At 43.6% G+C, this 63,321-nt stretch overlaps 2 protein-coding genes, 2 non-coding genes and 1 pseudogene across 4 annotated transcripts; 2 read left to right on the top strand and 3 right to left on the bottom strand.

The window, feature by feature from the left end:
• The first annotated feature begins 11,638 nt into the window (after positions 1-11,638).
• RPL39 (ribosomal protein L39) lies at positions 11,639-16,020 on the top strand. The gene is made up of 3 exons (XM_045817584.1): positions 11,639-11,752; positions 13,490-13,593; positions 15,787-16,020. The coding sequence occupies exons 1-3, from the start codon at positions 11,750-11,752 to the stop codon at positions 15,833-15,835; spliced, it is 156 nt and encodes a 51-aa protein (XP_045673540.1). The 5' UTR covers positions 11,639-11,749; the 3' UTR covers positions 15,836-16,020.
• LOC123805265 lies at positions 15,149-15,281 on the top strand. The gene has a single exon (XR_006783293.1). It is a non-coding gene; the product is annotated as a small nucleolar RNA SNORA69 (small nucleolar RNA).
• Positions 16,021-17,880: 1,860 nt separating the features above from the next.
• On the bottom strand, positions 17,881-41,536 carry LOC123805085 (annotated as a pseudogene).
• LOC123805258 lies at positions 32,909-33,015 on the bottom strand. The gene has a single exon (XR_006783287.1). It is a non-coding gene; the product is annotated as a U6 spliceosomal RNA (small nuclear RNA).
• Positions 41,052-46,435, bottom strand: SOWAHD (sosondowah ankyrin repeat domain family member D). The gene has a single exon (XM_045817723.1). It carries the CDS (start codon positions 42,586-42,588, stop codon positions 41,629-41,631), a length of 960 nt encoding a protein of 319 aa, XP_045673679.1. The 5' UTR covers positions 42,589-46,435; the 3' UTR covers positions 41,052-41,628.
• Between the last annotated feature and the right edge of the window lie 16,886 nt (positions 46,436-63,321).

Genomic DNA, 63,321 nt, shown 5'->3' with positions numbered 1-63,321 from the left:
TTGCAGACCAGGTCCCTGGTGGGGGGCATGTGAGAGGCAACCACACGTTGATGTTTCTCTCCCTCTCTTTCTCTGTCCCTTCCCTTCTCTCTAAAAATAAATAAATAAAATCTAAAAAATAAATAAATACAAACATGACAACAGCAGCCATCCAGTGTGAATGAGTCAAAATTATACCTATTTCTTTTGTCAGATCAGCAAAATATATATTTTTGGTGTGCCACAGAAGTTTAGTAATTAGTTTATGTGTGCCATGAAATGAAAAAGGTTGAAAATCGCTGCTAGAGGGTATAAGATTGAAATAGGGGTGTAAGACAAAGAGAGGAGTCAAGGGTACATATCTATATAAAATGGCTTTAAAACAAAAAACATTATTCTGGTAAAGAAGTTGCAAATTGTTTGCCTGCAGGATAAAGCTCAGACTCCTGGGCCTACCCTGGAAGGCCCTGGATATGTGCTCTAGACCTCTACATTTTTGCAAATTTGGTTTCCTCTTCTTGGAAAGCCATCCCTCTCTCCCCTTCTCTTCGCTCTCTCATTTGTCTGTCAGGTTTTCCCTCAAGTATGCCCTTCTCTGCAGACCTTTTCTCCCCAACCCTCTACTGCCCAATCTATCCCACTAATTCCACATAGTAAGGGTATTCACCTTCTCAAGTGGATGCATGTAGCTATTCCAAATCCTCTTTCTCCAAATACCTTTATTCTCTGCAGAAGGCTGCTCAGCCTCCTAACTACCTATTGCTCTAAGCCAACTACTCTGTGCCATTTTGGTTTTCCTTCTCTCCACCTCCCAAGTTCTTTCTCATATATACTGTTTTTGTTAGGAGCATGGAGGGGTATTGTAAAAAATATATGAATATTTGAAATTAAATAAAAATTAAAAGATTCAGATATTTTCCAAAAAGAAACAATGGAAGGAGAAATCAGCAACTATTAAAAATTATCTATGGGGGCCCTGGATGGTGTTACTCAGTGGATTGAGCTCAGGCCTGCAAAGCAAAGGGTCACCAGTTTGATTCCCAGTCAGGGCACATGCCTGGGTTGCAGGCATGTGCCCTGACTGGGAATGAGGGGCGTGTGAGAGGCAACCACACATTAATAAAATAAAAATAAAAAATAAAAATTATCTAAGAGGAAAAATAGCATATGGGGGAGGGAGAAAGGGGGAGAGACTGGGATAGCAACTAGACCTCTGTAAATGTTTCATCTCTGGTTTTGTCTGTAGACCCATATAAATGTGTTTTTAACTTTATATTGGAACATAACATCCATACAGAAAAGTGCACAAATTCAAAGTGTACAATTAGGTGAATTTTCACAAAGGGAACACACTCATAGACCCAGCACCTGTATCAAGAAACAGAATATAGCCCTGGCTGGTATGGCTCAGTGGATTTAGTGCTAGCCTGCAAACCAAAGGGTTTCAGGTTCGATTCCCAGTCAGGGCACATGCCTGGGTTTCAGGCCAGGTCCCCAGTAGGGGATGTGCAAGAGGCAGCCACACATTGATGTTTCTCTCCCTCTCTTTCTCCCTCCCTTCCCCTCTCTCTAAAAATAAATAAATAAATGAATCTTGAAAAAATAAAAAGAAACAGAATATGAGCCCTAGGTAGTGTGGCTCAGTGGATTGAGCACTGACCTGTGAACCAAAAGATTGCCAGTTTGATTCCTAGTCAGGGCTCTTGCCTGGGTTGTGGGCCAGGTCCCCAGATGGGGGAGTGTGAGAGGCAGCCAATGGATGTTTCTATCTGTTTCTTTCTCCCTCCCTTCCCTTCTTTCTAAAAATAAATAAAGAAAATCTTAATAAATAAATAAAATCCAGTGTTTGTCGACATTAAAAAAAAAAAAGAAAAAGAAACAGAATATGACCAGCGCCCCCTCCAGACAAGGATAACCACTATCCTGACTTGTAATGGCACAGCTTCGTTTTGCCTGGTTTTAGTCTTTACATAAATAGAATCATACAGTATGCATACTTTTGTGTCTGGCTTTCTTTGTGCCATGTTTTTGTGAATGTTTGTGAGATCTACCTGTGCCATTATGGGTAGCTGGAATTTGTCCATTTTCATTGCTATATAGGAGTGGTTTGCAAACACTTTATTCGTAGTGCCCCTTTACACTTCAAAATTATTGAGGACCTCAAAGAGCCTCTGTTTTGTGTAGATTACATCTATCAATATTCATGGTATTAGAAATTAAAACTGAGAAATATTTAAAACCCAAGAACACACAAGGACACATTCTATTGTCTATCAGAACAACGAAGTCATTACCAGTCATTACAAATGAAAACTCTTGAAAACTCCACAGTACACTCACAAGAAGATGAGAGTGAAAGAAGCAAGTGACTTCTTTGTATTATTATAAAAATAACTTTGACCTCACACCCACCTGAAAGGGTCTTGAGGACCCACCAGAGTTCCCTGGATGACACTTTGAGACCTGCCGCTGTGTATCAGCCCTTGGTAAATAACCACAATTTATCCATTCACCTGATGATAGATTAGGACAATTTCCAGTTTGGGGCTGTAAGAAATCTGCTATAGCAATTTAGTACATACCTTTTGTGAGAAATTTAATTGATTTGAGAGTGAGGAAGGAGAGAGAGAGAGAGAGAGAGAGAGACAGAGAGAGAGAGAGATTGATTTGTTGCTCTACTTATTGATGCATTGATTGGTTGATTCTTGTATGTGCCCTGACCAGGGATCCAACCTACAACCTTGGCACATTGGGATGATGCTCTAACCAAATGAGCTACCCAGCCATGGCAGTGATGCACACTTGTTCATGTTTCTGTTGAGGAAACACCTGGAGAGCAAATGAAGGGTCATATAGGATGTGAATGGAACCATGTAAAATATGTTCAGAATTAAAAAACAAGTTAAGCCCTGGCTGGTATAGCTCAGTGGATTGAGTGTGGGCTGTGAAGCAAGGGGTCACCGGTTCAATTCCCAGTCACAGCACATGCCTGGGTTGTGAGCAAGGCCCCCAGTAGGGGCTACATGAGAGGCAACCACACACTGATGTTTCTCTCCCTTTCTTTCTCCCTCCCTTCTCCTCTCTCTAACAATAAATAAAACCTTTAAAAAAACAAAATTAAATTCACACAAAAAATTTCTCTTCAGCCTTCTCCTTTCCCTCCCGGTGTGGGAAACAACTATTCCCTTTTTCAAGGCAAACTCTTCTCCTGATGCTCTTCAGCCTTCCCCATGTCCTCCAAGACCCACACATTATACATTATATCTAGGCTTTCTTACATCTTTATTGTCTCTCCTTCCTATCTTCTTCTCCATGATCTACCAGCAATGACCAAGTCTTGAGCTCACCATTCTCTGTCACTGTCTTCCTTTTGTCTCCTCTTCACACCCAAACATACAAATATCCCCCTTCAAGCCCTGCCCAACCTCACCACCCACTCTTTCTTCTTGCCACTTTCCCCACCTCCCTTCTATACTGCCCAATTTTCACAGGCACCAAGAAACACCTTATTTCAAATCCTGTAGCTTCTTTATAGCTTTTGTCTTTTCTGACCTCTGCAATACCCAGCTCTTTTGAATTCCCGTGGCTGAAACTGACCTCCCTTGGCTCCAGCTAATCAGAATGTACTGCACATTAACCCTTGAGATTGGGGGCATGCTATTCCTTCTACCAGGAATACCCTCCCCCTAATCTCCCCATGTGCTGATCCCACCTGTATTAGTCTGCTAGAGCTGCCATACAAGATACTAGACTGGGGAGTTTACACAACATAAATTTCTCACCGTTCTGGAAGCTAGAAATCTGAGATCAAGGGGTCAGCAGATCTGGTTTCTCCTGAGACCTGTGTTTTTCACTTGCAGATGGCCAGCCACCTTTTCACTGTGTCCTCACTCCACCTTTCTGCATATGCATGCATCCCTGTTATCTCCTTGTGTGTCCTAATGTCTTCTGATAAGGAGCCCAGTCAGATTAGAGGAAGGCCCACACTGACAAGCCTCATCTTAATCACCTCAGTAAAGGCCCTACTTCCAAGTAAGGTCACATTCCCAGGTACTGGGAATTAGAGCTTCAACATATGGATTTTGGGCAAACACAATTCAACCCCTAACACCACCACTCACCATGTAAGGCTGAACTCAAATGTACCTCCTCCCCTTCAATCACCACCCATTCAACATTCTTGTAATAGTTTTTTAAGTGTATTTTATTGCTTATGCTATTACAGTTATCCCATTTTTCTCCCCTTTATCCCCCTCCAACCAGCATTCTCTCTCCTTAGTTCATGTCCATGGGTCCCACATATAAGATCTTTGGCTTCTCCATTTTCTATACTATTCATAACCTCCCCCTGTCAATTTTGTGCCTACCATTTATGCTTCTTATTCCTTGTACCTTCCCCCCCCCATTCTCCCTCACCTCCCTGCTGATAACCCTCAATGTGATCTCCATTTCTGTGATTCTGTGCCTGTTCTAGTTGTTTGCTTAGTTTGGTTTTTTTAGATTCAGTTGCTGATAGCTGTGAGTTTGTTTCATTTTACTGTTCATATTTTTGATCATCTTCTATTTCTTAAATAAGTCCCTTTGTCACAGGTGGGCACAGGTAACCAGGTTCTTGGTGATTGGGACAAAGAATTGAACTGAAGACCCAGAGTTTATAGCAGAACATGGGAGCAGGCCAACTCCAAGCAGAGATTAACCTCATGGGCTAGAGGGATTCTATTCTTATAGGGCAGATCATTCCTGGTTAGTTTTGGTGGGCTTTTATTGCACATGTATAAGTAGTTGTATTGCTTTAGAGTTACTGCACATGTGGTCTCCCAAGATTTTCCCTGATTGACCACCAGAGAAGGGGTCTCACAATGTTACTGAATGGACCCCCCCTTCTCCTGGGGTCCCCCTATACTAGGTTTGCCTTGCCCACCACCAGGAAATTATATCTCTCCATGTCAGAGATTAGCAAAAAAGAAAGGAATTATTTATTCAAAAGTTATACAGATTTAAGACTAATGACTTAATGTTTTCATTAAAATCCCAAAGTCCCTTAAAACACCCACAAACACACACAGTCCTTCCTTCCCCCATTTGCCCAGCCTGGGGTACCGTATCTCAGGGAAAGAAATAGAAGTCTGTGGCTCAGGTAGCTCCCAGCTCTTCCCAGTACTCTGTGCTCAGCTGGTAGGCCTCCCTCGGTTCCTGGCATCATCAGCTATGTCACCAGGATCTCCAGTTCTTAATCCAAAACCACATGGCACCTCCTCATGGCCCACCAGCAAGAGTCCTTCCACCCCTTTCCTTCCCAATGCATCTCTCCTGTATTCTGAACTGCTAAGAGAGAGCTCTGCATTGCTGCTACATCTTGCTTTCTGGCTTCCTAAACTGCGTGTCAAAGGGAGACCCAAAGCTGCGTGGTTCTCCCCTGCTAAAACCACGTGGTTCTTCTCTGCCAGAGCCGCGTGATGATTCTTGTCATGGCTGCCATGCCTGGGTTTAAGTGCCTGGGTCTAAACCCCAGCACCAATCTTCCTCTGCAGTCCCATTTCCGACTCCTCCCACAATTGGCTACACTTGCCAGTATTCCCATCGTTTTTCAGCTTTTCTGGGCCCCTTTAGTAAATCTGGGCAGGCATGGCCCTGTAATGTGGGGCCGATCATCTCCAAGCTCTTACACAGGCGCTGTAACCAGGGGGACCTGCCTCCCAGTTATATCCAGAGTAGAAGTCACTTCCATCTCCCAGGCTGAAAGCATAGCCACAGGTATTTAACATATCTATGAAACCAGTTAAAGGTTATAGATATGTTAAATGACTGTTCTACAGGTTATCTACAAAACTGTTGCTATGCAAAACAGCTCTCAATGGCCCTGCTCCATGCGTCCCATCCCCCAGCTCAGACTTGTGGGGGTGAGGACATCCCATATTTTTAATATTTCCTGGATTCCCTGAGTTCTGGATCCCATTACTAATCCTTCCTTTGGGGGCCCCCTGGCTGCATCCCCTTATACCTTTAACATTTTATATAATAAGGGCTTAGTGATGATGAACTCCTTTAACTTGACCTTATCTGGGAAGCACTTTGTCCTTCCATTCTAAATGATAGCTTTGGATGGAGGTCCTTGCCTTTCATGACTTCAAATATTTCTTTCCAGCCCCTTCTTGCCTGCAGGATTTCTTTTGAGAAATCAGCTGATAGTCTTCTGGGAACTCCTTTGTAGCTAACTGTCTCCTTTTCTCTTCCTGTTTTTAAGATTCTTTCCTTATCTTTAATATTGGGTAACTTAATTATGATGTGCCTTGGTATGTGATTCCTTGGGTCCAATTTCTTTGGAACTCACTGAGCTTCCTGGACTTTCTGGAAGTCTATTTCTTTTCCGGGAAGTTCTCCTTCATTATTTTTTCAAATAAGTTTTCAATTTCTTGCTCTTCCTCTTCTCCTTCTGGCACCCCTACAATTCAGATGTTGGAATGTTTATAGTTGTCCTGAAGGTTTCTCAGTTTCTCCTTATTTTTTTTTTTTAATTCTTGTTTCTTCATTCTTTTCTGGTTGAATGTTTGTTTCTTATTTCTGTTCCAAATTGTCGATTTGAGTCCTGGTTTCCTTTCCTTCACTGTTGGTCCTCTGTATGTTTTTCTTTATTTCACTTTGCATAGCCTTCACTTCTTCTATTTTGCATCTGTAGTCGATCATTTCTTTTTTAAAAAGTATTTATTTATTTTTTTAGAAGGGAAGGGAGAAAGAAAGAGAAACACCAATGTGTGGTTGCCTCTTGCATGCCCCATACTGGGGAGCTGGCTTGCAACCCAGGCATGTGCTCTGAGTAGGAATTGAACCAGTGACCCTTTGGTTCACAGGCCCATGCTCAATCCACTAAGCTACACCAGCCAGGGTCATATTCAGTCACTTCTGTTATCATCCTCATTACCAATGTTTTGAACTCCACATCTGATAGGTTATAGATAGGCTATCTCCTTGTTGCTTACTTCTTATTCTGGAGCATTGATCTGTTCTTTCATTTGAGCCATATTTCTTTGTCTTGGTGCACCTGTTATGTAGTAAGGGGCAGAGCCTTAGGTATTCCCCAGGGCAGGGCAACCCACCTTGCTGTGTTATGGCTCTGTCTGGGGGGAGGGGTCCGAGAGGGAACAATGCCACTTGCTCAGCTCTCAGCAGGCTTTCAGTCACTTTCCCTGCTGCCCACAAGCAAATTGGGCCCTCTGTGCTGATTCCTGGGTGGGTGGGTTTGTGAATGTTCTAGGGCCCTGTTGGTCTCTCCAATGAATTCTCTTGTGAGACTGGGAGTTTCTTCTGCTGGCACAACACCCACATGTTTTTACCACCAGAGGTTTTCAGCCTTTAGTTTCCCAGTGCTGGAACCCTGGGTTGTGCCGTCTGTCTTATTTCCCAGTTGTTCCTCCCAGTTTTCTGCATGTGAATGTGGGACTGCCTGGTCTGCCAGTGGCTGCCTCACCTGCCCACAGTCGACTCCCTTACTGTGAGTCCCCTCCACCCTGGCTGCCCATCTCTGCCCCTACTACCAGTTTGGATGAGTGTTTCTTCTTTGACTCCTTGGTCGTCAGACTTCCATACAGTTTTCTGTCAGTTCCGGTTGTTTTTTGTCTTTAAATTTGTTATTGTCCTTCTTTTGGTTGTGCAAGGAAGCAAATCGTATCTACCCACACCTCCATCTTGGCCGAAATTCCCCATTCTTGTCATTGTTTGTACACTTTTTTATGGTTCCTAGCACTATCAGCCTGATTTCAGTACAAGGGAGTGAAAGTAATCGGGGCTGCTTGTTTACTGAGCTTGGTGGCTATTATGTGTTGGGTATATATTAACTCATAGTTAATGACGTGCTTATTATATTTTGCCAGTGACTCTGTATCCTTGCCACAAGACTATGAGTTAAAAAATATTATTTATCCCAATTTTACAGAAGAGAGGACTGAGGCACAGATGGGCTAATTTATGTATCCAAAGTCACATAGCTAGTATGTTGCATAGTATCTTAACTTAATCACCTCAGTAAAGGCCCTAAAATTATTTTTCTACCCCCACAGCATCAACTTCAATTTGATATGAAATGATCTTAGAGTTCTATGATGAAGACGATGATGGCAATTTCATCAACTAAGGGTTTATTTGCCGTTCCTTTAGCCACCAAAAATAAAAGACTGGTTCATAAGCAAATAAATGAATGAGTAGATGATAGAAAGATAGATCAATGATAGATAGAATTCAGGTTACAAAGCCTGAGGTCTCTCACTTCAATTAAATGTAAAATTATCTGGATGGGATTAATGTAATAAAACTTCTGTTAAACAACAGTAATTATGAAATTGGGCTCAAGCTTCTTATGGCTTCTGTATTTCCTCTCTAAACCTAAGACACTAGCATTCGGTTGCCCAAGACAGAAATGTGAGACCATATCCTACTAATTTTATTTCACAGTCATTCTTTTATTTTATTTCTTCTTATTCAATATCATTGAGATTATCTCACTTAGGGCCATCATCCTTTCTTCCCCAGAATATTTCCAAAGTTTCCAACCTAGTTTGTTTGTTCTACCATCTGTCACTATATTTCAGTCTGGATTTGTAACCATTTTTGTGCCATGGAAACTTATGGCAGTCTGATGAAGTTTATAGAACTATTTTCAGAATGTTTTAAAAACAAAGTACATAAGCCCTGGATGGGTGTTTCAATTGTTTGGAGTGTCGTCCTGAACACCAAAAGGTTGTGGGTTTGATTCCCAGTTAGGGCACATACAGGAGGCAACCAATATGTTTCTCTCTCACATTGATGTCTCTCTCTCTATCTCTCCCTTTCCCCATCCCCTCCCTTACTCTCTAAAACAAAAAAATATACCCTCAGTGAGGATTAAAAAACAAAGTACATAGGATTATGAAGAAAACCAATTACACTACAACATGGCTATCAAAATATTTTCTGGAAGAATTGAGTGCTATAGCAACACATGGGCTTCTTAACAGTTCTACTTACAATTCTAATAACTACTGTAACTTCAAACAAATGATGAGTATATATGTGATATTTCAAGACATCTGCACTGTAGGCACGCAGATTATTTCAAGCTGAAAACAGTGCAAGTGCAACAAACTCAAGAATAATTTTTTTACCTTTCCCTTTACTTGCCTAAAGGAATTCAGATATAAAAACCTGCCTAACAGAAGGAGGCTGTCACCTTAGCATAATAATATCTAAGTGTGGCAGACAGGGAGGAACCTGCAAAGTCTGTTAGATTCCCCGTTGTTTCTGGGTGACCAGGCAAAATTTTATTTACCAAATGTCTGCTCTTTCTCATCTACCTGTGAGTTACCTACTTTTCCTTTGAAGTCCCAGACCTGTCTCCCTCTCCTTAGTCTGGAATGACATATAAGCCTCAATTGCCCAATAAGTCATTGGATCTTGTATTCTTATGGAACCCCTGTAGATACTGATGCAATAAATTTGGTCATTTGCCTCCTATTAATGTCCCATGTTAATTTGATTAGTCCAGCCAGGAGAATTTAGAAAGATGGGAGGAAAATTATTTTTCTACCCACACAGCATCAAATTCAATATGATATGAAATGATCTTAGATTTCTATTGGTGACCAAGACATAGGTACTGCTAATGCCACTGTAATTTGTTGCCTACATTTGTAAATAAAGAAAGCACTACATTTCAGAGCTTAATGAAAATCAAGTGAATCCAAGTTCATGTATCCTGTGAATTCTTCTGGACCCTTGTGGAACCCTGGCTAAAAACCCTTACCTTAATCTATTATTGCAAAAATGCTTGAGATGACTGCAAAGATACATAAAGAGTTCTGTTTTAACACTGTATTTTTTATTTTTAGAAAAAGGGGAAAGGAGGAAGAAAGAGAGGAAGGCAAACATTGGTCCGTTGCCTCTCACACGCCCCCAACCAGGGACCTGGCCTGCAACCAAGGCATGTGCCCTGACTGGGAATCAGACCTGCAACCTTTCTCTTTGCAGCCTGGTGCCCAACCCACTGAGCCACACCAGTCAGGGCTAAAGAGTTCTGTTTTTAATTGGGAAGAAAAAGATGAAAATGGAAACATTAACATCCAAAACATTGCCATTAATTCCTATAGATTTTGCCGAAGGTGGACTACAAAGTCAATCTGGGCTTCTGGGCAGCCAAGGAAATGGTTCTTTCCAGAACTTTCTCAGCTTAAAACCTTGACCAGCAACCTCTTGCCTAGACAGCTCTATGGCAGTCTCTAGTCTTACAGTCTAGTCTCATCTGGCTCAGCCCCTGCCAGTCAAAAACCCACATAACTTTTGACTCCTCAAAAGCTCAGTCTTCCTTTGCTATCCACCAGGTGATTGGTTCCAGGACCCCTGCCCCCATACCAAAATCAACAGATGCTCAAGTCTGTTTTATATAAAATGGCATAAAACAATGCATACAGTTGTAGAACAATGTATACGGTTGGCCCTCCACATCTGCATCCCAGGACTGCAAACTGTGGATTGAAAATACTGTTTAGGTTGAACGCATGGATGTGAAATCCGGGGTCACAAAACACTGACTGTATGTTGTTCTGTCAATGTAAGAAACACCCAAACCTGTAGAGAATTTTTGTGAGTTTATTAGAGCCAAACTGACAACAATTGCCAGGAAAGAAAATCTCGACAGATTGAGAAAATGCTCTGGAAAATAGCAGTTTTGCACCATACTTTATATGTTACAATCAAAAGAGAAGACATAAGTAGTTTACATGAAATCCATTGGTGATGGATTAGGGAGGCTGGAGAAAGCAAGGAGGAGGGGCGTTGGGGTGGGAATCTTTGGGATTAGGACAAAAAGTAAAATGATAGACTTTTACAAAGGTGGGTATAAAATAGTTAACAGTCAAAAATTAGCACAATAGTAACCATGAGAGGAGTTGTGGTCTGCACTTGGTGTGGCGCCTGTGGATTTGTCACAAAAACATCTATCCACTGCCTCTCGCTCGTCCCGCAACCAGGGCCCCCCAACTAGGGATCTGGCCGGCAACCCACACCTGTGCCCGGATCAGGACTCAATCCCGGGAACTTTTGGTTTGCTGGACACCGCCCAACCCACTGAGCCACCTCAATCAGGGAAATAAGTTTTTCTTTCAGACCATCCTTAGCGGTTACTTTAGGTCTCTGCGTTCCAGGCAGCCACGCTGGCCTCCCGTGAGATAGTCAGGTTAGTATATGGCCCCTTTTCTTCAACAGTTTGAAAAAAAATCCACGTATAAGTGGGCACACAGAGTTCAAAAACATATTGTTCCAGGGTCAACTTTATTTCAAGCTATCGAGAAAAGGTGTTCCCAGGCCTGTCTCTCACGCGCACCAGCCCAAACGCAGGCGGAAACGTGTGTCGTGCTCCCACTTGATGTCCCTCCCCCTTCCTTTGGAGTTACACCCGCCCACTCCGCTCCATCCGCCTTCCGAAGGGCTTCTGCGTTGGCATTTATAATGGCCGATGTCCTCACCCACGAAGCGGGTGCTCCCGGCACAGCGACAGACTCCAAGGAACCCACTTACAGAAAACACACAAAGCAAATTCCATTTCGCAGGAATAAGCCTATTTCCCACAAGTCCACGGGAGTGCGTGACTGGAGGGGCCTGTCGGGAGGAGGTGGTGAACGCGTTGCGTCATTCCCCAGCCCCGCCCCCAAACCGCCCCCCGTAGTGCAGGGTGTAAACGCGTCTTTCCGCTTCCTCCTCTCTCTTTCTCCGCCATTGTGGTTCGTGAGGTTTGTTCTTCCTCGCCATGGTAAGTCCATCCTTTTCCATCGGCCCGAGGGTGGCTTCCCGAGGTCTGCGGTCTCACGCGAGCTCGCCTGCGCCGTGGGTTGAGCATAGGTGCGGGGCCCTTTTAGAGGGTTTTTGCGGGGAAGGTCGAGTTTGGTCACTGCTCTAGTCGGCGGGCCTGGCGGGAAGCTAGTGAGCCATGAAGCACCTGGGAAGGAGCGGGCCGCGCTGCCGCCACGAGGTCTGAAAGGGGTGCACTGTATTCCAGGCCGCTGCCCAGGTGGTCTGGGCTCCGCTTCCCTTCGCCCTTTTCCGAGAGCGAACTGTAATTTTCAGGCAGACAGAAAAGTCGTTGGCGGCGGCGGCGGGCGGGGGGGCACTCCAGAAATCATGGCCTGACTGTGGGTAGCCTGCGACAAGTCCCTGGCACCAACAATAGAATGTGGGGTACTGATTTTCGTAAAGTTCTTTTAACTTGGCGGCCAGGACCCCACCCCATTATGAGTTTCCGGGACTTGTAAGTTTTTTGTTAGGAAACTTGAGCTTCACCCCATGGAAGCGCCTAAAAAAAGGAGTGCTGTGATGTGAACTTAACGCCGTTTCGGCATTCTTCGTAAAATGCCAACTGCGTACAGTCACTCTTGTGGGTTTTTCCTGCGATGGTTCCCTGAGAAGTTAAACTTCTTTGTAGGTTTCTAGACATGGTGAGGATCAGTATTTTTGGTGCTTTATAGTTTTAGTAGTTGACAGGAAATTTAATTCACAAATGCTGGGAGAGAGGGGTTTAGTCTTTTACAATGGCTGCTGCCGTGCAAGGGTGTGTTGGGTCGCGTTGGCCAGACTTTAGACGAGCATTTGTGCTATTTCTCCAGATTGCGCTGCAAACGGGCGTGGAATGGTTGTGATTGGATGTACATGAGCAGAGTTTTTCATGAAAGCCAATAGATGCAAAAGGAAATGGGGAAAGTCAGCCTTGGAAAATGCCGTTTTAAATAGCATTAGGCCCTCACTGGTGTGGCTCATTAGATTGAGCACCAGCCTGTGAGCCTAAAGGTCACCGGTTCGGTTCCGGTCGGCACAGGCCTGGGTTGCAGGCTAGGTCCCCAGTGGGGGGCGCGTGAGAGGCAACCACACGTTGGTGATTCTCTCCCTCCCTTCCCCTCTCTCTAAAAATAAATAAAATGTTTTTTAAAGATAGCATTAAAATTACTATCAAAATGATCAGCAGGTTAGAACAGATCTACTGGAATGTAGGGGACGTTGTGTAAATCTTAATTACTTTCTCAGTGACCATGGAATGTGGTTACTCCTGTTTTGCAAAGAAGGTCATTGAGACTTGAGTTGCATGTTATACACTATTTGGTTTACTAAATGCTGTGTTCTTCAAAGCCCAAGTTCCCCAGCTCTCACCATCCCCCATGTGGCCTAGGGAAGACAGGAAGGTGCCCTAACCTCAGAGCACAGAGGATCTGGGTTTGAATCTCAGCTCTGCACAATAATACTTTTCCTTTGGGGTTAGGTTACATATCTCCCTGACCCTGGCTTACTTATTTTTTTATTTGAACAATAGGAATTATGGTATCTGCCTCAAGCCATTGCAAAGAACAAAACAAAAGGTGGATGGGATTTGGAACTTAGAGGGTTGTTTTTAGTATATATTAAGCATTCAGATGTTTGTTGGATTGAGGAAATTCTTGCATTTGAATATTTTTGGCAATTTCTGGTATTATTGTGTAAATTGATTGCATATCCTTTCCAGTCTTCTCACAAGACTTTCAGGATCAAGAGGTTCCTGGCCAAGAAACAAAAGCAGAATCGGCCCATTCCTCAATGGATTCGGATGAAAACTGGTAATAAAATCAGGTAAGCACACCATCCTCCTCCTGTTGTTGTTATTGTTTTAATTTAAAATTGCTTTGGGGGCCTAAATATACAATTAAAAATTACATGCAATCCAATTTCTCCTGTACTACCATTCTGAAATTCTTGAAATGTGTTTCCTCTGGTTTTCTACATAGCAAAGTTCTGGGTTGTCTTTGGTGTGGGCCAGAGCATAAGATTAAAGGCTATCTCATTACACATCCCAGCGGGGAAGACCATGATGCTTACCTAATCCATCTTTGAAATGTTTATCTTTTTAAAGATTGGAATATTGTTCTCCACTGCAGAAATAGTTGAATTGATGGCTTTGGAAGAAAGACTTTGCTACAAAGGACCGCCAATCCAAGTCATCTAGGCCAACTCCAAGGGCTCACAGCCAGTGACAGCCTTGGTGTGTTAAACAGCGACGTGAAAATTGCTGCCCATTATATGCCAGTTGTTTGCTACCTTGGTTTATTGGGTACTAGATATTAGCCTTTGTTATTTATGCATATTAATGTGTAGGGGATGTCTCTTTGTTGTTGGGGCAGCTAGAATTTAAATATGTATTTCTTACAGAAAGGGGGAGGGAGAGAAACATCATTTGGTTGCCTGTCGTACAGCCCAAGCAGGACCAAACCTGCAACTTAGGCATGTTCCCAAACCAAGAATAGAACTGGTGAGCTTTCACTTTGTGGCACAACGCCTGACCAGCTGAGCCATCTTGGTCAGGGCTGCAGTTAGAATTTAAAGCACATGGTGATGACCATCATATGATGCTGAGGAAAAAAGCATTGAGTCAGTTGGTGAAGTGCTTTGTTTGGCAGCTCAGCCCTGCTACAAGTTTGATGGATTTCTTTTGGGAGCATCAGACATCCATAGCCCCTCCCCCTTCCCCTTTTTTAATATAACAACAACATGAACATCAGTTTCTCTATCCAGTGATGGTGGGGCGTGCCTTTATGTTATAGGTTGTTTTAAGTAATAAAAGAAATGTAAGTGAAGTGTAGTGCCTATTTCAATGGAAGGGTGCCTACAATGATCAATATTAGCCTCTTGCTCTGTGGACTGGGTATTTAGCATTACACACTCTTGGCCGAGAGAATTGGCACAATAGAATGATTTTTCTATTGTCTCAGCTGTCTTCCAACTTTTAAAATGTATTGAAAACAGCCCTGGCCAGGTAGCTCAGTTGATTGGAGCGTCATCCCATACACCAAAGAGGTTGTGGGTTTGATCCCTGGTGGGGGCCTGTACAGAAGGTAACTGATCAGTGTTTGTCTCTCCTCTCCTCTTTAAAAACTGATAAAACATATCCTCAGGTGAGGATAAAAAATGTATTGAGCCCTGGTTGGTGTGGCTCAGTGGACTGAGTGCCAGCCTGTGAACTGAAAGGTCCTGGTTTGATTCCCAGTCAGGGCACCTTCCTGGGTTGCGGGCCAGGTCCCCAGTAGGGGGAGTGTAAGAGATAACCAATCGATGTATCTCACACGTAGATGTTTTTCTCCCTCTCTCCCTCCTCCTCTAAAAATAAATAAAATCTTTTAAAAATGTATTGAAAGCAGGTTGCAATTACAGTGCTTCATTTTGTGGAAGTGCTGCCATTATCCTGCTGAAAGAAAATCTTGTGTTGATCATTTTTGATTTTGCCTTCATGAGGGTAAAATCATGACAGACTGACATGGACAATTCTGAGATGGCCTTATCTCTGCAAATCACTTTTGGTGTTGAAGTGACTGCGAATGTTAATGTATTATAAAAATTATAGGAACTTTTATATGTATGTGTGACCCATTATGTAGAAATGACTTTTTGATGTAGTTTAGAAAGTAGGGGGATTCAAGATATACATGTCTCTGCCTGGGTCTGCCCTACATCTGCTGAATCACAGGTGAGTGAGTGTACACTCTGGGAAGGGAGAGCTTCCCCACCGCTCCCACACCAACTAAGGACCAGTGTTTTCCTACTGTGGAATCATTTTGAGAGGTAAAAATTTGATTTGACTAGTTCTTAAACATCTAGCAAATCATTTTTTACTCTCCAAAAAGAGCTCCAAACTTGTTGAAGGAAGGAAAAAGTGGGACCCTTTGCCTTTCTGAGGCTTTTATGGTGCTTAAAGGGCAAAGTTCATGCTGAATGAGAGCAACTAAATTGCGGTCAGACTGTCTTTTTAACTTGCAGTTTTCTTCTGTGTAGGTACAACTCCAAGAGGAGACATTGGAGAAGAACCAAACTGGGTCTATAAGGAAGGGCACATCAGAGATGTCTCATATTTACGCTCTATTCGTGTTGTCTGCCTCTTGAAGTCACAGAAAAGACCACCGCTGTGGGGACAGTTTGGCATTTTATTGGAAACTGGATTATTTTTTTTTCTTGACATTTTTCCTTGAGTAGTAGGTTGGTTCATTAATAAATGTGAGGCCACTTAAACTTCTGTTGTATTCTGATTTGTGAGTGTTCAATGATACAAATGTTCTCTGGCTACTAATACCTCAGTATGAGTAGTGTGAGTAAGGAACCTTTTTTTTGAAAGATTTTATTTACAGATGGGGAGGGAAGGAGAAAGAGAGGGAGGGAAACATCAATGTGTGGTTGCCTCTTGCACACCCTCCCCACCGGGGACCTGGCCCACAGCCCAAGTGTGTGCCCTAGACTGGGAATCAGACCAGCAATCCTTTGGTTTGCAGCCCAGGCACTCGATCCACTGAGCCACACCAGCCAGGACTGATATGTATATTTTTTAAGTTTATGTAAACATTTATTTGACTATAATATGTATAAAGTGATGCTATTACATATGGTACCATTGCAATTTAAATGAAAGGTGTGGGTTTTATTCAATTCCAGTTTACTCTCTCCTGAGTAGTGTGAGGCCCAACAAAATAAGGGTGAGGGGCAGGTAAGCTAGAAGCAGGGTGATTTTTAGTCAACTAAACTTGAGTTGCCTCCCACATTGCTGGGGGATATGGAATGTGTCAACTGAGATGCGCACAATATAATGGCAAATGTGTGGCCCTGTCTAGAATACTCCGTATCCAGTTGAATCAAGAATTTCCTGCTCTTCTATTAACTTGGTCCTGACAAAGGCATTGAAAGTCCTAGAAAAAGAACTCTTCAATTTACCATTCCCTAAAGTACAGAGGAGATGAAGGTAGGCCAGTTACTTTATTGCTGCTGCCAGAGAGGCAGGCCCCTTATAATTCATAGAAAAATGCTCTTGCTCAATTACTGATAGCAGTATTTTTTAGTGGTTTCCTAAGCAGCACTGAATTCTATCATGCTCATTCCTGCTGAGTGGATGGTCTCATGAGACTAACTTTCTAAAGCATTTTCATGCTGACTCGTTCAGAGGATGTTCTACATGGTAGAGTGCAGAAAAGGGAATGCTTAGGTTAATGTATCTCGTTTATGGCTTCCCACAATAGCCTAACCTCCCTTTTTCTGCTCTGGATGGAAAATCACCCATCTTATGATGGTCTTGCTGCCTGTAGTATGTGCAGCAGTGGCCCACAGGTTCTGTTCTTCAACCTTTTAGTTTAAAAAAGTTTTTTTTTTAAAGGATAATCTTTTTTTAAAGAGAAAGGGGGAGAGAAATCAATGTGTGGTTGCCTCTTGAGCGCCCCCTAGTGGTGATGGTGGGGTTGGCCTGCAACCCAGGCATGTGCCCAGGTTGGGAATCAACTAGAGAGCCTTTGATTTGCTGTCCAGTGCTCAATCCACTGAGCCACACCAGCATGTTCCTCAACTTTTTAAATTGACTGGTGACTACGTGTTAAAAGTTTGCTTTAAAAGTATGGGTTTGTCTAAGCTCCCAGGAACCAAATGCCTTCAGTCTTAGTAATGTTAAGTAAGAAACATCCTGCCTAGGTTAGATATAAGTGAAATTTAAGAATAAAAATAGTGCTGAGCCTTGGCTGGTGTGGTTCAGTGGATTGAATGCCAGCCTGCAAACCAAAGGGTCACTGATTCGATTCCCAGTTGGGGCACATGCCTGGGCTGTGGGGCAGGTCCCTAGTAGGGGGTGTGCCAGAGGCAACCACACTGTTTACCTCCCTCCTTCCCTTTCCCTCTCTAAAAATAAATCTTTAAAAAATAGAGCTGAAAAATACGATGCCATTTGGGGAAATAAGGGAGGGAATTAGATGAAACTGGTGCTCAAAGCTTCTCTGATACTAAATATTTGGGCAGGTATTCATAATTTGCACAGATGCAGTAACAAAAGAAACTTCTTACAAGAGAAGGACATGGAGGTCTGGAGCTTCTGTTGGAGCAAGATTCTTCTGGTTTTTGTTATATACCATTGAGTTCATTTAGTGACTAATTCAGTGTCTGATGTGAGCCCATGTTCTCTTCTTCGGCCTCGGCAAGTTTTTCTTCCAAGTCATTGGTTGTCTTTTCCAGTTTGGCAACTGTTCTTTGCAAGTTGAGCACAGGTCTCAGCCTCTGAGTTTGCCAGACAGAAGTTTAATTTCTTCATACTTATTTTCCTTTTCAGAATATTTTCAGAGGCAGCCTCCAGTGACTTGAGGTTGTTAGTGACATTGTTGAGTTCTTCCTCCAGGTAACCATTTTAGTGCTGACACCTCAGCACGCTCCTCTGTCCTCTCCAGCTCGCCCTCCAGGATGACCAACTTATGAGCTACCTCTTCATTATTTGCAGTCAGCCTCTGCAATGTGCTTGACCTCCTTGAGCTGCAGCTCCTGGATCTCCAACTTCTCTCAGTTTTCATGGCCCAGTTTTCTATCACCTTTGTTTCTCTCTCACTCTCATCGGCAGCCTTTTCTGCTTCATCTAGCTTTTGCAGGGCTGTGGGCAAGTGGTTCATGAGCCCTGTCCAACTCCTCAACGAGGTGCATGTGTTGATTGAAAGCTGCCACATCCCCTTCAGCTTTCTTGTTCTGTTCCTGCTGCTGTCCAGTTTTCACTAGGCCCTGCGCATAGTCCTCCACCTCGTCCATCTGCTGCCCCACCACCTCCAGCAAGTTGAGGCCAGCTGTGGCACAGGGGTGCACACAGCAGACTCTCAGCTTGGCTAGACTTGTCTTTGGTGAAAGCTGCAGGAACTGATTTTTTTAAATTTTATTTAATTGTAGTTACATACCTCCAAGTGGCTAGTGGCTTTTATGCCTTCTGTTATGGGAAGTGCGTGTGTGTCGTCCTGGTGCTTGAGGGTAGCACATTGTTTTAAAATAAATAGCATCTTTATATGCTCTTCCTCAATATGAGTAGGAATCATCTGAACCAGAGGTTGACAAACTACTGCTGCCTGTTTTTGTACAGCCTGTGAACTAAATGTGTGCATTTTTAAATGGTTGAAAAAAGCAAAAGAATATTTTGATGCTTAAATCAAAGTTGACTGGATATTTATGTGCTGGACACTGTTCTAAATTCTTGGAATTAATCTGTTGGTAGACAAATATATCGTATGTTAGGTTAATAATAGGCCATTGTGCAAGCCATAGCAAATGTCTGGAAAAGGTGGAAAGCAACAAATGTCCTCATTACCCCTGGAATTAGGGTGAAACTGCAGCAAGAGAAAGGAGTTCTTTAGGTCTGAATCTCAGCTAAGAGAATGATTCGTTCATTATGCCCTCAGGTCCAGAGGTAACGTAGTAGGTACTTTTATTAAGTTTTCCTTGTTTAAATTATTGACATCTGGTTTCTCCTAATTTGAACTTGACTTACGTGGTATGTAATAACATCTAAGTGGTTTTAAGGCTATACGACATCACAACAGACTGCAGGATTAGGTAAGAGAATTTAGTTATCTGCTGTTAAGAAAGATAATCTGCAAACACCACTCTTCTCATTAACTTCTTAAATTTTTTGTTATTTATATGTTTTTGTTTTTCAACAGTGATATAATAGAAAATATTTGAAGGCTTGATTCTTAAATTATCCTGTTTTCTTAAAGCAAAATTTTTTTTTTAAATTTTTCAATTGCAGTTGACATACAATATTAGTTTCAGCTGTACAACAGTGATTATACATTTATATAATTTACCAAGTGATCACCTTGATAAATCTAGTACCCACCTGACACCATACATAATTATTACAATATTATTGACTATATTCCCTATGTGGCACTTTATATTCCTGTGGCTATTTTGAAGGGACTTTTTATTATTTTTAAAATTTATTTTATTTTTTTAAGAGTTTAGTTATGTATTTTTAGAGAGAGGGAGAAACATCAATGTGTGGTTGCCTCTTGCACACCCCACGTTTGGGGACCTGGCCTGCAACCGAAGCATGTGCCCTGACTGGGAATCGAACTGCAACCCCTTGGTTCGCAGGCCCACGCTCAATCCACTGAGCCACACCAGCCAGGGTTGGGACTTTTTAAAAGATTTTGTTTGTTCATTTTAGGAAAAAAGGAGAGAGAATGAAGCATCGATTGGCTGCCTCTTGTTTGCCCTGAAATGGGAACCTGGCCCACAACCAGGCATGTGCCCTGACAGGAAGTTGAAACAGCAACCTTGTAGTTCACAGGCTGCTGCTTAATCCACAGAGCTACTCCAGCCAGCGCTTCCTGTGACTATTTTGTAACTATCGATTTGTACTTAATCTCTTCAACCTTTTTACCCAACACTCCCATCCCATCCAGCCACTATCAAAATGTTCTCTGTATCTATGAGTTTGTTTCCATTTTCATTTACTTTTTAGATTCCACGTATAATTGAAATAATGGCACTTGTCTCTCTCTGACTTATTTTATTCAGCACATTACCCTCTAGGTCTGTCCATGTTGGTGCAGATGGCAAGATTACATTCTTATGGCTGAGTCATACTTCATTGTATGTATGTACCACTTCTTTACCCATTCATCCATTGATGGACACTCAGGATGTGCCCATGTCTTGACTACTGTTAATAGTGCTGCAATGAACATATGGATATATATGTCTCTTGAAATTAGTATTTTGGATTTCTTTAAATACCCAGAAGTGGTGTTGCTGGTTCTTTGTATCTTTCTATTTATTTATTTATTTATTTATTTATTTATTTTTAATATATTTTATTGATTATGCTATTACAGTTGTCCCATTTCCCCCCTTCACTCCCCTCCACCCTGTACACCCTCTCCCACCCACATTCCCCCCTTTAGTTCGTGTCCATGTGTCATGTAAGTTCTTTAGCTTCTACATTTCTCATACTATTCTTACCCTCCCCCTGTCTGTTTTCAACCTACAATCTATGCTACTTATTCTCTGTACCTTTCCCCCCCTCTCTCCTCCTCCCACTCCCCTGTTGCTAACCCTCCATGTGCTCTCCATTTCTGTGGTTCTGTTCCTGTTCTAGTTGTTTGCTTAGTTTCTGTTGGTTTTGCTTTAGGTGTGTTTGTTAATAATTGTGAGTTTGCTGTGCTTTTGCTATACATGCTTTTTCTTAATCTTCTTTTCTTAGATAAGTCCCTTTAACATTTCATAAAATAAGGGCTTGGTGATGATGAACTCCTTTAACTTGACCTTATCTGAGAAGCACTTTATCTGCCCTTCCATTCTAAATGAGAGCTTTGCTGGATAGAGTGGTCTGGGATATAGGTCCTTGTCTTTCATGACTTGGAATATTTCTTTCCAGCCCCTTCTTGCCTGTAAGGTCCCTTTTGAGAAATCAGCTGACAGTCTGATGGGAACTCCTTTGTAGGTTACTGTCCCCTTATCTCTTGCTGCTTCTAGGATTCTCTCCTTCGTTTTTACCTTGGCTAATGTAATCATGATGTGCCTTGGTGTGTTTCTTCTTGAGTCCAACTTCTTTGGGGCTCTCTGAGCTTCCTGGATTTTCTGGAAGTCTATTTCCTTTTCCAGAATGGGGAAGTTCTCCTTTATTATTTGTTCAAATACGTGTTCAATCTGTTGCTCTACCTCTTCCCCTTCTGGTACCCCTGTAATTTGGATGTTGGAACATTTAAAGATGTCCTGGAGGTTCCTAAGCTTCTCCTCGTTTTTTTTGAATTTTTATTTCTTCATTATTTCCTGTTTGGTTTCTTTTTTCTTCCTTCTGGTCCATTCTGTTGTTTTGAGTCCCAGTTTCCTTCTCATCATTGTTGGTTCTCCATGCATTTTCCTTCATCTCTTTTATGGTAATCTGCATTTTTTCATCTAATTTGTGCCCAAAATCAACCAATTCTGTGAGCTTTCTGATCACCAGTGTTTTGAACTGTACATCTGATAGGTTAGCTATTTCTTGGTCGCTCAAAAGGATGAGTTCTGGGGCATTGATTTGTTCTTCTATTTGAGCCATCACTCTCTCTCTTTTTTTTTTCCAGTCTGGTCGCTCTTGTTACGGTGAGGGGCGGAGCCTTAGGTGTTAACTGGGGCTGGGCACCCCAGTCGCTAGGTTGTGATGTTGTATGTGGGGGCGGGGGTGGGAGGGAACAATGGCGGCAGCCCCACTCTCCTGGGATCTCCGTCCTTTCCCTGGGATCCTGGGCTGCGCGCTCTGTCCTGGTCCACAGTTGCAGCCTCACTGGGTCTGCCAGTTGTTGCTTGCATACTCAGGGTCCACCCGCTGTGCGCCCTGGATGGCTTATTTGCTCCCGGTTGGCTTAGGTGCCCAGCTCTCCCCGAACTCCGCGCGCTGTGACCCGCGCACTCGTCTCCATCCCTCTTACTGGTCTGGATGTACGAGTCTACTTCAACTTCTTGGCTGTCTGACTTCCATTCAGATAAATTCTCTGTCAGTTCTGGGTGTTATTCTGCCTCTAAATTGTTGTTCTAATCTTGGTTGTTCGCGGAGGTACGGTGCGTCCACCTATGCCTCCATCTTGCTGGAAGTCCCTCGGTTCTTTGTATCTTGTTACAACCTTTGTTTTAAAGTTTATTTTGTCTGGTATAAGTATTGCTACCCCAGCTTATTTTTGTTTCTTTTTTCTTTTTTTTTCCCCCCTATAATGAGTACGTACTGTGTTTGGGGTCCTTGAAAGCTGGTTAGAGCTATAAATGGTATAAGTTTCATCATTGTTTCTCACACTTTATTTTACTTTTAAAGATTTTATTCATTTTTATAGGGGAAGAGAAAGAAGTATCAATGTGTGGTTGCCTCTTGTACTGGGGACCTGGCCTGCAACCCAGGCATGTGCTCTGACTGGGAATCGAACCAGTAATACTGTGGTTTGCAGCCTGTGCTCAATCCACTGAGCTACACCAGCCAGGGCTGTTTTCATTTTCATGAAATATCTCTTTCCATCTCTTTACTTTCAATCTGTGTTTCTGCATCTGGAGTCTCTTGTGGACAGCATATGTGAGGGTCTTGTTTTCCAATCCATTCAGCCACCCTATGTCTTTTTTAAATTTTATTATTTTAATCTTCACCCAAGGGCATGTTTATTGATTTTAAATAGAGGGAAAGAAAAAAATAGAGAAAGACCCTTTTTTTTGTACTTAAAGAAGACCTGTTAACATTTCATATAATACTGGTTTGATGGTGATAAACTTTAGCTTTACTTGTTTGGGAAGGCCTTTATCTGTCCTTCATGATAGCTTTGTTGGGTACAGTAATCTTGATTGTAGGTCCTTGCTTTTCATCACTTGGAATACATGCCTGCAAAGTTTCTGTTAAGAAATCAGCTGACAGTCTTATGGGAGGTCCCTTGTAGGTTAGTAACAGCTTTCTCTTGCCTCTTTGGGTTCCTCTTGTTTGGGACTTTATGTGCTTCCTGGGCTTGTATGCCTATTTCCTTCACCAAGTAAAGGAAGTTTCCATCATTTGGGTGGGGCAGGGTATCAGGATCCCCAGGGCAGGGTGAGCAGTGTTAACCAGGTTGATGGAGACTCATATATGGCACCTGACTGTGGGCTGTAGGGGAGGGCTTGCTAAAGGAACAATGGCCTCTGGCCCTGGCCGGTGTGGCTCAGTGGATTGAGCATGGGCATGTATGGCTGGGTTGTGGGGCCAGGTCCCCAGTAGAGGGTGTATGAGGGGCAAACACACTGATGTTTCTCTCCCTCTCTTCCTTTCCCCCTGTCTGTAAAAATAAATACATAAAAATCTTTCAGAAGCCCTGGCTGGTGTGATTCAGTGGATTAAGCACCAGCCTGTAAACCAAAAGGTCACTGGTTCGATTCCCAGTCAGGGCACATGCCTGGGTTGCAGGCCAGGTCCCCATTTGGGGGCATGTGAGAGGCAACCAATTGACATCTCTCACACTTTCTCTTCCTTCCCCTCTCTCAAAAAAAAAAAAATGTTTTTAATTAAAAAAAAAGCAGCGCTGGTTTGATTCCCAGTGAGGCCACATGCCTGGGTTGCAGGCCATATCCCTAGTGTGGGGTGTGTTGGAGGCAGCCATACATTGATGTTTCACTCCCTCTCTTCCTCATCTCTCTAAAATAAATAAATAAAATCTTTTAAAAATAAATTAATTGAAAAACAAAACAAAACTAAGAATGGCCTCTGCTGGAGCTCAGAGCTAGTGAGTCCTGGTAAGTCTGCAGGCCCTTTAGGAGGAATGCCTGGGACTCCAGAACCTCTCAGCCACAGTCCCTCCTGCTTTTCACAGCCAGAAGTTATGGGGACTTATGTTCCCAGCACTGGAACCCTGGGCTGGGACCCCTTGCTCCTCAGTGGGCGGGGGGGGGGGGTTGCCTCTGAAGCTGATACATCCCCAATTTTTAACTACCGCACATGGGTGTGGGACCAGCCCATTTTGCATCTCTGCCCCTCCCACCAGTCTCCACGTGGCTTTATATCCTTAGTTTATAGCATTTATGTTCAGTTAGACTTCAGTTATTTTGATGTGGTTGTGGGAGGAGGCGAGTACAGCCTTACCTACTCTGCCATCTTGAATAGGAAGCCTATTAACATTTAAACAAATACTTCAGCCTCACTGTTCAGAGTAGGTTGGGATATCCTCATGGGCCCAGGGAGGTTGTGACCAGGCCGAGGTCACACACACCTTGAATAGGTAAGATGAAAATTGAAAGAGAAAGTGACATGGGGACTAGTGTTGGTTGGCTGTGAATAAGGGGTTTCTTTTGAGCCTGGGGGTTGGACAACAGATTCTGGTCCCAGTGGCCCTTCTATCTTGTACAGTTGCTAGTAGTTGTTTCCTCATCTGTGATGGACTAGATCCGTGTTTCCTGAAGGGAGGGATGGGAACTTTAGATTTATATTTACCCATAAGAAGTGCAGTATAAGGTGTCAGCTTTTGCAAGATACTAGTCAACTTTGTGGTGATTTTCCTTGGTGGCCTACTTAGAAGCAGGCAGCAGCAGAGTGGTGGTCAAGAGTTGGCAGATTCAAATCTTTTTTATCATTGACCAGCTGTAAATCTCTGCTATCTGTAACATGGGGCCAGTGGGACCTCCCTCAGGGCTGTGAGCATGAAGTGTAATAATGCACTAAAGCACTTAATTCAGTCCCTGACTAGGAAAAGGAGAAGAGGAATGGGGAGTGAGCAGGATGAAAGTTTTGGTGTGGATAACTCCCCAGCAGACATGTACTGTATGCTAGATAGAGCTAAAATAACACACAGGGACCAAAGATAGTGGGGAGGCGACTCTTGTAGTGGGAGAAGTCAGGTGGAAGATCGTACTCCCAGTTAGGCTAATTGGGGCTGCTTGTCTGAAGCTGTTGATGGAGACTGTGGCAGGGACAGCAGGACAGGATGACTCGACTTTTAGCCTGACACTAAATGAAACTGTTCTCTTGATCAATTTGAATAATTTAGATTCTAGAAGAGCTGATAATACAGATGTTTTGGAGGTGTTTTATAAAGACAGATGCATGTAATAGTAATGAGAGAAATGATAAACACCAAAAGACAAACACCAGCAGAATAGGCAGGCCAGAGTCATTTTCTAGAAGCAAAGAAAAAAGTAAAATTTAAAAGTTAACACCCTTCTCCAATTAAAAAAAAAAAACAAAACAAAACCTCACTACTAGCCCTTGCTGGTATGGCTCAGTTGGTTGGAGTGTCATCCAATGTACCTGAAGGTTATGGGTTCATTTCCCGGTCAGGGTACATACCTAGGTTGCAGGTTTGATCCCTGGTTGGGGTACAGACAGAAGACAGGTGATCAATGTTTCTCTCTAAAAGCAATAAGAAGATATCCTCTGGTAAAGGGAAAAAAAATCCAAACTCACTACTGTCAATACTGGAATTAAAAGCTTTTTAAATAACATACATAGAGAAAAGTACACTTACAAGTGTATAGCATGAGAAATTTTCACAGGGTGAATCCAGTCACGTCACTACCACCCAGATCAGGGGACAGAACACAATCATTATCCCAGAAATCCCTCCTTGGGCCCCCCCTTCCAGTCACCATCACCTCCAAGTATAACTGTCCTAATATCTAACAACATAAACTAGTCTTGCCTGTGTTTGCATTTTATATAAATGGAATAGTAAACTGTGTACTTTTGTGTCTTGTTTTTGCTCACAATCACATCAGATTGACCCAAGTTTCTGTGTGTGTGATTTTTCTTTGCTGCATAGTATTCCACTGTGAATATACCACAATTTATTTCCCCATTTTCCAGTTGGTAGGCATTTATAAGTTTTCCAGGTTGAGGCCTTTACAACTAGTGCTGCTGTGAACATCTTTATATATACTGTATTTTGCCATGTATAATGTGCTCCCACATTTTTGTGCATGTTATACACAGGATTATTATGCCCATGGTATATAATTATACCTATGTATAATGCACATCCTTATTCTTAAAAAAATTTGGGCAAAAACCCTAGCTGGTGTTGCTCGGTGGATTGAGTGCCAGCCTGTGAACTGAAAGGTCGTTGGTTCAATTCCCAGTCAGGGCACATGCTTGGGTTGCAGGCAGCGTTCCCAGTGGGGTGTGTGTGAGAGCCAACTGATTGATGTTTCTCTCCCTTCCCCTCTCTAACAATAAATAAATAAAATCTTTAAAAAATAAAAATAAAATGAATAAACATTGATTTTTATTGAGATTAATATATGTCTCATACATTGATGTATCTCTTCCTCTCTTCCCCTATCTCTAAAAATAAATAAAATCTCTTTTAAAAATGAGTAAACATATCCTCAGGTGACGATTTAAAAAGAACAGGAAAATTAAACAACTTTCAGAGTTAGAAAAGAGCCACTCAGATATGTTGCCTTCTTTTTTTAAAGATTTTATTTACTTTTAGAGAGGGGAAGGGAGGGAGAAAGAAAGGGAGAGAACATCAATGTGTGAGAGATACATTGATTGGCTGCCTCTCTCACACCCCCAACCCAGGCATGTGCCCTGATGAGGAATTGAACCAGCAACCTTTCAGTTCACAGGTTTGTGCTCAACCAACTGAGTCACACCAGCCAGAGCAGTTGCTTTCTTTATTAAAAACAAAAGGGTATCTAATACAAGCCTTCAAAGATGTTTCAGGGCAGTGGGCTGCCAGGCTTCAAGGAGAAGGAGAAGCAGGGCTTTGGAAGCCATTGAGAAGCCAGGCAGGCTGCTCTCTCTCTGTTAGGATCATTTTTCCAGCTTCTTTCTGCATGTCCACTTTACTCTTGTCCCTCTTGGCAGACCTGCTTCCTCTGCTTCTCTTAGCACAAGGCCAAACATGGCCTCCTCTGTCTCAGGTTAGGTTAGGTGACCAGAGGAAATGGGTAAGAATCTCTGAATCTTAATAGCATGATCCTGAGAGGTGAGCCTGAATGGCCCAGTCAAGAGTCTAGTCAGTTATGGCTGAGGGGGCAGCATCCTGTATAATCATGACTGCCTTTTGGGTGGGCTCTGTGGCACCCACAGAAAGCAATTTGGGCTGAGCAGACATTCTCAGAAGCGCAGTGGAGTTCTGAGCTAGAAACAAGGCCTGAGGACTAGTCTCTGGGCCTTTATCTTCTGTTTGCTAGTGTCACCCAGTGTTTTTTACAGACAGGCCTTTATGTTGGTTTTTGTTTATGTATGCTTTTCTTTGGGTATTTTCAGAGGCTTCCAAGAATACTGAGACATTGGAAAGATAGCATGTCAAATAAATGAGAGAATCCCGAAACAAATCAGGCCTATGAGCCGTGGAATTTGAAAAAAACTACATACGCTTTTGATCTAAAACCAAATTCTTGGGTTTGGACTGCAAATACAGGAGTCCAAACTAGACTCAAATGTTCCCTCTCTCCAGAAACTCAGGGACAACTCCCATATTCTTTTCTGGAGCCTCTCCTTCTGGAGGGAGCCCTTGTAACTTACACACCATGGCCCAGCACCTGTCTCTGTGAGTATTCTCTGAGATGTGTATTTTGTTCAGTTCCAAATAACACAAGGCAGAGACAACTTATTCTATTGTCATCTATTCATTATTGTGGTTGTCCTTAAAAACATTTTAAAAATAAAGTGACCATAGGGGAAACTGAGTACAGGTTATAGAGGAACTCTCTAATATTCATGCAACTTTTCTGTAAATCTAAAATGAAATATTTACCTAAAAAATAAAACAAAATAGCCCTGGCTAATGTGGCTCAGTGGATTGAGCACCAGCCTGTGAAACAAAGGGTTGCTGGTTCGGTTCCTGGTAAGGACACATGCCTGGATTGCGGGCCAGGTTCCCTGGTGTGGGGCATGCAAGAGCAACCACACGATGTTTCTCTCCCTCTCTTTCTCCCTCCCTTCCCCTCTGTCTAAAAATAAAATATTTTAAAATAAATAAAATATTGAAAAAAATAACCTACCAAATACCTAAGCCTAAGGGTGAAATTGATTATATATACATTTTCTTTTTTTAATTTTTAAATTTTTAAATTATAGTTGACATTCAGTATTATATTAGTTTCAGGTATACAACGTAGTGGTTAGACATTTATATAACTTACAAAACGATCCCCCCAATAAATGTAGTACTCACCTGACACCACGTATAGTTATAGGACCTACCTGGCACCATACATAGTTATTACAATATTATTCACTCTATTTCTTTTTTTTTTAAAGATTTTATTTATTTATTTTTAGGGAGGGAAGGGAGGTAGGGGGGAGAGAGAGAGAGAGAGAGAGAGAGAGAGAGAGAGGGAGAAACATCAATGTGCGGTTGCTGGGGGTTATGGCCTGCAACCCAGGATTGTACCCTGGCTGGGAATCGAACCTGGGACACTTTGGTTCCCAGCCCGCGCTCAATCCACTGAGCTATGCCAGCCAGGGCTATTCACTCTATTTCTTATGCTGTACTTAGCATCCCTGTGACTATTTTGTAACTACTAATTTGTACTTCTTAATCCCTTCACTTTTTGCACTCAGCCCCCCAAACCTTTCATGTGGCAACGATCAGTTTGTTCTCTGTATCTCTATGAATTTGTTTCTGTTTTGTTTGTTTGTTGTGGTTCTGCATATAAGTGAAATCATACAGTATGTGCCATTTTGTCTGACCTATTTTACTTAGCATAATACCTTCTAGGTCCATCCATGTTGTTGCAAATGGTAAGATTTCATTCATTTTTATGGCTGAGTAATATTCCATTGTATATATGTACCACCTCTTCTTTATCCAATTGTCTATCAATGGACACTTCACTTTTGTCCATATCTTGGCTACTATAAATAACTCTGCAATGAACATAGGGGTGTATATATTCTTTCTAATCAGTGTTTTGATTTTCTTCAGATATCTTCCCAGAAGTGGAATTGCTGGGTCATGAGGCAGTTGCATTTTTAATTTTTAGAGGTATCTCCATACTTTTTTCCTCAGTTGGCTGCATTAGTCTGTATTCCCACTAACAGTGCATGAGGGTTCCTGTTCTCCTTTCTCCACATCCTCTCCAACACTTGTTGTTAATTTATTGCTAAAAGCTATTCTGATGGGTGTAAGATGATATCTCATTGTGGTTTTGATTTGCTTTTCTCTGATGATTAGTAATGTTGAACATCTTTTCATGTGTGTATTGGCCATCGATATGTCCTCATTGGAGAAATATCTACTCAGGTCCTCTGCCCATGTTTCAATAGGATTTGATTTTGTTTTTGTTTTGATGTTAAGTTTTTTTTTTTAAGTATATTCTTTTTTTTAAGATTTTATTTATTTATTTTTTAGAGAGGGAAGGGAGGGAGAAAGAGAGAGAGAGAGAGAGAGAAACATCAATGTGCAGTTGCTGGGGGTCATGGCCTGCAACCCAGATATGTACCCTGACTGGGAATCGAACCTGCGACACTCTGGTTCGAAGCCCGCGCTCAATCCACTGAGCTACGCCAGCCAGGGCTGATGTTAAGTTTTATGAGCTCTGTATGTATTTTGGATATTAATACATCATTGTGTATATCATTGGCGAATATATTCTCCCATTCAGTAGGTTCTTTTCATTTCATTGATGGTTTCCTTTGCTGTGCAAACACTTTATTTTTTTTTTCTTTTAGTGATTCCAGAGAAAAGGGAAAAGGGTGAGGAAGAGGAGGAGAAACATCAATGTGAGAAAGACATCTGTTGGTAGCCTCTTGCACATGCCCAAACAGGGAATGTGCCCTGACTAGAAATCAAACCTGCAAACTTTCTGTTTGTGGGATGACACCCAACCAACTGAACCACACCAGCCAGGGCTGAAAAAACTTTTTAGTTTGACCCTGGCTGGCTGGCGTAGCTCAGTGGATTGAGCGCGGGCTGCGAACCAAAGTGTCACAGATTCAATTCCCAGTCGGGGCGCATGCCTGGGTTGCAGGCCATGGCCCCCAGCAGCCGCACATTGATGTTTCTCTCTCTCTCTCTATCTCCCTCGCTTCCCTCTCTAAAAATAAATGGGTAAAATCTTAAAAAAAAACAAACTTTTTACTTTGATGTAGTTCCATTTGATTTTTTTCTTTTGTTTCCCTTACCCAAGGAGACATATCCAAGGAAATATAACTAAGAACAATGTCAAAGAGTTTACTGCCTGTGTTTTCTTCTAGGGGTTTTAGGGTTTTGGGTCTTACATTTAAGCCTTTATCCCATTTTGAGTTTATTCTTGTATATGGGGTAAGAAAGTGATCTACTTTCATTTTTTTGCATATATCTGTACAGTTTTTCCAACACCATTTATTCAAGAGACTGTCTTTACCCCATTGTATATTCTTGTCTCCTTTTTCATAGATTAATTGACTATATAATCGTGAGTTTATTAGTGGGCTCTGAATTCTGATCCATTGATCTATTTGTCTGTTTTTTTTTTAAATTTTATTTATTTTTAGAGAGAGGGTAAGGGAAAGAAAAAGAGAAGGAGAGAAACATCAGTGTTTACTTGCTTCTCATGCTCCTCCTACTGGGGACCTGGCACACAACCCAGGCATGTGCCCTGACTAGGAATCAAACTGTCAACCCTTTGATTTGTAGGCCAGTGATCAATCCACTGAGCCACACCAGCCAGGGCAATGTATGTATTTTCAAGTGTGGTGCTCAAGGAGGCATGGTCATGGGAGAGTGAGTTCTTGGTATGTTGTGTTTACAAATCACCAAAAGCTGTTGAGCTCTGCCTGTGATGTCTACATTTTAAAAACTGACCTTAAGGTGTTTCTACATAGGTTGGTTCCACAGAGGTTGACAGAGAAATGTACTATTTCTAGGTTGTTTGATCTTTTTTTGAAATTGCTCTTGAATTAGATGTAAGACCACTTCATTTATTTTTTTATGATTTTATTTATTTATTTTTAGAGAGAAGGGAAAGGAAGGAGAAGAAAGAGTAGGAGAGAAACATCACTGTGTGGTTGCCTCTCATGTGCCCCAAACTGGGGACCTGGCCCCGCAACCCAGGCATGTGACCCAACTGGCAATCGAACTGGCAACCCTTGGGTTCACAGGCCCATGGTCAATCCACTGAGCTACACCAGCCAGGGCTAGGTTGTTTGATCTTAACACAACCCTCTGTAGGTGCTTCGGTGAATTGCATGGGGGCAGCAGAGTGACATAGAAAGCTCATTGCATGCTTTTCACTTACTGGCTGGGCAGCTTTAGGGGAGTTACTTAACTGGAATTCCTGAGTATGTGTGAAATGGGGATTAATAACATTGTGCTACTGACTGGCTGTGACAATTAAATGAGACTGTGCATTAAAGGTGCTTGGTCTGTTGTCAGGACTTAGTAACTGACATTTCGAAGAACACTAGAGACAGTATATTTTTCCATCATCTCTTACTGAGTAGCAAAACTTAGCAGCTTAAAACACATTTTGTTTCCATCACATTTTTGTGGGTCAAGAACTTGGGCAAGCCTTGGGTAGTTTACAGGGACTGGAGGACCCATTCCCAAAATGGCTTCTTCACCCATGTGCTGGGCAACTTGGTGCTTTCTAGCCTCTCTCCACATGGCACCTCATCCCTCCAGGGCCTCTCCATGTGGCTTGCTTGGGCTTCTCACGGTGTGGTGCTCTTGGGGTAGTCAACTGCTTACTTAGCAGCTGGCTTGACTGCATGTCCCAAGAGCCAGGAACTGAAAGCTACCAGTTTCTTTCTTTTTCTTTTTTCTTTCTTCTTGAGGGAGAGAAGCATCAATGTGTGGTTGCCTCTCAAGTGCCCCTTACTGGGGACCTGGTCCGCAACCCAGGCATGTGCCCTGACTGGGAATCAAACCGGCGACCCTTTGGTTCACAGGCCCACGCTCAATCCATTGAGCTACACCAGCCAGGGCACTGCTGCCAGTTTCTTAAAATCTGGGCCCTGAAACTGGCACCAGGACCAACTTCGTGGGTGTATCTGACCTGTGAAGTCACACAGGGCCCTGTGCTTACTTTGATGCCCTGATTTTACCATCCCAACAGTTTAAAAAAATTATTAACAGCCCTGACTTCTGTGGCTCAGTGGCTTGGGCATCGTCCCCCAAAGCTAAATGTCACTGGTTCATTCCCAGTCAGTGCACATGCCTGGATTGTAGTTTGGTCCCCAGTGGGGGCACATAGAAGAGGCAACTGAGCGATGTTTTGCTCTCACATTGATGTTTCACTTCCCTTCTTTCTCCTCCCTTCCCCTTTCTCTACAAATAAATAAATGAAATCTTTTAAAACACTTTTTAACAGCCCTGGCTGGTGTGGCTCAGTGGATTGTGCACCAGCCCGAGAACCAAACGGTCCTTGATTCTATTCCTAGTCAGGGCACATGCCTGGGTTGCTGGCCAGATCCCCAGTAGGGGGAGCATGAGAGGCAACCACACACTGATGTTTCTCTTCCTCTCTTTCTCCTTCTCTTCCTCTCTCCCTAAAAATAAATAAATAAAATCTTTAAAAAACATTTATTAACAGTATAGCTGGCATATAATAGTATATCAGTTGCAGGTGTACAAAACAGTGATTTGACATTTACATATCTTATGATGTGATCACCATGCTAAGTCTAGTAACTATCTGTCATTGTACAAAATTATCAATATTATAGACTATGTTCTCTGTGCTGTACACTACATCTCCATGGCTTCAACATATGGAACACTTCACAAATTTGTACATCATCTTTGTGCTGGGACTATGCTAATCTTCTCTGTATTGTTTTAATTATAGTACATGTGCTGCTGAAGCAAGCACTACCATCTTGAAATTCTTAGTAAAATTTTTGAGGTGCTCTGGCCAGGCAGCTCAGTTAGTTAGAGCATTGTCCCAATACACCAAGGGTGCAGGTTTGATCCCCAGTTAGGGTCCATACAGGAAGCAACTAATGAATGCATCAATAGGTGGAACAACTAATCAATGTTTCTCTCTCTCTTCCTTTCTCTCTCTAAAATCAATACATAAACATTTTTAAATAAAAATAAAATAAATTTTTAGGACAGATCTCACCTTTCAGGCTTGGGCTGATAAGTATATATCTCTTTTGCTGTAACTCAGTGATCTAAGCAGTCACAGAACCCACCAGGATTAAAGAGAAGGGGATATAGATCCCACCTGTCATTCAAAAGAGTATCAAAGAACTTGTGGTCATCTTTAATCCCTCTAGAGAGGGAAAAGAGTACTGGAATCAAGAAATCTGAGGCTGAGTCCCAGTTTTACATATAGCACACTGAGTATTATCATATGGTATAAGCACAGTGAGAGAGAAGTATTCATAGGGCCTGAGGGAAGTTTTCTGAACTCACATATCTCTAGATAGAGTGAGCCTGCTACTAACAAACCACTTCAACTTTTAGGATTTCACTTTTCTTCCATTTGAAATGAGGAAGTTGCTCCTAAAATCATGAACTTCTAATGCTACATTTGTAACTCTCTAAATGTGTATCTGATATGGTATTCATTAGAAGTGTTTCTCAGGGCTCACCAATGGGAGGAGGGCATGAAACAGAAGGTGAATGAGCTACAAAACAGCAACTATTATTTTAATCAGAAAGCCTTTCCTGTGAACATAAATTGAAGGTCAGCTGCCTCCGATTCCCACTTGTTCATTCCATAAACATCCAGTACCAACTACAGGGCTGACGCACAGTGCTGAACGCTGCGAGCCGAGTGCGGGGCTGCAGCAGGGGCCCATGTCAACAGGCCCTTATCTTCATGGGCCACAGGCTATAGTGGGCAGGCGAGCGTGCAGACAGTTGTACTCTTAGTGTTGAGTGCTGTGGTAAGGAAGACATAGGTCCTTGGGAACCGGCCCTGAGCATGCAAGGGGAGGCTGAAGAATAGCAAGCTGAGCCCTGAGGGCTGAATAGGAGTTAGGTCTGGGGGTGGTGGGGGTGGAGTAGAGCTTATGTCATATCCTATGCTGAGGGAAATGGACTGCAAAAAAGCCCAGTCAAGAGAAAGTTGGGAGATTTAGGGAACTGAAAGTCACTCTATGTGCTGGCAGTGCAGGAAGGGAATGTACTGGGGGGTGGATGGGAGAAGATACTCAGAGGAAATTAGTGAAAAGGGTGGAGAGGGTGAGGCTGGAGAGAGAAGCTGGGCCAGATCATGGGGTGCCTCTCAGCCTTGAGAGGGAGCTTGGATTCTACCCTGAGACATAGAGAGACATCGAAGAGTTGGGAATTGGACTGTGGCCTCTCCAGTTTGGGTGTAAGAAATCACCGAGGTTAGCAGTGGACTGCTAAGATTGGGCTGGTTGGGGGTGGGGTGGGGTATGCTAGAAGTAGAAACTGATAAGAGGCTGTGGTTTGTAGGCCAGATGAGAAATCATGATGACCAGAACTAGGGTAGAGGCAATGGGGACTGGGAGAAATGGACAGATAAGATTTAGTAAAATCAACAAGACTTGCTGTTGGCTAAGTGTAAGGGAGGACAAAGGGAGTTCAAAAAGATGATACCCAAGGTTCTGGCTCAAGCAACAGGATGGATACTGGTATCATTTCCTGAGACGGAAAGACCATAAGAATAGTTTTCTGGTGAGAGGGCAGAGGGATCAAGGTTTCCGTTTTGGATATGCAGTTGACCATTGGACAGCAGACTTTTTTCAATAAATACTGCACATGTATTTTCTTTTCTTTATGATTTTTAAAATTTTTATTTCTTTTTAGAGAGAAGGGAAGGAAGGGAGAAAGAGAGGGAGAGAAACACCGATGTGCAACAGATACATTGCTGATGTGTGACAGACACATTGATCAGTAGTCCCTCACACACACGCCCCACTGGGGACCTGGCCCCCAACCCAGGCCTGTGCCCTGACTGGGAATCTAACCCGAGACATTTGGGATTGCAGGACACCGCTCAATCCACTGAGCCACACTAGCCAGGGCCATGGTTGCTTTTTGTATGAGTCAGGGTTCAATCAGAAAAGCAGGGCCAGTAGGAGATAAACATTAAGAGATATGTGGCAAGGAATTGACTTCTGCAAAGGTGAAGCCAGACTAGGCAAATTAGGAGTTCATAAGTTGGGCTTTCAGGAAGGGCATACTCGACTCCACAGGCATGGGTGGTCCACAGGTGGGACTATAGCCTAGCCAAGCTGACATATTTTTTGTTCCTTGTGCTTTGAGGTCAGATCTATGATTCCATTGCCAAGCAATACCTATTTATTGAGCACCTTCCATCTGTCAGGAACTAGGGTTACTATGGTCAATAAGACAGACTTGGTCTCTGTCCTCATGGAATTTAAGTCTAACTGGGGCAGGTAAGATATTAATCTACTAATTGTTTGAATAATTTCTCAAGTGTGTTAAGGACTATGGGGAACAGAACGGGTGAGGTGCTAACCTAGTTTGAGGGGCAGGGAAGACTTCCCCAAGGAGGTGACATTTAAATTGACATCTGAAGGATAAGTGGTAGTGAGCCAGGTGAAGGGGGTCAAGGAATAGAGGGAAGAGTGTTTCTAGAGAAGGAACACAATGTAAGAATCCCAAAGTTTAGAAGAACATGGCTCTTTCAAGGAATGCAAGGAGGATTATGTGGCTGTGATAGGGGACTCAAAAGTTGGAAAAATCTTAGTTTAAGGTAAATAGCTATAAATAGGTAATGCATATGTTAAGTTATTGTTTCAGGAACTGCAGATAAGGCCCACCACTCCTGGGAGAGATAGCCAACCTCCTGGGGCACAGTCTGGGGAACAAGTGGAGATATCCAAGCCATTGTGTTCCACAGAGGGACAGACAACCACCAGAGACACAGCTAAAGACCACTGCCCAGGGCAAGAATACTACAGTTTTTTAATCCAATTAACTTCTCTGTGAATTCCAAACCCCTTACCTACACTTAGTTCTCCTTATAAAAAGGGATATTTTAAAATGGAATTTAAGATTGTCATTACGGTATGAACCCACAGGGTATAAACCCACAGTCGTCTCAGGTCACTGGCCATCTGAATAAAGCGCCCATAAAGATTCAATCTCTGGCTGTGCTTATTGGGTTTGGTATGTGACAGCACAATTTGGGCTTTTCCGGTTTCAGCTGGAGCAGAGTGAGGAAGGGTAAGCAGGGAAGGGATGAAATAACTCAGGGAGAGAATATAGAGTGAAGAGAAAAGTTTCTGGGAATTCAGCCTGATAAACACCAGGAATTAAAACTGTAGTTCATTGAAGACTAAAGAAGAGAGTTTCAAGGAGGAAAAAGTAGCCAATATTGGCCAGTGAGGCCAAGAAGTGAACTAACATAAGGACTTGCATTTGGCAGATGGGAGGTCAGCAAGGGAGATCTTCGAGGAGGAATCAATTGCACTGGGATAATGGAGGCAGAAACCAGAATGCATACATAGAGTTGAGATGTGATTAAGAAGTGAGGAAAGCTCCCTGGCTGGCATAGCTCAGTGAATTGAGCATGGATGGGCCTGTGAACCAAGGGGTTGTCAGTTCAATTCCCAGCCTAAGGCACATGCCTGGGTTGCAGGCCAGGTCCCCAGTAAGGGGCACATCAGAGGCAACCACGCATTGATGTTTCTCCCTCTCTTTCTCCTTCCTTTCCCCTCTCTCTAAAAATAAATGAATAAAGTCTCTAAAAAAAAAAGAGGTGAGGAAAGCCCTGGCTGGTAGCTCAATTGGTCAGAGTATCCTCCCAGTGTGCCAAGGTTGTGGGTCTGATGCCTGGTCAGAGCTCATACAGTAATCAACCAATGAATGCATTAATAAGTGGAACAACAAATTGATGTTTCATCCTGACCCGTGTGGCTGAGTGGGTTGAGTGTCATCCTACAAACTGAAATGTTGCCAGGTCAATTCCCAATTCCCTTTCAGGGCACATGCCTGGGTTGTGGGCCAGGTCCCTGGTTGGGGACTTGAAAGAGGCAACCAACTGCTGTTTCTCTCACACATCCATGTTTCTCTCTCTCTCTCTCTCTCTCTTCTTCCCTTCCCCTCTCTAAAAATAAGCAAATAAAATTGATGTTTCCTCTCTCCCTTCCTCTCTCTAAAATCAATAAAAAACAAAATTTAAAGAGTTGGCCTGTTTGTCACCCAAAGAGTTTGCCTCCTAGTAGGCACTCAATAAATGTTATTGCACTGAACTAAACTGAGGGTGAGCTTGAAAATACAGGAAAGAGGAGACGAGGCTGAGAGCATGAGTTATATCTTGAAAGGAGATAGGCATCCTCCTTCATTAAAATGAACTGGAAAGAGGGAAGACAAGGAGGCTGGATGTGGAATATAGGGTTTGTTGGCTGGAATGGGAGAAAGACCTTTCCACAGGTATTAGGATCAGGAGACAAAGGACTTGTATGCTTTTATTCTCTTCAGAGGATTTCAGGTTTAGCTCTGACTCCAGTTTATGACTTTGTCTGGGAACAATATCTAACCTATTAATATTTGATATGCACTTATTAAGTTGCTGCTTTTACTTCTGTGGGCTGAGAATAAGGAAATGCAGCTTGTTACAATTACGTCTAAAGTAAAAGAATGTAGCTTGTGAAGAACACCAATCAGCAAAAGAACCAACATCTTCTGTGAGGAACAGCCACTCATCTGGCTCAGAGAGAAAATAACTTGCAATAAGTGTGGACACATTTTAGAGACAGGATAATACAGTGATGATTAGATTCTTCCTGCACTAGGCTAGCAGGTAAAATAGCTTCACCACAACAGCCTGCTGAGCACCTTTCAATTCTTCCAAACAATAGCTGTCATTTCCTATATCCTGTGTGTCCCGAGGCAGTGCTAGGTGTTGCCCTTATCTCCAATCTTCGCGACAAACCTCAAGCAAGATTGTATTGTTCCCATTTTGCCGATAAGATAATTGCAACTCAGAGTGATTTGCTCAAGGCCATTCACTAGTCTGTAGTCAGGATGGAACCCAGGTTAGGCTGAGAGCTTCCCACCACACCAGTGGGTTTGAATTTTGCTTCTAGGGTCACTGTGTGGACTGTCTGTCTAAGGCAGAGGCAGAGGGTGCAGAGTCTGAGACCCAGTTTCAATCTGAGCAGCTCTACATTTGTCAATTTTATACATGAGGCTTCAAGGTCAGGCAAGCTTTATTAGATCAAAGGCTATGGAGAAAAAAAACAAATTTGAAAGCCGCTGACCTCCATAGGTCTTTGAACTTCTCAGCTGAAGTATGACTTTTCTGGAAGGTTCCCCCCCCCCAAGAAACACTGCTTGTGTGATGTGTTTCCCCCAAGTTGTCTCCCCTGGCACATCCATCCTCTACTAGACTGGCAGAGTGCTTTTTCTAAAATCTCATGTTACTCCTCTTGGAAACCTATGGCTCTCTGCTACCTTTAGGTGAAAATCCGTGTTCCTCTTTTAGCATGACCTAGGACCCTTCGTGATGTGGACCCGCACTGACTTCTCCAGATTTGCCATTTAATTACTCCCTACCTCCCACCTTCTGGCCAAACAAGCTGACTTACATTTCCTGATACGTGTTGTACCCGCCCATACACACTCCAGTGGCTCTTCCAGGGGGCCCCTCCCCCTTCTCAACTGACCATCTCCCACTCACCCTTGCCTCAGATCAGGAATTACCTTCCCCCCTGAAAGCATTTCCAGCACCTTTCAGCCTCAGTCAGGCCCCACCCTCTGAGCAGCACCCCACTCCTCCTGTTTACATGTCACAGCCCTGCTTCTGTCTCCTTGTATTTTTTTATTTTTACTTTTTAAAGGAATGAGAGGGGTTTTTTTTTTTTACATTTTATTTATTTATTTATTTATTTTCAGCGAGAGGGGAAAGGGAAAGAGAAACATCAGTGTGTGGTTGCCCCTCATGCACCCCCCCCCACCACAGGGGACCTGGCCTGAAACCCAGGCATGTGCCCTGACTGGGAACTGAACCGGTGACCCTTTGGTTTGCATGTTGGCACTCAATCCACTGGCCTACACCAGCCAGGGCTCCTTTTATTATTTTTTTAAAAAGATTTTGTTTATTTTTAGACATAGGGGAAGGGAGGGAGAGAAACACTGATGTGAGAGAAACATCGATCGGTTGCCTGTTGCATGCCCCCTAACGGGACCAAACCCACAACCCAGGCATGTGTTCTGAGTGGGAATTGAACTCGAAACCTTTTGCTTTTGGGATGACGCCCAACCAACTGAGCCAAATCAGGCAGTGGTCTGTCTCCTTTTCTTGTCTGCATGCCCCACTAGAATGCAGATTCGCATCGTCTGCTTAACTCTGCTTTGCTCCCCTGGAAAGTTTCTCAGGGAATTTGTTCTTTCTCTTGGGGTAAGCATACCAGCCTTGCCTCGAAAAGCATACCAGAAATGCCAATGGCTTGAAGTTAGGCATGGAGAGTTTTCAGCCTGGGAGTTCATCCCCTGCAGCCAAACCTCAATCTTACATGGAGGAGGTAGGCTAGGCAATATCACATGATGAGAAAAATCTGTGGGGAAGAATAGCTGACTACAGGAAAAAAAACTATAGAAAGTTGCTTTCAAATCTTCTAGCTGACTTGGTTTTCATTTTGGAAAGAGTAAGGCGCATGCTGGTCTCAGGTCCCCAAATCTGCTATTAGTTAAGACGCTTAGGTTCAAACTTTGCCTATGAAGAGGGGAATAGTGTTGTAAGTGCCATTTGAATGTTGGGCAAAGGCACATGCCAATCTTGTCTTCAAGCCAGGAACCTGCAGACTCAGCTGTGTGGAAGGAAGGCCCTAGCCCCTGCCCTGGCATCCTTCACCAAGCCCAACCCACCTTGGCAGCTGTCAAGGGGGAAGTTGTAGAGCAGAAACCTCAGTCTTGCATCAGTTAGCCGATTTCTACCTATAAAATGGGCAGAAAAAGTTCAGAGGAGTTATGCCAGCTGCTGTTGCCAAATACCAGAAAGCTAGGAATAGCTCACCCTCTCCACTTCAAACACTGGTGTTCATTAACAAGAAAAAGGAAATGCTATATTACATTGTATAAATATTTTAAGGTGTAGTTCCTAGAGGCATGAGACAGGCTGAAAACATCAATTGGAAGGGTTTGGATAATTTCATGGATGAGAAGAATCTAATGGGTTATTAAGGGAAGGTGGGACTATTTCCGGGCACAGAGGGAGTAATAAAAGAAGGCAAATAGGCCCACCAGACAGAGATGGAAAGCTGGATGGATAGGTTCAAGGTGGTGTTTCTGCACTGTGTGATGACTCGATTTCTCCCTGGTGTTCGAGGAGGGCCGGGGACACAAGGGCTGCCCAGGCCTCCAGGGGTACAGCACTATTTTTAAAATACACTGTTCTCTAAGGCAGCCTGGAGTCCTAGCCTCCAACTGCTTTCCCCACCTTTCAGTTCAAGTCACCCACCCTGTATTCTACTCCATTCATATTACTTCTAAATGGGAACAATTTTCCAAACTACAACTTACATATTAAGTATAATTAAAAAAACACACACACAAATGCTGATGATTAAAGCCCTATCTCAAAAAAAAAAAAATGCCAGTGAGGGTGTCTCGCTGGAGGGCAGGAGTCTGGGTAAATGACATGACTCACCACAAAGTATCAGAACTGTGCATTTGGAGGCTTTCCCCTTTTACACCCTTCTTCCCCCCTATGCACAGCTCTTCTAGGAGAACTGGACCAGGCCTAGATGCTTAAGAGCCCAATAGACAAATTGTGAGTCTGAGCTTCAAGATGTAAGTAGCTCCTTCAGTGCACAGCTCAGCCATTTGCTCTGAGAATGATGTCCACAGCCTGTCATGGATCACTAGCTCCCAGCCATGGGTGGGGGCCCTCTTCCCTGCAAATGTAGGAAACTTCCCTCTTGGCGGTTAATGAAAAAAATAGCTCAAAGGACAGCTTTGTCATGTGAAACGAAAACAGAATTCCACTTTAATGTGCTTAAGAAGTCATCAGTGATATATTTGATAAGGTACCAGTGAGGCCTGGTTGTCTCAGGAACCGGGAGCCAGGGTCGCTGACTCTGGCAGCACTAAATGACCCATTAACAGCTAAGTCAAGCCTGCATTTAGGCGCTTCCTCTGCATCAATGGTTTACAGTCTTAGCTCATTTTTCTAGCAAATGTTTCCTAAGAAGCCAGAACTTCTGCCAGGTAAATGGCTACTGGAAACTTAACTTTCCCTCTCCCACGCAGGACCAAGCTCCTGCTCCTAACTCCAACTCCTCTGGGGACTGGGCGCCAGGACAGATTGGTCTTTGCTCTGCCTCAGTTGGGTCGGGGGCTGGTCCCCGGTTGTCCTGGTCTTTGGCTGCAGAAGACCTGTGACAGCTACTTGAGACAGACCCGAGGTTGTCCGCTCTTTGCAGATCCAGCGCACTCAGCCGCATCCGAGGCACCACCCCCTCAGTGGAACCTTGGACAGCCCAGGACCGAGGCCTTGTTGCGGTGTTGCGGACCTGCGCTCATGTCTAAGTCATCCTCAACGGTCCTGGAAGAAGGGGAACATCTGGCGAAAAAAGCCTTGAATTTGCGCCACTCGATTGCCCGTGGAGTCTTTCTCCTTGCGGTGTAACGCCGTTTCTCTCGCCGTGGTCTCCACAGCCGTAGCGCCCACTGCGTTCAGAGTCCTTCGAGGCGTCCACGCGGCAGTGGCGCCGCTGCTGTTGTTGTTGGCGTTGCTCCTCTCACTGCCTTGCTCTATCTCCCATTGCTCGGCCCCCGATAACTCCCGCAGAGTCCAGGGTGCGTCGGGCCCCAGGTAATGACAGGCCCGGTGGCCGCTGTGGTCTCGGCGTGTGGGATCAGCTCCCAAGGCGCCCACCAGCACTTTGATGACCATGTAGTGGCCCTGCAGGGCCGCCAGGTGAAGGGGCGTGAGGCCGCCGCTCCCCGGGGCGCTCACGTCGAGTCGCAGCCCCCGGTGCTGGGCGAAGTCGTGCACCAGGATGAGTTCCTCGTGGCGCCCGTGCTTGGCCAGCCAGTGCAGCAACGAGTAGCCGGTGATCGGATCACCCCGTAGGAGCAGTCCAGGATCAGCTTCCAGGAGCTCCTGCAGCACCTCAAAACGGCCTTCAGCGGCAGCCAGTATCCACGCGTGCTCCCGGGGCTCCAGGCACAGCCTGCTGTTGCCCACTGCATTCGGCCCGCCCGGGGACCGCTCCTCCGCGCGCTCCTCTGACTGCCACCCGGTGGGAGTTCCCCCCTGCAGCCCCAGCAGCTCCCGCAGAGCGCCCCGCCGGCGTCCCGAGCCCGCTCCAGAACACGTCAGCGAGCCGTGGAAGGGGAGCTCCCGGGAGAAGGCGGCGCTGCCGCGGTACCTGGCCAGGCTGCGGTAGTCCACACTCGAGGGGCGGGGCTGCCGGACGCTCCGTAGACTTTGAGCGCTCGGTGCCGGAGAGGCCCTGGGCGCAGAGATCGCTGCCACTCGGGGCTCGGCCATGGTCCTGCAGCTCCACTGCCGCGGTCCGCGTTTCTAGCTTTGAAGGCCCTTCCCGGGCCCCACTAGGAGAGGAACTGGCGCTGGGGAAGGAAGCGGCTTGAGCAATTGGGCTCCGAGGGAGGGAGGGAGGGAGCAAGTGAGGGGAGGAGAGGGGAGGGAGGGAGAGAGCGAAGGAGCGGAGGGAGGGCCGGCGCTGGCGTGGGGGGTGTGGAGGGGTGGGAGCTCTTGCTGACTCCCAGGACAAGCTTGTCTCCCGCACACCGGGTACCGCCGCCGCCTCCTCCACCTAGGTAGTGGGCAGCCCCGCCCCAGTTGGCCAGGTGAGCTGGGCAGCCCCGCCTCCCGGCTGGCAAGGGCAGCAGTCCCGCGGGCGCGGGGAAAGGCTGCAACTGGCTCCCTACGCTGCCGGGAGCAGTCCAGCAGCAGTTCTCCGCATCCCAGCAGCTGCAGAGATAAAGAAGCTCCTGGGCGCCCCTTCCCCAGCGGGCTGGGCTCGGCTGCCAACCGAGGCTCCTGGGCCACTCGCTCCCCACCGCCTTCCTTTGCCCGTCCCTCTTATCTTCTTAGGAGTCTCCCTGTACTTTGTCCTGGAGCAGCCTTTGTCCCGCGCCTAGCTTTCACGGAGGCGGCCTGACTGCCCTAGGTGACGCCAGCTCGCCTGCTCTGCCCTTTGTGCAGCCTAGACCCTTCCCGCAGCGCCCCAAGCTGGAAGCTACACGGGATTCCTGCAGAGAAATCCAAGACAGAAACCCAGGCAGACCCTTTCCAAGGAACCAAGAAGGGGTATTCCCTTATCTCCTCGCAGGTCCCTGCTCCAACCTCTTCTATCCTTTTTAACCTCTCCCACATTGGCTTGAAGAAGCAGGTGCAGGTTAATGAGTCAGTGGCCAAGGAATGCCGTGCCCTCTTCAAAGATGTGTTCTGCTCTCTCCCTCAGGGACCTGCTGATTTCTGCGAATTCAGAGCTTAAGGACTTTTAAAAGAGGAGGATATTTTATCTCTTTATACTGCTAACACTGGCTTCCTCTTTGCTCTTTCCTTCCCTCAATGATATATAAATGATAGCTCTTGCCTCCTGCTGGTCCCATTCCCATGTTAGGAAGTTCAGTCAGAGAGCAACTGGGAATCATAGAAGGTTCTTGAGGCAGAGAGGGACACAGCTATGAATAAGGTGGTATTTAGGAAAATGATTATGGGAGAAGCAGAGTCAGGAAGCCAGGAGGATGTTCCAACAGTGCAGGCCAGAGGGGATGGAGGCTCAGGCCAAGTCAGCCCACTCTACTGGGCCCAACAGTGATAGAAGATATCAGAGGCTTTTCTGCCTTGGCCCTCAAATATTTGGGATCATTCCTAAATATCTTCATGACAGTCTATTCATTTGTAATCCAGTTTTGAACATTTACTATGTGCCAGACACTGTGGTAAATGCAACACTTCTAATCTTCCCAATGACCTCAAGAGCTACATATCATTATTATCCTCAGTTTTCAGAGGTTAGGCCACTTGCCCAAGGTCACCCAGCAGGAAGTGGCGGAGCAGGTCTGTGTGACACCAGAGTCTTTGTTCTGGCACTGAGGTACTGATATTCAAGCCCGGCTTATTGGCTGCAAATCACTCACACAAACTCCAAGTTTCAGCCAAACGGATGGACTTGTCCTAACCTGAGTACATCTTAAACTTTCCCTCCCCTCCCCTAGAATGTCCTCCCTCACAGCTTCTGTCTAGTGAATTTCTTCTTCCTGTCCTTCAGGTTGGCCTCGGTTTCCACTTTCTCCAGTAAGGTACTTCCGATGACCCCAGCCCAGAGTGATCCTTCTCCCTCTCACAATCTGTTTGTATTACAGCCTTGGCATCTGGCACAGACTGCCTTATGTTGTATTTCTCTCCCCTTGCTCTGACATGCGAATTTAAACTCTTTGATGACTATGTCGCAGTATCCTTGTGCACCTAGTAGGTGTGCAAGCAAAATTTGTTACCTTGTTCTGGTTTGGCAGCCTGAGAAAATGTGACTGTGTGTATGTGTGGTGGGGAGCATTGTGTGTGTGTGTGTGTTTGGTGAGGTGCATCTGCAGCCAGAACCTTTATGCCTACCCCCACATTCCTGCCTTGGACTGAATCTGTAGGACACTAAAAGCAAGTCATAGATTTGGTCAATTCATTAAAAAACTAGTAGTGATCAGTAGTTTATTCACTGAGCTTACTAGTCAAAGCCACCTCTTGGCCTTTGCTGACTCCTCAGAGACTAGGCCCAGGCCCAGAGTGGGCCCCAAGCTTTCAGGCTTTCATTTTCAAAATGAACCCTGACTGACAAGCAGTTACTTCCGTTGCTCTGGAAACTCCCCTCCACAACCCCAAATCTGTAAACACCAAACCACACGCATGCACACACACTTCCAGAATATGCAAACAGCTGCAGCAATATTTTTTAAATCAAAATGCCAACATGGAGAATGCAGGATGGAAGAATGCTTGGGCTATTAATTTTCCTCACCAGTAAGTAGGCATTGCCCTTCCCTATCAGCACTTAATAATATCTCTGGTTCATAGACTGCAAAGGTAGTTACTTGACCAGTACCACAGACCCACGACACACATGCCCTTTCTTAACTCTGTTGCCAGAGGCCAAAGCCACAATGCCTCCCTAGTAACTGACTTAATCTTTTCTTGGCAAGTGCTTCCTACCCTAGGCTACCAGCTGCATACAGAGTTCCCCAGAATCCTGGCACCCATCTCTGTTTCAGTAGAGAGGGTATCTGGAATCAGATACCTGGGAGTGGGGTAGATATAGGGTATTTGCATTTGAAATGGTGGTGCCTGGTGTCTTTTCCAAATGGCAGCATCTCCAAGGTATTTAGATGTTTGTTTTCAGACCCTGGACTGTTTGAACTGGAAGAGATCTTAATGCTCCATTGGTCAGTTCTTCATTTTCCAGATGAGGTTTAAGTAACTGTCAGAGAGGGTGGCAGGAAGCAGAGGAACTTAAAGCTGAAGTGTTGGGTGTACATTGAAAATCAATCTTCTTTACTAAAGATTGTATTTCTTTATTTTTAGACAGAGGGGAAGGGAAGGAGAAAGAGAGGAAGAGAAACATCAATATGTGGTTGCCTCTTATGCACCCCCCCACACACACACACTGGGGACCCACCTGCAACCCAGGCATGTGCCCTGACTGGAATCGAACCAGTGACCCTTTGGTTCACAGGCCAGTGCACAATCCACTGAGCCACACCAGCCATGGCGGAAAATCAATCTTGATGAAGAGAAAGCAGCTCAGAAATCTTATTGGAAGTCAGTGGGGAATCATAATTGTTCTGCAAAAAATTAATTTACATGCAGCTTTTCAGGAACATGGTCCTGTGGGGAAAACCAAAGGCACAAATGTCTTTGGCTTTCAGTGGAGTTTGCCAATGAGGCTTATGGATCCTGAAAAATCTGGGGATGCAAACAGACAAGGGCAGAAATGGGAAGTAATGAGTTTCAGGCTTCCAATATAATCTGCACTGCTGGAGGGAACAGGGAACATTCTTGAAGTTCCAGATATAAAAGATAAATTTTCCTTCTTCCAAAGACCTGTGCTGACAGCATCACATGATTCTTGGTCAGAGAGCAGGCCACAAGAGAGAAGGTTCGGTTCCCACTGAGCAACAGAGTGTGTAGTTATGAGTCTGTAAGTGTGTGTGTGATAGTATATGTTTGAGTGTGTGTGCGTACACACACACACACTGCCGGATGTCACTGTCTGCAGTTGTCCTATTATCCTTTCCAAGTGCCAAGGCTTTACATGGGAAGACTCCTGTGAAAAGTTTACCATTGTGAATATCTTTCATGTTTAATAAACACTTAAAAAATTCTTTCCTAATACCTTGGAATTACCGTTTCCCCCAGTCCTTCAGTAAACTGTGATGTACTTTTTAGGAAAAAAAAGTTTCGATCTTACTTTGGGAGCTAAGTAAGATTGCAATAATAGAGGTGGCAGGACCAAGATGACATCTGTGAACCAAGACACCAGGATTTCTCAAAATGACTAAGGAGAAAGAGGTGTACAGGGAGCAGAAAGAAATCTTCAGGCCTGACCTGTAAAAGACCCGGATGCAATGGCTTAGCTAGAGTCCAAGTGTGAAGCATGGGCCCTGAAGTGTGACGAGAAAAAAAGTTTCGATTACACATTTTATTGAGACTTCAATGAAAGAATGTCACGTCCTGGAAAAAAACCTAAAGTATTACCACATGGAGACACACGAGGGCGCTCTAGGCAACTAGAGATTGAGAAAACTGGAGAGTTAGCACAGATTTCAGTTTAGGAGAAAAACCCTTGCAAACCCTTCGTTGATGTGAATTCAAATTTTTAACCAGGATGGGGCCGCTCACCATTGGCCCTTAAGTAGATGCAAGGAAGGAGGTACTAGCATCAGGGGCTGTGGTGAGGAGGCCAGGGTGTCATCTTGAAGAGGATGTGAACAATCTGGAGAGAGGAGGATGGTGAGAAGAAGGATCTGTTTCCACTTTAGTCAAGAGGAGTTGGAGTCTGTAACATGTCAGACTTGGAATAATAATTTATTATGGTTTTTCAAAGTGCTTTTATATTTTTAAATTATCTCTTTGATCCAGGTAGCAAGCATGTGAAGTAAACAGAAAAGACAATATATCCGATTCACACAGATGGCTAAGAGAGGTTAAGGGACTTGCCTAGAGGCACACAGCTCAAAAGTGGTAGAGTCTGTGCTTGTGCCTCTATGTCAGTAATTTTCAGCCAGTGTGTTGCAAGATTTTTAAAAATCTGCACTACCTGACTATTTAGTCAGGGGCACTGACCTCTTTTCCCTTAGATTGTCAAATAGAAAAATGACAACAACCAGCACAACAATAGCCATTTGGTGTTAATGAATCAAAACTATACCTATTTTTGCTCAGATCTACAAAATATATATTTTTTGGTGTGCCACAGAATTTCAGTAATTAGTTTATGTGTGCCATGAGATGAAAAAGGTTGAAACTCACTGCTCTGTGCCACACTGCCTTCCTCATTTGGGTATGATGGTCAGAGACAACTCTCAGCAACACTGCAATATGTACTTGTTGTCCTTGATGCCTTCTGCTTTTTGTTTCTGATATCCAGATAGCCTGTGACCCAAATTGCCCAATGGAACACTCCCTAATAATAAGGATAACCTGCTACCAGCTACCTGCTGGTATTGTCTGCCAGGCCCTGTGGCAATCATTAAACATGCATTATCAGACATGGAAGTTCATAGTAGCTGTACTTGCAATAGACAAAAGGTAGAAAGAAACCCAATGGTTATCAACAAATGAATGAATAAACAAAATGTGGTATATCCATGCAATGGAAAATTATTTAGTCATAAAAATGAATTAAATAATGATATATGCTACCACATGGATGAATCTTGAAAGCCAGACACAAAAGGCTGCATATTATCTCATTCAATTTATATGAAATGTCCAGAAGAGGGAAATACATTAGAGACAAGAAGTAGGTTAGTGGTTGCCTAGGCTGGGAGGTGGGGTGGAGAAGGAAAGGGCTAATGGAGAGTGACTGCTAATGGGCACTTTTCTTTGTGGTCTGTAAAAGTGTATCTTTTAGTTTGAAAGTCTTTTAAAAAGTTCTTAAATTTATTGGTTGATTTTTTTTTAGAGAGAGAGGAAGGTTGTTCCACTTAATGCATTCACTAGTTGCTTCTTATATGTGCCCTGACTGGGGATCGAACCCACCACACGGGCATAGCAGGATGATGCTCTAACCAACTGAGCCACCTGGCCAGGGCCTCATTTGAAACTCTTTTAAGGACGTTGCCACAAAATAGCCAGCTAACTTCTGTGTGGTACCAAAGTGGCAAAGGAAGTGTCACTCCCTGCCTTGTTACAAAATACTGTTAAGGTATTACTGTATATCAGAAGTCTAATGTCTATACCATATTGATGAATCCTATTGCACTTTGCATCTATCAGGCTTCACTATCTTTGCTGTAATAGCTTGCCAACTTTCTCAGTAAGTTTACCTTGAAATCCACCCCCATCTTTTGAAAAATTGCTCTCAAAGCACTACTTTGTAGTGTGTTTCCTATTTTTTCTCTAAGACAATTTAAAAAATTAAACCAGTCATTTTGTTCACACTATATGTTCTCCTTTACATCATTCCTTTAGTAGCCCCTAAGAAAGTAGTTCTTTGTGGATATTATTATTAGAATGGAATCTAGCAAATACAAAAAATGAAAACATTAGAAACATTTTATTCAGCTGTACATCAAACTTCCCACATTATATCATTTATTCCAATACTATTTGTTCAATTCTTCAGCAATATTTTCTAGATGCCTTCCGGTAGTATTTGCTGCAAAAGAAATGGATTCTAATTTATCACCATACTGTTTCACGTGGATTTAGTATGACCATTTTTACCATGATAAGAAAAGTAAGTGTTTTCCCAAAAGGATCTGTGAAATTTTGTTTTTATTTATTTAGTAAGAAACTTCAGATGAACCTTTAAACATGCATCTGGACGTTTAGTGAGATTTAATAAAGTACTGCATTGAAAATGACATGATGTTAAACATTACTGAAAAATAGTAAATATTTATCTTTATGTTCTCCATGCTTAGTTTTTAATGTACACATAGAAAATTATGATATAGCCCTGGCTGGTGTAGCTCAGTGGATTGAGTGCAGGCTGCAAACCAAAGGGCCGCTGGTTCGATTCCCAGTCAGGGCACATGCCTGGGTTGTGGGACAGGTCCCCAGGGCGGCCACATGAGAGGCCACCACACATTGATGTTTCTCTCCTTCTCTTTCTCCCTCCCTTCCCATCTCTCTAAAAATAAATAAAAAATATTTTTAAAAATTATAATATATATACAGGGACTTCTAGCCAAGTTGGAGGCATTGGTAGATACATGTTGCCTCCTCACAGAACCAAAAGAAGGACACCAACAAATTTAAAGACAAAAAATAACCAGAACTGCCAGAAAATCGAACTGTATGGAAGTCCAACAACCAAGGAGTTAAAGAAGAAACACTCATCCAGACTGGTCGGAGGGGTGGAGATGGGTAGCAGGGACAGAGAGGGCAACCAGGGCAGAGAGGATGCTTGGCAAGGTGGTGGCTGGCAGACAGGGCAGGTAAGGCACTGGCTGGTGGACTGAGAGTTCCCACATCTGTGTTCCTACATAAACTGGGAGGAACAACTGGAGAGTGAGACAGACCACACAACCCAGGGTTCCAGCATGGGGAAATCAAGCCTCAAAACCTCTGGCTGTTAAAAACCTGTGTAAGGTTGCAGTGGCAGGAGAAACTCCCAGCCTCACAGGAGAGTTCATTGGAGAGACTCACAGGGTCCTAGAATGTACACAAACCCACCCACCCAGGAATCAGCACCAGAGGGGCCCAATTTCCTTGTGGGTAGCGAGGGAAGTGAGTGAAAGCCAGCTGAGAGCCGATCAAGCGGCATTGCTCCCTCTCTAGCCTCACCCCCACAGACAGTGCCCACATGGGTTGGTCTGCCCTGAGAATACCTAAGGCTCTGCTCCTTAAAATGTGACAGGTTCCTGAGACAGAAACATATGGCTCAAATGAAAGAACAGATCAGAGCCCCAAAAATAGAACTGAGTGATGAAGAGATAGCCAACCTATCACATGCAAACTTCAAGATACTGGTAATCAGGATGCTCACAGAAATGATTGAGTATGGTCATGAAATGGAGGAAAAAATGAAGCCTATGCAAAGTGAAATAAAGAAAAAATATACAAGGAACCAACAGTGAAGGGAAGGAAATTAGCACTCAAATTGATGATTTGGAGCAGAAGGAAGAAATAAACTTTCAACCAGAACAGAATGGAGAAACAAGAATTCAAAAAAATGAGGAGAGGCTTAGGAACCTCCGGGACAACTTTAAATGTTCCAACATCCGAATCATAAGGGTGCCAGAAGGAACAGAAGAGCAAGAAATTGAAAACTTATTTGAAAAAATAATGAAGGAGAACATTCCTAATCTGGCAAAGGAAATAGACTTCCAGGAAGTCCAGGCAGCTCAGAGAATCCCAAAGAAGATGGATCCAAGGAAGCACACACCAAGGCACATCATAGTTACATTAGCAAAGATTAAACATTACAAGAGATTCTTGAAAGATTCTCAGCAACAGAAAAGTAGACAGTTACCTACAAAGGCATGCCCATAAGTCTAGCAGCTGATTCCCAAAAGAAACCTTGCAGGAAGGAAGGGCTTAGAAAGAAGTATTCCAAGTCATGAAAGACAAGGACCTGCATCCAAGATTGCTCTATCCAGCAAAGCTTTCATTTAGACTGGAAGGACAGATAAAGTGCTTCGCAGATAAGGCCAAGTTAAAGGAGTTCATCATCACCAAGCCCTTATTATATGAAATGTCAAAGGGACTTATCTAGGAAAAAGCAGATGATCAAAACTGTGAACAGTAAAATGACAACCAACAACTGAACCTAAACCAAAACCAAAAACAACCTAAGCAAATAACTATAACAGAAAAAGTATCACAGAAATGGAGATCACATGGAGGGTTATCAGCAGGGAGGGGAAGTGGGGAGAATGGGGGGAAAGGTACAGGGAATAAGAAGCATAAATGGTAGGCACAAAATAGACAGAGGGAAGTTAACAATAGTAGGGGAAATGGAGAAGGCAAAGATCTTATATGTACGACCCATGGACATGAACTAAGGGAGGGAATGATGGTGGGGGGGTACAGGGCAGAGGGGAATAAAAGGGAGAAAAAAATTGGACAACTATAATAGCATAATCAATAAAATATATTTAAAAAATAAAATTGAATTTTTTAAATAGGAAGAGTATCAAAGAATTTCCAGACTTGTTTCAAAATTGCCACAAAAGGTAACCACTATCTTAATTACCACCATAGATCATGAAACATCCATTTTGAGGATGGTTACATTTTAAAGATCTTGTTAATCACGATTGTTTCATATTATTACTAACTAATTTAAAGTACATACTTAAAGTGAGTGTGTCATTAACAAGTGGATGTGCATCATAGTTTAAGTAGTTTTTTTGATATTTTCTTTTACTTTTTGGTAGCTTCTTTCTTTTTTAAAAAAAGATTTTATTTATTTACTTTTAGAGAGAGGAGAAAGGAGAGAGAAAGAGAGAGAGAGAAACATAATGTATGAGAGAAACAGTGATTGCTTGCCTCTCATACCCTCAATGGGGGACCTGGCCCGAAACCCAGGCATGTGCCCTAACTGGGAATCGAACTGGCAACCTGTCAGTCTGCAGTCCAGCTCTCAATCCACCGAGCCACACCAGCCAGGGCTGTAGTTTATTTGTTATCAGCAGTTTGTTCGCTGTTGCTTTTACTTTGTCATGGGGCTGATAAAAAGCTTATACCAGCAATGGGAGATTAGTCAGTCCTGCCATTTTCCTATTGGCCACTTGTCCTTGTATTCTTCATATTATCTTCATTCAGGCTGTGGTTTATTTGTAGGAAACTTTTCAAGCCACTTTTCCATTTGGGGAGGATTGGTTTAGTTAAAACCAGATGTTATAATCTGTAAATTTGCAACCCAACACAGAAATCGCATCATTTTGGAATGGACTAAAAATAAAATGAGAGAAGATGGGTCACACTATCAACCCTTCTGTGCTGTACAATTCCCACTCCTCCTTCAGGATGTCCATCAGTGACCATCTGACAAATAGATGAAATGAGGGTGCTAGTGTCACCCCATGTCTTGTATACATTACAGTTTAAGTTCTTCTTTTTTGTCACAAAATAAATTTAAATAGATATTCTTTTTTTAATTACATTTTTAAAAGATTTTATTTATTTATTTTTAGAGAGGGAAGGGGGGGAGAGAGAGAGAGAGAGAGAGAGAGAGAGAGAGAGGGAGGGAGACATCAATGTGCGGTTGCTGGGGATCATGGCCTGCAACCTAGGCATGTGTCCTGACTGGGAATCAAACCTGCGATGCCTGGTTCGCAGCCCGAGTTCAATCCACTGAGCTACGCCAGCCAGGGCTAGAAATTCTAATATTTGTTTCCCATACCTCAATGAACCATCTTGCCCACTCCACTTTGGAGACAATTGATTCATTGCATTGGTTGCATTTTACAAATGAGACAACTGAGGTAATAACAGGTGAAGAGACTTACTCAAGGATGCATAGGTAGTATGTGGTGGAGACAGTATTGAAACAGGTCTGTTTGACTCCAGTGTCCATGCTCCTTTTATTATGACCAAAAGCTTCTCACTGATTCAGAGACAAACAGTTTCTGGTTTCAGATAGCAAAATGAGGGGAGACTGCTGAATCTTATTCTCCCAGCTGAGAGCATGTTTCTCTCCAAATGGTGTACGGCAGAGTAGGACTTAGGACTAGAGGGAGCACGTGGACATAATTGGAATCTAACTACCAGTCATTGGGCACTTACTATGTACAAGACAGACACAGAGCTGAAGACTGGATCCTCCCCACAGCCTTTTGAGGTAGGTGAGTGTTATTTCCATTTTACAGATGATGAAATGGAGCAGGTGGCCATGCTGCCATTTAGAATGACTCCTAAATCTGGAATGCACTGTATTGCCTCTAGCCCATCTGCCTTATACACAGTATTGTTACAGTCAGCACACAGTAAGGGTTAGCTGTGTGCCAGGCACTGCACCAACTGCTCTCCATGTATTATATCATTTAATTCTCACAACAGCCTCACAAGAAAGGTACTACAGTACTTTATTTATGGTTTCACCTTCCATGATTTCAGCTACTCATAATCAATTGTGGTCCAAAAATATTACATGGGTAATTCCAGAAATAAACAATCCATTTGTTTTAAATTGTGTACCATTCTAAGTAGTGTGATGAAATTCTTGCCATCCTACTCTGTCCCACACAGAATGTGAATCATCCATTCAGTGTCCTCACATTGCATGCACTACCCAACACCTAGTCACTTAGTGGACCTCTTGGTTATCAGAGAGAGGGAGAGAAAATATTCACATAATTTATTACAGTATATTATTGTTATAATTGTTTTATTTTATTATTAATTATTGTTTTTGATCTCTCACTGTCCTTAATGATAAGTTCAACTTTATCATAGGTATGTATGTATAGGAAGAAAACATAGAATATATAGGGTTTAGTACTATGTACAGTTTCAGGCATCCACAGAGGGTCTTGGAACATATCCCTATTGAATGGGGGGGGCTACTGTATTAGATGTTATCCTCATTTTTTAAAAGATTTTATTTATTTATTTTTAGAGAGAGGAGAAGGGGGAGAGAGAGGGAGAGAAACATCAATGTGTGGTTGCCTCTCACATGGCTCCCCTGGGGACCTGGTCCACAACCCAGGCATGTGCCCTGGGCTGGGAATCGAACCAGCGACCCTTGAATTCGCAGTCCGGCGCTCAATCCACTGAGCCACACCAGTCAGGGGGTTATCCTCATTTTATAGATGCAGAAACTGAGGCTCAGAGAGGTCAAGGTCACCTGGCTGCTAGCAAGTGGCAGCTCATCCACCAGTATGGTATCTCTTCCATCATTGCTTTGGGTAGGAGACAGACAGAATGTCAGCAGAGCCAGACTGTCTTAAGGAGTCCACTATCCATGCTGTCAGCATCCCCTTCCTGAGCAGATGCAGTCCAGAGAGGCCTGGACTGCTGTCAGCCTGTGGACTGCTGCCAGTCCAACAAGGTAAGAAAAAAATGGAATGTTTACAAATGTTCATGAAAATTTGATATTGCTGCAGCATCTGAGTGATTAATTTTTGTTATTTTACAAATGTCTGTGTTCATGACAGATTGGAAATTTAAAAAAGAAATAACCTCCTTTTCATGATGATAGCGCTGAAAGTGAAGAAGGAAACCCCTGCTCCTCCCAAAGCTGAAGCCAAAATAAAGGCTTTGAAGGCAAAGAAAGTGGTGCTGAAAGGTGACCACAGCCATAAAAATTGAAGATCCGCCTTGGCTGGTGTAGCTCAGTGGATTGAGTGCAGGCTGCAAACCAAAGGGTCACCGGTTTGATTCCCAGTCAGGGCACATGGCTGGGTTGCGGGCCAGGTCCCCAGTGGAGGCTGCATGACATTGATGTTACTCTCTCTTTCCCCCTCCCTTTCTGTCTCTCTAAAAATGGATAAGTTAACCTTTAAAAAAACAACAAATAAAAAAGAAGATGCGCACATCTCCCACATTCCAAAGGCCATAGACACTGGACTCCAAAGGTAGCCTAAATACCTCAGAAGAGTACCCCAGGAGAAACAAGCTTGACTAGTGTGCCATCATCAAGTTCCCCCTGACCACTGAGTCAGCCATGAAGAACATAGAAGGCAGAAACACACTTGTGTTAATTGTGGAGGTCAAGGCCAACAAGCACCAGATCAAACAGGCTGTGAAGAAACTGTATGATATTGATGTGGCCAACATCAACGTACTCAGGCCTTGATGGAGCAAAGAAGGCATATGTTTCACTGGCTTCCAACTAGGATGCTTTGGATGCTGCCAACAAAATTGGGATCATCTAAACTGAATCCAGCTGGCTAATTCTAGATATAAAATTTTTTCACTGTAAAAAAAAAAGAAATAACCCATTATTTACCACAGAGAGTTTGAGAAGCACTGGTATAGACAAATCCTATCTACGCTCCATGCCCATGACGTGTCATTTTGAGGACAGGAGGGGTCAACTCCAAACCAGAGGAGTGGGGAGCTGGTTTCCAAAGGATTATAGGAATGACTTGATTCACCCCAAGCTGAACCTGATGCTGAGGGTTTGCGAAAGACAATAAAGGCCTGATCTTATTCCTCTTGGGAAGTCTCCAAGAAGAATGAAGTTGGCTTTAAATGATAACGATGCTGGCTTTCAAGACCCAGCATCAGCTTTATTTCAAGGGCTTCCAACCAAACAGCCATCAACAGAAGGCATCAATGTGCTGTCCTCTTCATCCAAAGATACCACTGCTGTCCTCAGTTTCAGTAGGCATTGCTTTCTTTCCAGATACAGCTGGAAAAGACCCAGTTAACTGCTGTGGGACAGGACAGATGGTGAGGAGTAGGAAGTGCAACTAGATTATAAAGTGAGTTTTAGAGGGCTAAGCTAAAGGTCTAGGCAGGTGACCAGACTCTAGTTTTTCCCTTCAACTTTCTGCCAGGGCAAATGCTATTATTATCCCAGCTCTGCTTCCTCTAGGCAGCTCTGCTTGATTGCTCTAAAGCTAATCATTTCCTCCTTCACAGAGTCCTTGTAGTCTGTAACACCCAACACAACACTTTATCATATAGTGTCCTGAATGGCTCTCAGATGACTATGTGTCAATTTCCCATCTAGGTTAAAAGTCCCCAAAACAAATACAGGGGAAAAGGCAAGGATTTAGCAGCCAGAACTGAGACATCAATGGTGTCCCCAGGTAGAGTCCCAAAGTGCTGAGCTAGAGCTGCTCATATCCTTCTGGCCTAGAGCCTGGGACAGGGCTGAGCTTGTAGCAAAGGATTGGTTGATTTTCAGAAAGTGGCTCCGGTCATGGAAGGGTGAGGAGTATAGTCTGGGAACCAGGCAGGACCTGAGCCCACATTGTTCCTTCACCTGGAATCCAAAGCCCTTCATAATCTGACCCCATCATAAGGCTAACAGTTAACATCTGGTGAAGACTTTTTATGCGCCAGCCACTACTCCAAGTTTGCATGTATTAACTCATTGAATCCTCAAACTAACCTTATGAGTTCCAATATTACCCTCATTTTATAGATGAGAAAACTGAGGCACAGAGCAGTTATTAGCCTGTGACTCACTCAAGATTGCACAGCTACTATATGGTGGAGTTGGGATTCAAACCCAGGCAGTGTGACTCAAAGGGGCAGATGTTTAACCAGTATCCTATAGTCTAAAATACAGGGTAGGCAAAAGTAGGTATGCAGTTGTTCATATGCAAGATAATGCAATAATTAATATGTAATAATATAAGAATAAAGTGTGTTTTATGTATGCACAACTATAAACCTACTTTTGCCCAACCCTGTATTTGCCTTGTAATGGGGGCTTAAATCCTTAAGAGAGAGAGGGAGTGGCTGTAATGGTGGAGATCTCAGACACGGTGGAGCATGAAAGGGGAGAGAATTCTGGTCTTGGAGATCTTTCTTGGAAGCACACTCAACTCTGCTGTCTGAATCCTGCGTTTCCTAGTGGCTCCTCTGTGAGACCAACCATTCTTGCCACTTGTATGAAGTAAATGAGAGAAGATAGTCCCCTGCTTGTGCTTGTGGCATCTTTGTAAATTATGCAAGGCCTCCAAGCCTTGGCTTCAATGTTTCAGTGGCCCTTGTATGTATCGAGTTCACCTGAACATTTTTCCAACTCGAATGAACAGAACCTGGAGAAATCTCCACTTGAAGCACTTTTGGTTGTATTTGGTATTGCACCTCATTGTCATTTGTTCTGTTTCTGGAGATCAAAAAATAGGGCCTGTGACTTTATTGGCATTGAGTCTGTCATTGTCATTTGCACATTCTGTGGCCTTGGGAAAACCACCTTCTTTCTCTGCTTTCACCTGTCAGTTAGTGCAGATGTGGGCAGTCACTCACAATTGGTCTTCTAAAGAGCATGATCCCTTTGATATCCAGGTTAGTAGAGGGAACAAGGGGAACTCAAGCTGGGCACAGGCTCCCAAGAGAATACACTGTCCCTGGGTCACCTCTTCCTGTAGGTGGCTAGCAGTGCCTACAAACAGCAGGGAAAGGGAGAGGGAAAGAGCATTGCAACTGGTCCCATTGCCGCCTCTAATGGTTTCATGTGCCATCTTTGGCATCCTGCTACATGTTGCTGATGCCTTGAAGAAAAATAATCATGCCTGTCCCTGCCAAGACGGTGAAAGGATCAGGGTCAACTGCCTTCTGGGTGTCCTAGGCCCCTGAAGTCTATAGCTTAGTATTACGTAGCACAGGATGGTTCCCATGCTTTTGGAAGTTTGGCGGCTCCCTTTAGGCACAGGGAAAAATCTGGCCTGGTTTGGGCAAACATTCCAGTTGGCAAGCTGGAATCATCAAAAGTTCTGTTCTTGGGTCCCCTGGCAGCCAGTTTGGCAAGAGTGAGCTGGTAAGGATAGTCACTTGATTTGTTTCCTGTCTGCCAGACGCTCAGAGCTGCAGGGAATCCACGCGGATGCAATAAGTCAACACAGTTTCATTCATCAAGATCCAAAGGAAGGACACACTCCTTCCAAAGACAGATAGGGTCCACATGCCTAATCTAGCCAGTAAGATAGGCTTCACACTTCTCCACCATTTTTAAACTATAATTAAGTGTCAAGTCTGCCTCATGCATCTCCTGTGTTCATATAACATTTGTTTCCTCAGGGCTCTTGGGGACTCAAGATTTTGTAAAGGAACAAAGCAGACCAAACACGCATGCAAATTATTCATATTTATAAGTAAAAAATGAGTAAGACAACAGATTGATGAGGCTTCATTACCAAAACAAGAATTTGATTCCTGTCTGGGTGGCACAAGAAGCCTGCTCTGTACGATGGCACAGGCCAGACCAAACCTGCACTATTGTTCTTAGATTTTGGAGCCCATCTGTAGGATTGACCAGGAGTGAAGGGACTCCTGACAAGAAATGGTTGAAAGAATTGGGAATGGGTAACTGGAGGAAGAGAAGATTCACAGGGAACATGACAGCTGCTTTTAAAAAACTTAAAAGCTGGTTCGTGGGAGAAAGGGATGGGACTCAAGGCAGCGGGGAGGAGCGGAAAGTGTGAGTTTAGGACTCAGAAACTTCCAGCTGAATTCATAGCTCTGCAATTTATTTGGCCTGCTCTCTTTGCTAAGTCATTTAATCTCCCTGACCCTCAGTTTCTTCATTGGTGCAATGGAGAGGATAATACCTTCCTCATTGCATTGTTGTGAGGATTCAGTGAGGGGGTGTCTATGAGAGAGTTCTTGAAATCTGAAAAATGCTCAGTAATTTATATTACTGTGAGTGTCTGTGGTCCTGGAGCATAGAGCCTGGTCCTGTGGGTGAAATACAGAGAAACAGGTTTTGATGCAGTATAATTAAGAAGAGCTACCTCACCATTATAGGGGACGCAAAATGCAAATAGCCACTTTGGGAATTAACCAGTTCATCACCACTGGAGATGTTCAAGTGGAGGCTGGACCAGCATTTTCTGGGAGGCCATGTAGGGCAATTGCCTGGGGCAAGTCCTCCATATGGAAGAAAGTTGAAGCACATCACTTCTAAAGTCTTTCCAACCTCCAGGGTTGAACATTTTATACTGAATCTCTGCAAAGTCCTAGTACTATAATGAACCATCCACGCTCCACTTCTGCAGTTGACCCCATTCCCCTCTCAGGTACTACAAGACCCTGCTCTAGCAGTTGCCTCCTCTCCTGTATCATCATTTTTTCTCTCTCCACTGCATCTTTTTCTATTAGCATACAAATATGCTGTTTATTCTCTAATTGAAGAAAAAGAAAAATGATTTCCTCTAGCTATTGCCCCATTTCTGTTCTTTTGTCTGAGTTGTTCAAAAGAGCCATCTGTATTTGCCACCTCATCTTTGTCCTCTATCCTTCTCTTTTACATTCTCTAATCTGGCTTTTATTCCCACTACCCCACCAAATTATTAAGATCATTGTAAGATAATAGAAAATACATATTGGTTTCTTCCCCTGATCCCTGGCACAGAGCTCCTAAAGCCATTATACATTCCTATTTGTCTTTGACCCTGTTCCTGGAACAGAGTTAAAACCCTTGTAAATTCCTAAGTGATAAGAGTTCTTGAGCACATCTTTTGTTCTATTGAGGTGACTATTGTTCTTAGTGGGCTCCTGTATGTAAACTGATCATCAGAAGGCCATGATTAGAAACTGGGAATTTTCAGCCTCACCCTTTATCCTACAGAGAGGGGAGAGGGGCTTGAAATGAAGTTAATAATTGTTCATGTGGAAGTTCTGCTCAAGACAGAGGCATAGGTAAATACGTCTCACCTCCTCGCACAACTACTGTGAAAATTACAACTAGACTACACAACAAATATCACCCAGATTTGTCAGAAAATCGAGCTGTATGGAAGTCTGACAACCAAGGATTTAAAGAAGCCACACAGGGGGTGGGGGGAGGGAAGGCGGGGCAGAGACAGTGGAGAGGTTCAGAGAGGTGGAGAGGCATGCAGAAGTGCGGAGTTGTGGAATGAGTGGTCCCATATCCATGGGTGGTGGATAAAAATTGGGAGGGATACCTCAGGATCGAGGGATCCCAGACCCAGACCAGACCACCCACCCCAGGGTTTGAGCACCAGGAAGGTAAATCCCCATAACTTCTGGCTATAAAAACCAGTAGGGTTTGGGGCAGAGGAAGAAACAGCAGGGTTCTCAGGAGACTTCTCTTAAAGGGTCCGCAATAGACTTAGGACTTATACAGACTCACCCCTTCTGGGATTCAGCACCAGGGCATATGGGGAGAAATTGAAGTGACTGGCAACAGGGTGAGTGCCAGGACACAGCTTCTTCTCTGGCAAAATTCCAGAAGCCAGGCAGCAGCATTGTCCTCTCTCCGAGCCATCCCCAACACAGACCCACAGAGCAGTGATACAGGTTGCCTTGCCCTGGTGAGTACCTAAGGCTCCACCCCATACAACTTACCTGTGCACTTTTCTATAATAGGCCATGCTACTAAGACAAGGAATCAAAACAGCTCCACCTAATACACAGAAACAAACACAGGGAGGCTGCCAAAATGAGGAGACAAAGAAATATGGCCCAAATGAAAGAACAGATCAAAACTCCAGAAAAAGAACTAAACGATATGGAGATAAGCAATCTATCAGATGTAGGGTTCAAAAACACTGGTTATTAGTATACTCAAGGAACTCTTTGGTACTTCAAGAGCATAAAAAAGATTCAGGCAGAAATAAAGTTTATATTAAGTGAAATAAAGAAAAATCTACAGGGAACCAATAGTGGAGGGGATAAAGCCAAGAATCAAATAAACAATTTGGAACATATGGGAGAAAAAAACATTCAGTCAGAACAGCAAGAAGAAAAAAGAATTTAATGTGCCCCCCCGCCCCAAGGATAGGCTAAGAAGCCTCTGGGACATCTCCAAACATACTAATATCTGAATCATAGGGGTGCCAGAAGGAGAAGAGGAAGAGCAAGAAATTAAAAACTTATTTGAAAAAATAATGAAAGAAAATTCTTCTAACTTGGTGAAGGAGATAGACATACAAGTCCAGGAAGCACAGAAGGAAATAGACATACAAGCCCAGAGAGTCCCAAACAAGATGAAACCCAAAGAGGACCACTCCAAGACACATCATAATTAAAATGCTAAAGGTTGAACATAAAGAGAGAATCACAAAAGCAGCAAGAGAAAAGCAGAGAGTTACCTACAGAGGAGTTCCCATAATACTCTCAGCTGATTTCTCAAAAGAAACTTTGCAAGCTGGAAGGGACTGGCAAGAAGTAGTCAAAATGATGGAAAGCAAGGACCTACAACTTAGGTTACTCTATCCAGCAAAGCTATCATTTAGAATGGAAGGGCAGATAAAGTGCTTCTGAGACAAGGCAAAGCTAAAGGAATTCATCATCACCAAGCCATTATTATATGAAACATTTTTATGAAAAGGGAATTATATAAGAAAAAGAAGAAGATCAAAACTGTGAACATTAAAATGGCAACAGATTCACAACTGAAACTAAAATACAAACTAAGCTAACAAGAACAGAGACAGAAACATAGATACGGAGATCATTTGGAGAGTTATCAGCTGGGAGGGGGAAGGGGGAGAATGAGGGGAAAGGTGCAGGGATTAAGAAGTGCAAATTGGTAGGTACAAAATAGACAGGGGGGTGTTAAAAACAGTATAGGAAATGGAGAAGCCAAAGAACTTATATGCATGATCTGTGGACATGAACTAAGGGAGGGGAATGCTGGAGGGAAGGGGGTTACTGGGTAGAGGGGGGCTAAGGGGGAATATTTGGGACAACTGTAATAGCATAATCAATAAAATATATTTTAAAAAATTGCTCCTGTGAAGAAGCCTTCAAAAAATCTCAATAGTAGGGGGTGTGGCGAGCTTCCAGGCTGGTGAGCACATCCACACCAGGTGACGCACCCAACTCCACAGAGACAGAAGCTCCCTCACTCAGGACCTTCCCAGACCTCACCCTAGGTATCTCTTTATCTGGCTGTTCATCTTTACCCTTTATCATGTGCTTTCACAAACTGGCAAACCTAGATAAGTGTTTCCCTGAGTTCCGTGAGCCACTCTAGGAAATTAATCAAACCTAAGGGGGGGATCATTGTAACTTCTGAGCTACAGCCAGTTGGTCAGAAACTCAGGTGATAATCTGGGCTTGAGACTGTGTCTGAAATGAAGGGGGCAGTCTCGTGGGACTGAGCTCATTACCTGTGAGATCCGATGCTATCTCCAGAAACATGATGTCTACATGGAGTGAAATTTCAGGACACTCAGCTGGTGCGGCAGAAAGTTGTTTGATGTAAGAAAAAATGTCCACACATTTGACCAGAAATGAAGTGTTTTGGATTCTGTAGTTGCATAATTCAGACCTTCAACTCACAGAGACCTGGTTGAGCAGCTGGGGGCTCTGGCTCCCCCATCAGAAAGTCAACGCTGTGGGGAAAAGGGCTCTCTTTGTCTATCTATCCCCAGCTCTTAGACTACAGTAGGAGCTATGTAAGCATCCTGCATGATGTCCCTGGGGTGTCGGGAATAAAGGAGAGGATTTGGGGGAAATGTAGAGGGAATGTAGTCCTGGAGATTATCAGCTGACCCCTGCCCTAAGAATGGCGTATAGCATTTACAGAGTCCCTCAAACTTTCTGTTCACTTTATTGAAACTGTTGCAACCTATCATTTTATCTATCTATCTATCTATCTATCTATCTATCTATCTGAGAGAGAGAGATCCATGTGAGAGAAACATTGATCAGTTGCGTCCCATGAGCACCCCAGTGGTTGAAACCCACAACATAGGTATGTGCCCTGACCAGGAATTGAACCTGCAACCTTTTGGTGTATAGGATGATGCTCCAACCAACTGAGAAACTTGGTCAAGGTTCATTTTTATTTATTTTAAATCTCACAAAAGTAATACAGGAATACATTTTCCTCAGGGGATAAAAGGAAAACTTTACAGATATGACTAAAGTCTCCTTTGACATCCCTTCCCCATCCCAAGGCCCCCGGAAATAGCCCTAGCTATAACCACTGTTATCTTTAGTGTGATCTTTCCAGAGGCTACTGCTTGTGATTATAACCATATACATATATATGTACAGATATAGAGTGGTGCTTTGTGGTTGTTCTCTTACACAAATTAGCTCACACTAATTCTTGTTCTGCAACTTGTATTTCTCACTTACCAGTCCATCTGGGAGATTAATAAGCATATATCAAACACATTGTGCCAGGAGCCATTCTAAAAGCTAGAGAGACTTCGATGTATAACACAAAAATCCCTGCCCTCATGGGGGAGACAGTCAGTAATAAACAAAATAAGTGAGTAAAGCATATAGTATTGAAGGTGTTTTGTTGTGGGGGGAAAGATTATGCTCAGAGACTGAGTTTGTTTTTCTAGCATTTTATTTAACACTATAAGAATTATAGTAATTTCACAAGCTAATAGCATACAGGGTAATGTCTCTTAATAAGTGAATAAAGAAATAACATAATCTGAACCAATGATAGATTAACCCCACTATTATTCTAGTTAAGAGAAG

Source organism: Phyllostomus hastatus, unplaced genomic scaffold, assembly GCF_019186645.2.
Source record: "Phyllostomus hastatus isolate PE091 unplaced genomic scaffold, TTU_PhHast_1.1 phas_scaffold_28, whole genome shotgun sequence".
NCBI lineage: Eukaryota > Metazoa > Chordata > Mammalia > Chiroptera > Phyllostomidae > Phyllostomus > Phyllostomus hastatus.
The sequence above is the reverse complement of the archived record's forward strand: the minus strand, read 5'-3'. Positions and strand labels throughout refer to the sequence as shown.

Coding starts and splice junctions, on each gene's coding strand:
- RPL39 (XM_045817584.1), top strand. Junction 13,594..15,786: donor AAAACTGGTAATAAAATCAG/GTAAGCACACCA, acceptor TCTTCTGTGTAG/GTACAACTCCAAGAGGAGAC.
- SOWAHD (XM_045817723.1), bottom strand. CDS start 42,588: ATGGCCGAGCCCCGAGTGGCAGCGATCTCTGCGCCCAGGGCCTCTCCG.